Source organism: Trematomus bernacchii, unplaced genomic scaffold (assembly GCF_902827165.1).
Source record: "Trematomus bernacchii unplaced genomic scaffold, fTreBer1.1, whole genome shotgun sequence".
NCBI classification, from domain to species: domain Eukaryota; kingdom Metazoa; phylum Chordata; class Actinopteri; order Perciformes; family Nototheniidae; genus Trematomus; species Trematomus bernacchii.
The window spans coordinates 5851449-5921284 of NW_022987698.1; the positions used below are offsets into that span (position 1 = coordinate 5851449).

At 40.7% G+C, this 69836-nt stretch overlaps 2 protein-coding genes across 2 annotated transcripts; one reads left to right on the top strand and one right to left on the bottom strand.

The window, feature by feature from the left end:
• Positions 1 to 451: 451 nt before the first annotated feature.
• Positions 452 to 50360, top strand: scn8ab (sodium channel, voltage gated, type VIII, alpha subunit b). The gene is made up of 28 exons (XM_034139074.1): positions 452 to 555; positions 4285 to 4628; positions 16128 to 16246; positions 16504 to 16593; positions 16684 to 16812; positions 18215 to 18306; positions 21263 to 21484; positions 21725 to 21788; positions 22535 to 22676; positions 23500 to 23706; positions 23797 to 24078; positions 25928 to 26284; positions 27530 to 27662; positions 28025 to 28263; positions 30337 to 30510; positions 30959 to 31315; positions 31442 to 31615; positions 31770 to 32063; positions 34224 to 34341; positions 34450 to 34604; positions 35791 to 35964; positions 39969 to 40091; positions 41998 to 42282; positions 42379 to 42432; positions 42522 to 42659; positions 43627 to 43731; positions 43840 to 44110; positions 44904 to 50360. Exons 2-28 carry the CDS (start codon positions 4341 to 4343, stop codon positions 46067 to 46069), a joined length of 5952 nt encoding a protein of 1983 aa, XP_033994965.1. The 5' UTR covers positions 452 to 555; positions 4285 to 4340; the 3' UTR covers positions 46070 to 50360.
• Positions 50361 to 59699: 9339 nt separating this feature from the next.
• Positions 59700 to 60855, bottom strand: si:dkey-195m11.8 (putative fidgetin-like protein 2). Its single transcript, XM_034139124.1, is given in 6 exon segments — positions 59700 to 59851; positions 59854 to 59934; positions 59937 to 60078; positions 60080 to 60534; positions 60537 to 60825; positions 60827 to 60855. Coding segments are annotated over 6 exon segments (1137 nt in total). The 5' UTR covers positions 60845 to 60855.
• Positions 60856 to 69836: the final 8981 nt, after the last annotated feature.

The window sequence follows — 69836 nt, forward strand, 5'->3', positions numbered from 1 at the left end:
CTTGGCTACTGCCCCGCTGATAGGCTACGGTATTAAAAAAATGACTTGAGTTATACATTTTAATCATGCACTTAAAACTCTGAAGTATTTTTTAAATTAACTATGACAAATAAAATGTAAACATTTCATATCAAACTTACATTTGTAAACATATTGCAAGATGCCATCACCTTCATTCTCATTTTACTTCCATGTCTGATTAAAAAAAAACATGTAATCATACCCCTAAGTTTTTATCATAGCAGATAAATATAAAAAACATATATGTTGCCTATCGCAATACCCATCCCAACCAGAATATCAATGTCCGTTGTTACATGAACAGTGTTTTTTTTTTTCTGCTTACGATGCTGCGGTCTCTTGTCCGTTATTGAAACTAAAGGCATTTACCGACACTCCCTAACAATTTGCTGAGAGTCATCAATTATGCAGGGTAGCCGCACGCACTGGGAAGGAAGATAGCAGCAACAATATGGCGACAGCCGTTACTCTGGACTCTTTTCTACATCTGCAGTTCATTGACAGCTGTCTGGATTTGTGTTAATGCGGAATAAAGTAAGTAGACTGTCTGATTTCTGCTTTGTCTGGTTTTTCATGTCGTGGGATGGATCGCAGTTCTACTTTGTCGACCGACTGCATCCCAGTGCCGCAGAGCGGTCCCTCTCTCAGCATCTTCTCCTAGCGTCTGTGGAGGGCTCCTTGCCAGTACATGGGAAAAATATGTATTCGAGGTACCAGTTATAAGAAGGGTAAATGTGATTTTCTGAGGGGACACACGGATATGTGAGACGACGCGGTAGAAAACAGGGAGACAGCAGGTTATTTGGGGTGTTGGCCTGCCGCTGGATGGAATGACATTTCCCTGTGTCAGAATGTGAAATATACGCATACGGGATGTTGAAGTGAGATCATGTGAAACTTCTGTGAGTGCAGACAATACCGAGCCTGCATGCTCCGAGTGCATGAATAATGCGTCGCTTGCAAAATCATTTTAGGTAGCAATTTCCTCGTTACCATTATTTTATAACTATGATAGTTTCACTCCCCCCCCCCCCCCCACACCCCCACACTCCACCTCTGCGCCCCCTCCCTCTTGCAATCTCGTAGGAGACTGTATTGCGTGAGGAGGTAGGTGCGTCTTTAGTTTGGCAGTCCTCAAAGGGGCCGCGGCACCCTTTTCTGCTGTTTTCACGCAATCTCAGACATTAAAAACACATTTTCCATTCAGTATTCCTCTAGACCCGCACCATGGATGCTGTAGGACTCGATCGGCTTGTCTATCTATACGGGTGTGGTATAGCCTTAAGACCGTTGTAGTTCTCTCTTTATTTATTTTGCTGTAAATATTTTACCTTTTTAGATGTGAAATTGGGTTGTGCTATGGGCTGCTTTGACTTGAGGCCAGGGATGTGTTGTCAGGACATGGCTTGTGCATTCAACTGACCTAGTATGAGTTTGTTAGTTAGAGCATATAGCAGCAATAAACCACACTGCAGTATTTTAGGCTTTGGCCCTATAGGAAAGCGGCGCGCCTCGCTATTAAACAGTGGACTTTCCCTCTCAGGAAATGAAAGGCACCTGCAGAATGAGACAAACAATGTGATGGGGAGCAGGTGTTTTTTAATTCCACACGGGGAGAAAGTTAACCGAGGTTTTCTTTATCTGTGTTTATTTCTTCAGTGGCCTGATATTCTATGCTTCATCTCCCGCCCCCCCCTCCCCCCTATCCCTCGCCTGTCCTTTGAGGGATAAAAACGTGTTAAACTGAATTATCATAGCTCATCACAATTTCCGGTCAGGACGACTTAACCCTACCTGAAATGGACTCGGCTCAGGAATGAAGTGGCACCCACCCCTATAGGACATTAGGGACCCCTTAGATATTTCTCTGCCAAGTTAATCTACCAGTAATTTTTGACTCGGGCTTGTTGGGATCACCTATTCTTAGGGATGCTGTGTATTTGAATTGAGATGACATCGAGTGACAGGCATTACTTATTAAGACATCGCTGCAGAAAATGAAGGATGTGTACGTTTTTTTTCCACCGGCCCATGTGGCTCCTCCTCACTAGCACCGTGTCGCCGCGATGTCCGGTTCTCTCCATCTGATATCAGGTCATCATCACAGTGCATAAAGCACAATAGGAGTCTTCAGCAGGTGACGGGACGGAGGCCGTGGTGCGTTTGGATGCATTTGCTCCGCACAGAGGACGCAGTAGGCTATACAGGAACATTTTTGCTAAACGCTGCTTATCCGGACGGTGACACGCTTGTCTTTTCCCTGGGAAGCACAGGAGCCTGCTGGAGTTGTTAGTCTTCACTGTCATCCATTAGCTTTATTCACGGAATCCCTTAACTCATAACGGATTTAACAGAATCGGTTATAGGTTATAAGCTGCGAGCATTTGGTATACCAATTACGTGCGGTTATATAATTCACAGTAATTGATTTAAGAGTGTACATAGAAGTGTTTTTTTTACGACATGTGATTGTCAGATTCTTGCGTTTTATGCCGTGTTTCTCGTATGACCTAAGGGAGTTAATGGAAACCGACAGCATTGAGCAACATCTGCAGCATATTTAGACAGATTCCCCTGGTCGCCTTGCCTGTATTATAGGAATGTCCCAGCGTTTTGTGGCAAGTGTAGGCTTTATGCACTGTTGGCCATGCTATTGCATCCTGGTTTGAATCACCTTGACGGTAGATCAATTGATGTAGCGTTGGTAGAAGGAGACTTGGAGGTTGTGCCGAGGTTGGGTTACATGAATCAGACTTCATTCCTCTTCTGGTTGGCTGTGCTTTTTCTCCGAAGATACTGGGCTGTTGGATCTATACCTGCCTTTGGATTTCTTCTCATTTCTTTCTCATTTCTTTCCAGGTCGGTACCCTTGTTATAGTCTTCATTAATGTTGCACACACTGTCTATTTTTTATGGACGGAACTGTGACTTGATTCTCAAATATGTTGTATCAAACACTATGGCCATCAGCCAGCTGGGGAGAGAAATGCATCTGTTTTAGGAGTCTGAAGACATGCAGATGATAATGTTATTACAACCTTACTTTTTATGCAATGAGTCAGAACCCCAGAGGTTATAATATAATTTTCAGTCCGGCATTCAGTGGTTGACTATATCTTTTAACACACTTAACACTTAGCAGTTAACTGTGCTTTCATATTAGTCAGTCGGTATTTAAGGATGTAAGACACCTGAATGCACACAGTAATCTGTGTTGGGTGTGCTGTTGAATGGGATAAACACAGGCCATCTGACAAGTTTAATTTCTCTTAAGCCAAAAAAGAAGCAGCTGGATGGGTTTTTCACAGATAACAATGAATGAATTAGTGTTATGCAATCAACCCCACACATACATTTCTTTACCACCCATCCCAGTTACATCAATTTAAATACTTGTATCTGTATTCTTTGCTTGATTTAGGATTGGTTTGGCTCCTTGTCATTTTGTACAGGACATATGTAATAGCTTGTGTGCTGGAAGCCTACTTTATACTATATATGTTGACAGTGATAGCTGTTTGGGCCCAACCCGAGAGAGATCCACATCTAAAATAATGATCTTAAGTGCATAGAGCTGTAGGCCTGGATGTTTAGTCTCAGTGAGACCGGCAGTCTCATTAACATCACCCGATTCATTGTTAATATCAACAACATGGTAGTTTATGGATATACATAACTCTAAATTCCGTTTTTTGGCATGGTTAGATACGCATAATTCAAGGAAAGAAACTTGGGTAGGAGAGATTGAGACAAGTGAGTTCCTGGTGGGATAAAGAGACCTATTTTCCTCCCTGTTAAGGTCACAAAGATGAGAGCAAAAGGGAATTTGATGCTGTCTACTATGTCGGCTGGGTACCTGGGTTTTGCTTTTGTGGATACAGGATCAGTGCTTTAGTCATTAAGGTTGATGTAGAGAGCAGAAATAATGCCTACTGGCCCATAACGGTTTGCACTTTTTCAGCTTTATTTTGCTTTGTTTGCATTCCTTAGCAGAACTAGAAAATTCCATCTGCAAGGCTTTCAGCAGCATTGAAACGGAAAAGCGATGCCAAGCAACTGGGCTAACATGTGTGTCAACACATTTAATCATAACCATCCGTGTACTGTCCAGTCATATTTATTAATAAATGTAACAAAATGCAAAATGACATTATTTTTATCATTAATTTTTTCATTTTGTGTTCCATAATTTCTTTCAACATCCTCTTTGATCCAGACCTTATGCACACACTTTCTCACTCTGTGTCCCTCTCTTCCTCGCAGAGCTGGATGTCTCTGATGGAAAACAACTAAAGGGGGAATAGCTGCAGGATGAAAACATGGCCGCATACCTTATGTCACCCCCAGGACCTGCCAGCTTCAAGAAATTCACCCCAGAGTCACTCCTTGACATCGAGAAGCGCATCCAAGTGGAAAAGAACAAGAAGCCACCCAAACCCCGATCGGACAGTAGTCACCGTGACACGTCTGAAGAAAATGAAGCCAAGCCCAACAGTGACCTGGAGGCTGGGAAGAGCCTGCCGTTCATCTACGGCGATGTTCCTAAGGGAATGTCGGGCGTACCGCTGGAGGATTTGGATCCATACTATCAGAACCTGAACCTGAAAGTGAGTTCTCACACATGCCACATGCACTACCCAGTTTCACCCAAAACACTTGAATGAAGGAGCATTTGCTTAATGTAGTTAAGAGGTTTATAGATAATGACAGATTTTAGCACATGTTTTATTCAGCTGTTGTGCTGAACCTTCAAGTGGGTTAATGTTTACCCTTTTTTCTTTTGTGAAATTGCTAACATTTTAAACTAACTGCCATACACATAGGTGATAGGAAATTAATTGCAATAACAAATTCAGGTTTCATATGAATTCATTCAAAATTGAAGTTATTGTGTTCAATACAGAGGAAGATAACCTTGAGAAATGTAAGAGCTTTTGATACTTTTAAGTCCATGCTTCAGGGGCTTACCTACAGTCACTGCATTATTAGATCATAGAAGACCTATCAGTGTTTTTAGTACACCTGTACAATTAAGGAAATTCAGTTAATGTAAAAGCAATTCTGTCCTCGGTCAGTGGCTATTCTCATAAATGTTTCTGCAGGGTTCATTTATTATTTGTGTTAGTTCATGGTGAAGATGATGTGACAATTTAATTTAATATCTATGTTTATGTGCAATTAATACTTCAGCTCATTAAATTATGTTATGATAAAACACAAGGAATCACAAGTGCTCTGTCCAAAAGCAGACAGAATGCATACTGGCAGTGGAATAATTATTGTTATCACAATTGTATCGTTTTTTGATGCGCTGTTACTGTGATCAACATTCAATTCTGCAATGTTTCCACTGTTGTTCAAATTAATCAAAACAAGTGGGTTCGCTTAAAGGTGGGGTAGGTAAGTTTGAGAAACCGGCTCGAGATACACTTTTTGTTATATTCCATGGAATGCTCTTAACATCCCGATAGCAATGAATATCTTAAGTGCTTTGACAAAAAATCCATAAAAAAATGTCATCTGTGGAAGCCGTAGTACTGTAAAAAGTACGACCAATCATTTTAGCCGCCCCGGCTAAAATAACTGGATGGCCTACCTGCCTGTCAGCCTTCCATCTGTGCACAAACTTATCTCGTGCCCTCATTGGTCATGTGCACGTTCGTGTGTGTTGGAGAAGGGAAGTAAGAAAGTGTAAGGAAGTGGCAGATTTCTTCCGGTTGTGTATTTTCAAATTCTAGCGCTCTCAAGCTGGTTTCTCCAAAATTACCTACCCCACCTTTAAGTACTGTATGTAGTATGCACAATTATTTGGATTCTCATCCCTAGACAGGTACTGCTTAATAATGTTAACAGATATTTAGTAACTCCGCCTCTTGTATCAACATTTAAATATGGACACGTTTTTTACTTTTTTTGTAATTACACACAGTTTGCTACTCTTACTGTATTCCCTTAAAGGTGGGGTAGGTAAGTTTGAGAAACCGGCTCGAGATCGCTAGAATTTGAAAATACACAACCGGAGAAAATTTGCCACTTCCTTATAGAGCCCCTCCTCCAACACACACGAACGCGCACATGACCAATGAGGGCACGAGATAAGTTTGTGCACAGATGGAAGGCTGAGAGGCAGGTAGGCCATCCAGTTATGTTAGCCGGGCCGGCTAAAATGATTGGTCGTGCTTTTTACAGTATTACGGCTTCCACAGATGACATTTTTTAATGGATTTTTTGTCAAAGCACTTAAGATATTCATTGCTATCGGGATGTTAAGAGCATTCCATGGAATATAACAAAAAGTGTATCTCGAGCCGGTTTCTCAAACTTACCTTTAAGAAAATACATGGTCAAATATACGACATTTTAGAAATGAATAAGATGGTCTGAGCCAGGGGCGGACTGGGACTACGAATCAGCCCGGAACTCTCGACCGGCCCACCTCGGTAAATTATCAACGGGGGGGGGGGGGGGGGGATGGGGGGTGCTAGTGAGTTATCCGAGCGTCCCACCTCGGTGCCGCAAGTACATACCGCGAGGGGGGTGTGCTAGTGACTTATCCGAGCGGCCCACATCGTCCGACCGGCCCACTTCAGTACCGGCCCATCGGGATTCGTCCCGAACGTCCCGATGGCCAGTCCGCCCCTGGTCTGAGCAGTATAAATCTGTCTTTTTCGCTGAACGTCATGACCAGGGGCTTTAGCCCCGAATGTTTTTTCTGTAGCCCCGGACAATTCTCCCTCAATAATATAATACATTAACCGTGCTTTACGTGAACCTCATCATGACACAAGAGAGGACGGCAGCACTGTAATTTCCCGTGTTCAGTGAATGCAACAGAGGCATGACACCAGACCAATCAGAGAGTTGCATGGAAATAAACGTGTGCTTGTGTCATTCAAGCTCGGCTCTGTGTGTGTGTGTGTGTGGCAATAGCGCATTTAGTGTGATAGAGAGAGAGAGAGAGGGGGAGGGAGGGACCGGTGTCAGCATGGACCATGTTGTTAGCATCTGGTTAGCTAGCTGCACTAACGGACATAAGGAGCTGTTTGTTCCACAAGAAGCTGGAGGAGAGTCCTCTCCTCTCAGACTGAGAGACTCAGGTGAGCTAAAGGACTCTCTGAGTGTTTAGATAGTTAACTTTAGTCTAAGTTATCTCAGTGGGTCTCAAACGGTTTGGTCACAAATTATTCAAAAGATTATTTCCGCGGCACACCTTCATATGATCATTATAGTTATTAAAAAAAAGAGAATAAAGGAAAAACAGTTATGAAATACTATATGGCAGTAAAACAAGAATAGAGTTTAAAAGGGGAGTGATTAGTAAAATATCCATAAAGAAAAAGTACATCTGTTTACAGTTCTGCTTCATATGGGTGTTGAGAGAGGTATCCATAGATCTCTTCATTTTGCTCTCAAAGTGCACCAGATTGATGCATTTAACTTCAATATTTAAAAAAAAATCTTCCCGGGGGAGCATCCCCCCGGACCCCCTAGAGAAAGTGAGCCCCCCACTCATAAAAAATACCACTTTACCCCTGCCTATATGCCGTGAGCTGATTATCGAGCCTTCATTGTAACGGTCGTGGGTGTACTGTGTGTGTGCGTGTGGGGAGTGTTGCAGTGAAAAATGCCACTGTAGTGCCGCAGCCACTGTGGGCTAAGCCCCGAATGTTTTCAGGTCCAGGCGACGCCCCTGGTCATGACCTTAAAACTCAAGTAAAAGGCGATTGACAGATGGTATGAGTGAAGGAATCGCAACGATGGAAGCTCTGGTATGGTGACAGAAAGAAGCTTAACTGTATCTTTCCATAACTAGCACAGGTCTGAGTAGTAGAACATTTATCAATGTGATAAAAAACATATTTGTTGAGATATTTTGGTTAGTGGTTGTGTCTTTCTAGCCAAACAGCTGCCGTGGTGCTAATGTAGCAGCCAGTTGGCCATGCTAACACGTTGTGGATGTGCTCAGTACATGATTGGCTTGAGCGGTGGTATCAATGCTACTATCGTTCAAAATCATATTGTGAATTTTCACCTCAGATATGTCACACACTCAAATTGTTTCTAAATAAGCTTTTAAATTGATGCATAATAGGTGTAGATAACACAAACCTGAATCTCCCTATTTTCTCTCCAAATTATGATAACTTTCTATGACGCTCATATCTATGATTCATTATAAACATACTTAATGTTCTAAGATTTCTATAGCTTTTTATAATTATCGTTATAAGCAGTCTTTATAATGCTTTATAATAACAATCCTTTCACATAATAAAGCTTTTTACAATGACATTTATGCATCATAATACTTTTTAGATTTAATGATCTTTTTTTTTACTAAAAGCAAACAAATTATAGCAAACTTTTAACCAGCTTGTAATGTATTTTATCAGTGAATACCTCATAAATCACACAATGACCTATTAGTGTAGAATATAATCCGGGGTAACGCATATGTATGTATGTATGCATAACAATTATGGGTAGTATAATACATTATACTCCTTGCAACATAAAAAAAGCCATGAAAATGATGAATGAATTGTTACACTTTATAAAGCATTTTCAATGTTTATCAGTGCTTAAAACTACAATTTATCTTAACTTATATACAGTGCTATAAGCAGCAATATAAGTATGCTTATAATGCAATATAGACACGGGTGTCACAAAAAGTACAACCATATCATTTTTAGACGAGAACTAGAACAAAACATTTGAGTTTTCTTTCGCACTCTATCTTGTCTGTGCCCTTAATTTAGTGCTGCACTAGCTAAATAGGAATGTGAGGGCAGAAGATGGCAGGAGAGGACAGGAAGTGGAGAGAAAAGGGCAGGAGGGAATGCAGAGCCTTCCACTGTATAGACATTTGGAGTAGCCAGTCTTCTGTGTGGTGATGATGTGTAAGAGAATCTGCGGCCTGTACAGCAGCAAGAAGCCCCGTCAGCAGACCGGCAGTCTCAGCCAGCAGCACTCCCTCATTGGGCGGATGAAACTATCAAGTGGATTTGCCTTTTGTGACCTATTGATTCACGGCATAGTTCAGTGGTGGCCACAGGAAAGGGTTGCATTCTTCTCTTATTATCCTTCCCCACTTATTATTATTGCCAGTTCATTCTTCTTTACCTCCCCTACTTTCCTCTGTGGCATTTCATTTTGGTATTTGGAGGAAAGTTGTTGCGGAGATCTTTGTCATGGCCTCCACTCGTATGCCTCCTGTAGCTCCCATATGTGTGATGGGATTATTTATAACAAAGCATGAATATTTGTGATGTTATGTTTCTGTAAAGAGCATAACAGATATACACAGAACATATTAGGCCCTACAAACACTTGTAGGGCGGAAAACTCCTCCGGAAGAGTAAAGACCTCAACGTTTTTCGACACTCAAGTACAGTATAATACTGTACTGTGCATTTGTTTATTATAGTTTGTGTAAGAAACAATGCAATGAATGCTGTACTGATATGGTCTTTGCTTTAAATATATAATTAGATGCGTCAACAGGAGCGCTGGTATTGTATTCTCCTTGTAAGTATGTGTGTGTCATCATGGCCAAATGTGCTCCTGGAGACACCTTCTGTACTGGGAAGTACCTCAGACGCCATTTTAAATACTTTGCCAGGGGCTTATATTTCTGTTCGTGGACAGATTTAGTTACCATGCTAGGGTCACAACCGTGCAACAAGCAGTTACCTAACTCAGCGGTGTTTGGGATACAAAAATGATGGTCTATTTTGAAGCAAAGTCAAGATGGTCTCTAGTTTCACAGTAAAGTCAGTCAAATAAATACAAATCTTGAAAAATAAACATGGGAAATGAAGTCCTTATTCAGCTTTTTCCCAAGTTGTTATTGGCAACAGATGTGAAATATGATACCACCTACATTATCAGAATGACAGGGTTACTTTTCAAAACAAGAAATGGTTCAACTACAAAATGAATGTTCTTTCCAAAATCTTTTTTAGAACGATGAATGGATACTCAAGGTTGATGTGTAGGATGAGATACATTAGTATATAAGTGTGTTTTATTAGAATGTCTTCAATTCCCCGATAAACACAAACATTTTGTTAATCTTAAATATAAAAAGGAATAATAATATCAACGACCTGAGAAAGTAGTTACCATATAAACACAATCACAGTTACAGCCCTTCATTTTCTGGCTTGTAAACAGCTACACGAGTGCAGTCATTGCAATGGTTCCTTGATAATTTGCTCACTTTAAGGCCATTTCAAAAGAGTAGGATGTGGCAGTAGACTAGAGAGTTAGTTTATCAAACAAGGCTCCCGACATATATGTATTTATTAATAAAGCTTATTTTTAATCTGCTTAGTCAAGATCTGCTAACCTCATCACACCCATCTATGTGTTGTGTCAGCAGGAGTAACAGGTTAAGACCTCTTCTTCCCTCTCCCTCTTACTATTATTCATATCAACCATTTCCTAATCCACTAATGTATTTGTCCTTTATCATACTTGAGGAAATGCCTCTTAAGTATATTCATGGTTAGCGTCCATTCTCCCTCTGCTGTTCCTGTCCTCACCTTTCCGGGCTGCTCGTCTCCTCTACTCGACCGACAGTCATCCTATCGCTCGCCATTGCTCTGTATGTCAATGAGTGTGTCAGCTGCAGGAAACCTGATCACAGCACTCATGCATCAAAGAGAGGAAGAGGGGGCAGTGGTGAGGAGGAGAAATGCAGCGTTGCAGTTCTTGTTTTCCCCTGTGATGGGGAGAGGACTGCCTGGGTTTTTCAAATGTCTGATGTGATTAGGCAATGTTAAAGTTGCTGTGGTCATGCAAGAGGGATGAATGGAGGGCATAGTGTTTTAGCGTGGACTGAAGCACACATATGTGCTTATGTTTAGAGGGGCGGGTTATGATATACATGGAAGTACAGTTAATATCTAGATTCAGCTCGAATTGGCGATGGCATCGTTTGGAGAACAGGTTTTGTTAATGCAGAGGCTTTATTCTCCTCCTTTTGGTGAGCGTTTTATAACAGGAGTGTGCAGCAGACCAGTCATTGCTGTTCAGACTTCTGCAGGGCAGCAGCTACTAGCGAGCGCACAAAGGGAGCTGACGGCTATAGCAGCAGCAGCCTCTGCATCTCAGCATGTAGCACTGTACACACCATTTCATTATGCTGCTGTCCCACCATCTCTGTCTGTGTGTGTGTCTCTGTCCATTACTCTCTCCCATCCGCTGCCTTCTTCTCTGGCGTTTCTTTTTTTCAGGGTGTAGTAAATTAGAAGGAGGGCCAGGCTTTAGTGCTTTGTCTGAGTCCTCAGTCTCTGATGACACAGCATCCTCCTGTACTGAGCTGAGTGAGGAAGGGATGGGGGTTGGGGGTTGGGGCGGGCGTTGGGGCGGGTGGGGGAAATGTGCTTCCACTGCTAGCTAGGTTTCGTATAGAGAAGAAGGGTGGGGTTAGTAGGGGAAACTGGGATTTGCAGCACAGCTTACAGGTAAAGAAGTGGGATGACGCATTTTTTTGATGTGGTATAATATGCAGGGAAATGAGTTTACAGTCACACATTGTTTGGGACATGACTGGCTGAGTCCTCAATGCAGTGAGCTCTATCAGACACATGAATTATGTTCTAGAACGCTAATACATGTCTCTTATGAGATCAGCGTTATTTTGTCGCAAAGCTTCAACGTTTTATGGTGAACAACGTGAAAGCTGACATACTGTTGATATTTGTACTTCTTTGAAAATTGAATCAGAATGCACTTAGTCAATATGAGGTGCTTGATCCAGAATGGGCTTAAATCCAGCTAACAGTGTATGTGTGTCATGTTTTCTCCTTCCAGCCTGCAAAGAGGCTTGTGAATACAGCTATGTTCTTGAAAAGGTCTTATGAGGTCTGATTTACAGTATGTCTTGGTTTATGAAGGTCATTTAGGGCTCCAACTAACCATTTTTCAATTATTTTTGTAAACATAATAAATTGTTTAGTCTATTAAATATCATCATGATGAATACAGTTCCATGAACGATAGATATTATTTGACATTTAAAAAAAACGTAAGCTGCCTGTTTGTATAATGGATTACTATACCCTAACCCTTTTTTTTTTTATCATTTAAGGGCTTAGTTTATTGCCATCTTCTTTAAGGTCTACAATCCAAATCTGCTGTCAGTGTTGTGAAGTAATAGGCCAGTGTGTGTCAGGCTGGGGTCCTGGGATGATTAAGAGAAGTACCCCCCCCCACACACACACACACGTTTAAGGCTCTATTGTTTCCCTGCTTAGATCTCACTCAGCTCCCTCTCTCTCTCTCTGTCCCCTCCTCGTCTCATTCTCAGTTTCTCTCTCTGCTGCATGCCTACCCAGTCCTCCTCCTCCCTCCGTCTACCCATCCATCTCAGGTTTGGCTCTCTCCCCTCTGCAGCTCTCTGGCTTTCTGTTCTGCATCACTCCCCCTCCACCCCCTCATCTCTCTCTCTCTCTCTCTCTAGCTCTCTCTGCTGCTGTCCCATACCCCTGCAAGCCCCTCTTTATATCACTGCTCCACTATTTCTCCTTCTTCTCCCACGCCCGAAACACACACACACACACACACACACACACACACACACACACACACACACACACACACACACACACACACACACACACACACACACACACACACACACACACACACACACACACACACACTGTCCTTGCAGCTGCATTCTGCCTCCCGATTCTTGCACATGTGCCTTTTTCTTTAACGCTCTGTGGAGAATTAGCAACATTTCACCAGCTTTGCAGCAAATAAAGTGAAGCTTGCTCTGCTGAGTTGTGTATTTATATTTTATATTCTACATTCTATGAGTATATCATAACGTAGGCAGTTTGCTTAAGTAGTTATGTGTGTTTCTGTGCGTGTGTATGTGAGACTGTAGAGAGTATTGTGTTACAAAGTGTAATCCATTGTGCCTGTCCTCTTTCATACTTTATTTATCCATGTGCATAGATAGAACCCCTCCTCAGTTTCTTAATATTACCAGTTCACTGCATGGTTGAATGTGTGTCCAAATCTTCTATCCAGTGACAATGAATTCAGTGTCACTAAAACACTCTGTTTACCCACTTTACAGAGTTAATCCAGGACAAACTGAGTGTTTGATTAATCAACGGATCACTGTTAAGAATATAAACGAACAAGAAAATATCTATCATGTGTTCATTGAGTTTATGGTTGTAATAGTGCTTTAAAAATAGCCCATCACAATGCAGCCTTTGTAAAGAAAAATAATAGGTTTAGTATTTGATAACCATCAATGATTGATCAGTTCTTGAATAATGTGGCACAATCAATTAAGGAAATGGCCTTACATTTGCATCCCTTGTTGTAATCGTGCCAGGTTGCCAAGTTTGCGTCAACAGCAGATTTTTCTGTCTGCAAATTGACACACTTCATTGAGTAGCTAAATAAAGCCTTATTATAGTTGAATTCCATATTTTTTATGAAACTGTATTTACCATATAGTGTGTAGAGGATGAATTACGTTGAAGCTTGGACTTTCGAAGGACAAAATATGTGTTTTCTAAAACATCATGTGTAAAAGATGTTTTTGCCTTCGTAACTGAAGTTTTCAATGACGTTTTAAAAATCCATAGGCTTCACATTGATTAACATATTGAACATAGTTATGCATGCGGGGGCATCTGTTAAGTGCTAATGAGATACCGCTCATTTTACAACCTCCCCTTTCCTCCACATACTGTATTTGCTTGTTCAGCAAAACACTTGACCTCTAAAAGAGAAATGTACCCTCTGAACATGACTGTAGGTCTTGTGTGTGTTCCTGTTTGTAATGTGTCGGTTTAGTATACCTCATGTCTCCATGTGACGGGAATACAAGTGAGAGAATATTTGAAGTAGTGCAGATGCTTATTGGCATAAAAGAACAGAAGAGGGGAAGGGAGGGAGAGAGAGAGGAGTCTTCTGATGCAGAGAATACATTTTGTCTTTCCCCAGACTGCAGACGCTATTTTTAATTTAATTAGATTTCAGGACACCACTTCTCTCAGGACACTTCCAGTCGCCTTCCCATTTCTTAAGTGTTTCCCGTGGTGTGAACCATAAACTTGTTGCGGATGTATTTTGATGTATTTTGTTCCTGGTGCCATATGCATATTAAAGACCATTTATCATATGCTGTATGTATGCTCTCCAGCCAGCGGGTTCTCTTCCAACTACCATCATCATATCATTGTGAATGCAGTTGTTATTATTATACCTCAACGTTAAGGGCTAGTACAGTAGAGTTTGCCCTTTATTATTTGCTGAGGCTGCGTGCATGTTATCTGATGGACAACATGTCCGCAACTTGTTTTTCTGTAAATTGAATTGTAGTTTTTAAAATAGGTTAACACAGTTTACAGAGGCTGTTTACTGCATTTACATATATATATATATTTTAAAACAAGGATTGTTTATCACCTAAAGCAACATGATGTAAGAATCTTTGTTTTTCTTATTTAGCCCCCCTAACTGTTTTAGAGTGCAAGTCACATATACACTGCTATTGCTATGATAACATTACTTGCAAAATGATCAGAAGCTAGCGTGTGTTGCTAACACTGTCGAACATTTAGCATGTGCAGTTACATTATGCTGCTTTAATGTTGAAACGGAGGGAGTTAAAATTGAACTAACCTAACCTTATTTCATTTCTTCATCGTTCTACAATACTGGTTACATACAGGACAAGCTTGTCTTTATGTAACCTGTAAATAATGTCAGTGGTTTCATAAATACACATGAGGGGATGTGGTAAAGGAGGAAAAGAAACTCGGACAGTATAGGCATTTATTACTTATCCAAACCACACATTTGTCAAGCATCCCAGTACTGTATTTGTTTGTAAATAATGCTCTTACTTCTCCCTCAGACCCCACATTTTCTTTGTCCAAATATCTGCACAAACAAACAGACAATGCAGCCTCACCCAAGAGCACAGCCCCACTCGGCCCAGTGCTGTTTATGGGTGGGGAGTGGTTGCTGAGAGCCTCGAGTCAGCAGATCTGCTGCTGATCGATGACAGCATTTGCGGTTCTCTTCCAGTAAGAGCTTTAAACTTGGGGCGAAGAGAGCCATTTGGCCACAAAGAGGGGAGAACTTCCCATGCGTCTGTCTGCTGCTTGCAGAGCTAATGTCATGGTGGAAAGATATTCAGGACAGAGACTGATGCCACCTGGACAAAGGTTCTCTTATATACATTTGGAAATTCCCAAAAATTATGAAGTGCTGGAAATTCATACCCAACGTTTTGAAAAAGAGACTTGGATATGATGTGCCTTTGAATTGAAGGGGTCTTTTTTATGGAATAACATTTTAAAATTAGGGATAGATATCATGTCAAAAAATATTGTTAATAGCTGTGGAAAAAGCTATCAATAGAAAATGGTGTAAGATGGAACCTACTACTTAGGAAAAATGGAAAGAGATCGTAGAGGAAATCCATATAAAGAAAAAACTGACACATTGACTGAGACTGCAAGAATCACAGTTTGAAGAAAAATGGGAGGAATTGTCAATATTCAGGAACCAAAGAGGCAACAAGGATTACCGATTACAACTGACTTAGTATGAGGGACTGTTATGAAAGCTATACTGCTGGCTCTCGGGTGACTGGACACAGAAGGAGTGGTGTCAGCAGAGTAAAGCACAGCCCTGTGTCCTTGTCCCACTGACTATGTGCCCTTTTCTATACCTTTTATATGTTTTAACTGTTATTATGATGTGTGTTTTGTACGATAGAAGGCCGTTACAATCTGAAGTACTCTGCTCACTGTTTTCTCAATGTATAGATTCCAAAATGGGTTAAGCGACAACACAGTGAGCACTCTCCTCAAAATGCTATGTTCTGATGATATACAGTATTACCTGCACTGTGAGAATCAGTTAGAGCGCCCCATGACTCAGAGGTGAGCTCAGGACTCACACCAGCTGCTCAGTCAAGCTACATTCATCTCTTCCTAAAATAAGATGCAAAGACTAGCGGATCCTGTGTCCTGAATAGTATGAGCCATATAATCAATGATAGCCTAAATGTACTAACTTTCTTTGTCCTTGTCTTTTTCTCCCTCTCTCCACAGACATTTATAGTCTTCAACAGTGGGAAAACACTCTTCCGCTTCAGTGCCACGTCCTCCATGTACATCCTAACCCCTTTCAATCTACTTAGGCGAATAGCTATTAAGATTTTGATACACTCATATCCTTTCAAGTGATTAATTTCTATGTTTTTCTGTGAATGAAAATAGATGTTTCAGTGTTTTAAACATGTGTCTTGATTATAATTCTGCCACAAGTCTTCGGTAAAGAGTAAGGAAACCTAATGCATCGTAAGATCTAAATCTCTCTTCCCCCTGCTCCTCCCTCTTTCTTAAGATTGTAGTAGGTGGTGTATTAACATGTATGGGGTGTAATGGGTAGCATTGTTCAATGTTTCCTTAACTTCTGTCCTCTCACGTTATTCAGCATGATCATCATGTGTACGATTTTGACCAACTGTATATTCATGACATTTAGTGACCCACCGGAGTGGTCCAAACAAGTAGAGTGAGTACACCTCCATACTTTTCCTCAGCAATCATATCCTCATTTAATGTGTCTGTCGCCATTTTACTCTCTTCTCTCTTTGTTCTCAAGGTATACCTTCACAGGTATTTATACGTTTGAGTCACTCACAAAAATGGTCGCCCGAGGATTCGCTATAGATGGGTTCACCTTTCTCCGAGACCCATGGAACTGGCTGGATTTCATGGTCATCTCAATGGCGTAAGTATTTTTCCTCGTAAATATTAACAATAACGCGTTCAATTATTAAATACATTTGGATTTTCAACATGACTGATGAAATAATAACATTTTTGCATTTTACAGATAGAAGAAAATCGTGAGACAGATTTATTTAGAAGTTTTAGTTACAAGATAACAGCAGCTAAATATCAAAAGCAATAGAACTTTCTATCTAGCTAATCAATCACCAGTTTAACTATGTAACATTGTTTTTGCTGACTCCCTGTTGTGTCGTATAAGACATTGAAACAAGTCAAATGTCTCCATCAGTTTGTGGGTTTCATTATGTATGTCTATCAAACATTTCATCTTTTAACAACAAACTGCAGGTATGGCAGTCTGTTGGAGTGGTTTTCAAAATAATGAAATTGGTAGTTGTTGTTTTATAATTAAACATGGACAAAGACCGTATTCCAAATCAAAAAGCTGCTGTGGGCAACTGTGGAGGAACAAGAAAGAATTGGTGTGAACACATTTTATTCAACACATTTAGCCATTACTGCAAGAAGTCCACAATGTGATGTGTCTAAGCTTTTAACTCAACAGCACAGGGCGAGCACCATTTTGTCAGCTTTAGGAAACCTTTATAAATGTTATATGTGTTACAGTTCGCACAACTCAATTGCTCAATATTGTTATTAATAAAATCATCAGCTCCAAATATTGTAAAGATATAGATTAGCCACGAGTTGCAAAGCTATAGTGACCCAAATTGTACTCTAAATGAGTCTTTGGGTCTTACAAAACGTATCATATTCATTATTTAAAGTGATGTTAGGTTCACTGGACATTGAGTGTTACATCTTTTTTTTCTTCATGATTTCTGCTGGTATATAAGTCGACATCTGCTAAATAATTCAAAACCAATTCTAAAGACAGTCGCCCACAGCACCTCCAGTCCACATCAGTCCGTCACACCACATTGCTATATAACAATATTATGTAACCATATATCATTTCTTTCCTCAGTTTGGGATAGCTGCTGAATAATTGTATCTGATCCACCTTGCAGGTATATAACAGAGTTTGTAAACCTAGGCAATGTGTCAGCTCTGCGTACGTTCAGGGTTCTGAGGGCTTTGAAAACAATTTCAGTTATCCCAGGTAAGACAGTCCAGGTGTTTGTGTTTGCGGGGGGGGCGAGTCACGGGGTTGATGTTAGGTGTGGTTTTGTTCCAGTCCCTCTCCTCTTCCTCCTTCGTTCTCTTCCCTCTGGTCGGACAGGCGTTCTCTCTCTCACCGTGGTGTCCCCTCCTGGTCCTCGATGGTGGTGCTGGTGTCGTGCTCTTGCGCGTACATGCGCGTGTGTGTGTGTGTGTTGTTATCGTGTGTGTTGTGTGTCATGGGGTTCTGTTCTGTGTGTCATCCTACCTTGTTACAGATATATAACAGAGTTTGTGGACCTTGGGAATGTCTCGGCGCTGAGAACGTTCAGGGTTCTCCGAGCATTGAAAACAATTTCTGTCATTCCAGGTGAGACTCCCATTTAAACACTAAGGCTGAGCTTACATATCTCTTACCCGTCTTTATTTATTTTATTTTGATTTTTTTCTTTAAAAAAAGAAGAAGGATGTTTTAGAATTTCTTCATTTCTTTTGTTTTACTTTTTTTTATGAAAATCAAAAATGGTAGCAATACATTTTTGATAGGCTTAGCAGTCTACTGGCAGTCTTCTGGGCTCGCATGTCCCATATGGACAGCTGAGCTAATGTGCAGCACATCATGCTAGCAACAGTTATATATGGGCAATTATACCCCAAGGGAAATAGAAAACATTGTCCAAAACCATGTGATAGTATAGAGTAAGAGGTAAACAAATATTGTTTATAAGCAGTTGACTTTCAAGATGTTATAATGAGGCCTTATATAAACAATATAATACAAATAAATGTTTATTTAAATCTGTTACCTCTTTGCACATCTGGTTTGTGTTCAGTTTTATTTCATACATCGATCCAAATTCCTATAATCTATGACAGTGCCTTTTTGTTCCTAAAGACTATTTGATTCCCTAAGACTGCCAAGCCTAATTTGATAACACATCAACGCTGCATGAAGCTTTGAGACACATGCTTTTACAAGTTTGGCTTTAAGGGGCTTTTCTTTTGGATTTTGTTATCTTTTAGTTGTACGAGTTATTTAATTCAGGTTTTAGATTATTTTTGAAGATCTTTGTCCATCCTGGGAGTGAAACATAAATAATAAATAAAGATCACAAATAAGCAAAAATTCAGTCGGTATCAATACTAGTGTCTTCCCTAGGGAACACACAGTACCTCACATTAATTTGTTTTGTATATGATATCAATTACACTATGGAGTTACTGTACTTTAGCAGATATACACATATGCACATATACTGCACACACACACACACACACACACACACACACACACACACACACACACACACACACACACACACACACACACACACACACACACACACACACACACACACACACACACACACACAGAGTACTGTACAATAAGCTCAGCCTCCAGCATATAGCGCTCAGCTGGCTCTGGGCTAAAGCAGCCTGGGGGCTCGCCCGCGCTGCAGGAGTGGGAGAAAGAGGTTCTTGGGATGGGAACGGTTCTTCAGTTAAGGCAAGGTCACCATCACGGTATACAGACAGGTGATGCTGACACCAATTCCTTCAGCCTTGGCGTTTAAATGACCTGCATGCCACCTCTCATTGCCCCCACCCCCCTGAACACCCAACTCTTCCTCGCCTGTCCTTTCTTTCTCCTCTTCACTTCCTGCTTCCTTGACTTAGCCTGGTTCTGTGGGCTGTTTGCAGTTTGTCGTCCTGCTGCGTTCAGTTGATTTGTTGAATGCAGTATTATACAAAACTGCAGCTTGTCAGGAATGTTTCCATTGACACAAAGAGTGAAGGGAGATAGTCATCCATTGAAACAATTTCTCTTCTCCAGATGGATCCTAAATCAAGTTCTGGTGCTGCCTGTTCTTCCTCAGTGGGAAATCCTTCAGACAGCTTTTCTAAATAATAATTTATTTTCTTACATGGGCTGTTTACTGTAAAAGTGGGAAAAAACATGGTGTCTCTCTGATGGAAACACCCCGGACAGCTGCAGTATTTGTTGTGATGTTATGTGTTTAATGAAAACAACTGAATGTGATCTTTATATCTGTGGTTCAACTTGGATGCTCTATCCTACTCAAATCACTGTGCTGTTATTATATACTAAATAGTCATGTCTTTGATTTTATTGAATGTTTCTAGAAGTATCTAGTTTTGATAGCCATAAAATCTCACAATCCAAAGTTTACATTTGAAAGAGACAGCAGCAGAACTAATATACAGTAATATGCACTACTTCTCAGTGATAAGAGGATACCAGTTAGATTTGGATAACCTTTTGTAGCATTTTTCTAACACAGAATATATGCACAGTATTTTTCCCTCATGCTACTTATTTATGTTACACTTCAGTTATGGTGCGAGCTTCTTTATCGTCCAAATCTATTAGGTCCTAATTCTATATTAGATGATAATCATAGAACGTCAATAGATTGACAGTGGCCTGCCAACAATAGCAAACAAAACCACTGTCAACAGATACAAAATAAAAATAAACCTATAGGCTCAACATACTGCATTCAAACGCACAAATTGTGGTTACTTCAACATTAAAAATGTTATAAAGATATATATTTTCTATTTTGCATAGCAGCAAATTCAACCAGATCTGTTTCATGTAGTTAAAGTCAAAAAGAGCGCATTTTTGCCAATTCTGATGACTTTGACCTACTGTTCATGTGCAGTCTCTGTATGCTTAAAACAAATGTCAAGTAAATAACCACACACCACACAATGGCTAATTAATTAATAAGAAAGAGCAGCCTGAACTTCAGATTATCATATAAACTGAACAAGCATTGTTGTTAAAAACACTTGTTTTATACTCCAATATAAAGAAATGCACATGACACACTGAGTCCATCTCTGTGTTGAGGCTTTACAGTGTGGGTGTAGGTGCTTTCAAAATAATTCCAATGCCTGCCAAGTTTAGATTTATGTAAGAGGCTGCCCAGCACAGGGTTAAATACAGGATTAAATATATACTTTACCTAACTTAACTTTTTTCCGTGTTTGACTCGAGTCAGCTCTGAATTGCAGCTATAAAAACATGCTCAGCTTGTGCACTTGTGCAGAGCCAAATATTGCAATTCTTTTTATATGTGTCTATTTGTGTGTATGTGCGTGTGTTTGCTTATGAATGTGTGTGTGTGTGTGTGCGTGCGTGTGTGTGTGTGTGTGTGTGCGCGTGTGTGTGTGTGTGTGCGTGTGTGTGTGTGTGTGTGTGTGTGTGTGTGTGAGAGTTTGTCTGTTCTCCTGTTTGTGCACTTTGTGTGTGTGTGTGTGTGTGTGCGTTTGTGTGTTTACTGTATATTAATTGACAGGCCTGAAGACCATTGTGGGTGCTCTGATCCAGTCTGTGAAGAAGCTGTCGGATGTGATGATCCTGACCGTCTTCTGTCTCAGCGTCTTTGCTCTGATTGGACTGCAGCTCTTTATGGGGAACCTGCGGCAGAAGTGTGTGATCTGGCCAATCAACATGACTGAGCGCTACCTGGCAAATGGGAGCAGGGGCTTTGACTGGGACGAGTACATCATGAATGACAGTGAGTGATTATCATGATGCTTAATTGGACTAGTTGCACATGATAACATATATCGGACGAAACAGAGGGTGTGTGCGTCCTGGTGATTATTTTCTCATTAAACCCTTTTAAATTTAATTGACAGATGTTTTTTTTGTATCACCAAGTTACAACTTGGTGATACAAAAAACAACAGATGGTGACACTTTATCGGCTTTATCGGCTAATACAAATGACTGTCTTCTTTTTGTTTTCTTACAGGAAATTTCTACTTCCTTCCTAATCAGCTTGATGCTCTATTATGTGGAAATAGTTCTGACTCAGGGTAAGTCAGTGCTTCACTCACTTACATCATACTTTAACTTTTATTTAATGTTTTCAGCAGGTGTGTCCAATCGTTCTGTTGTTGGACAAATCATCAATGATGTAACCCACGGCAACCTCTCAATGCGGCCTGATGGATCCGTAGGCCGCATTGGTCTTTGCAAACTTAGTACATAAGAAAGAATAGCATTTTGTTGATACTGATGCAAAAAAAGCTAGAAACAAAATACTTTCACAGTTCGCAAAAAAGAATATGAGTACAAGCACACTCATACACATACTATTTAGTCTAAGCTGACATTTATCTATGATTCATGACAAAGACTTGCTTGGATCGTGAAATATGAAGGTAAATCATATCACTATCATACTCCTAACAGTGTACATGTAAACATGCATACACAATCAAACAACAACAAAACAATCTTATCCGTAGTATTTTTTAGGCCCATTTTAATTGTCCTGTTCTGTTGTATCTCAGACTGCCAGTGGTGCCTGTATCGGTAATGCCAACTGTGTTGATACTGAAGTGGCCTTTGTTAAAGTGTGGAACTTTTACATATAAATGAACCTCTTTTACATTCAAGCCCTTGCCAAACAAGTTCACCTAATGCTCATTAAGCCTAAAGCAATACAAGTAAGAAAAGCAATCAACAAAGGGTACAAACACCTCAGAGAGTCAGGAAATGCTCAGATTGCACCCCAGCATTTAGATACGTTTGTTTTTGTCGTTCTTTTTCCTTTCAGACGATGTCCAGAAGGCTTTGTCTGTATGAAAGCTGGAAGGAACCCCAACTATGGTTACACCAGCTTTGACAGCTTTGGATGGGCTTTCCTCACCCTCTTTCGCCTCATGACCCAAGACTTCTGGGAAAATCTCTACATGCTGGTAAAGCAACTCTCTTCTTCTTGGCTTCAAATTGACACATATTTGTCTAGACTCTGCAAAAAGCAGGACTTCGGATTTTGTCACAGTGGCCCATGGATGAAGTCTCTGACCGTTCCTGCACCTGTTTTAAAGATCTCTATATATAAGCCTACTCATAGCCAGAGATGTTAAACAACCCCTTAGTAGTACTAATGATTGTGTCCTCATTTTATCATAAAAATACATTTATAAAAATCATTGTTCTAACCACTGAAATAATCAGCCACCGGTGCAGCAGTTCTCCTCCATCAATTCATTTACAACAAAAACTGTTATTTGCATTTTTTAAGAAGCAATGAACTAAAGTGAACTCATTGTTTGTTGAAATGATCTTTAGGAGAGTCATGCTCTCTGCCACCTTGAGTCCACTGAACCAGTATTACAACACGATCATCTCTGCCTTTTGTTAATCTTCTCTCTTCTGTTTGTATGTATGTACAAAATATACAATAGATCTTTCTTTGATGTTAAACTGCACTACCATGACAATGCACTAGCATTTCTTTCCTCCTTCTCCAGATCTGCACCAGCACAGCCGTAACAGATTTGCTTCATTTGGCAAATAGGCCAGTCGATGTGTGTGTGTGTGTGTGTATTTAAAACTGGGAACTCCTGCACTCTAAGGCTTCTTTCTGTCTGGAGATTTTCCTGGAAAAAGTCACGAACCGGATATAGAAGCACCAGCAATGCTGACACAACATTTAGGACAATTTGTAAAGTTTCCTCTATAATCACTCTAAATCTCAGATTTGTTCTTATTGCTTGGTATCTGTGTTTCTGTCAGACTCTGCGAGCTGCAGGAAAGACCTACATGATCTTCTTCGTGCTGGTCATCTTTGTGGGTTCCTTCTATCTGGTGAATCTCATCTTGGCTGTGGTGGCCATGGCTTATGAGGAGCAGAACCAAGCTACTATGGAGGAGGCGGAGCAGAAAGAGGCTGAATTCAAGGCCATGCTGGAACAGCTCAAGAGGCAGCAAGAGGAAACACAGGTTGGTCTGCTTCTCTCTCACACTCACACATACAATTTCTTTCTGGTTTTTATTTGTTCATGGTTATCACATGTCTTTTCTTTTTCTCAGGCCGCTGCCATGGCGACATCTGCAGGAACAGTTTCAGAAGCTGCGTTAGAGGATGAAGGAGGAGGGCACTTGTCCCGCAGCTCCTCTGAGGTTTCCAAGCTCAGCTCCAAGAGTGCAAAAGAACGTCGCAATCGCAAGAAGAAATGGCGTCAGAAAGAGCAGGATAAAGAGAAAGGAGACAGCGAGAAGGTTGTTAAGTCTGAGTCAGACGATGGAAGCAAGAAAAGCACCATTCGTTTCCCTGGAAGCCGGCTCGGGAGGAAGACATCCATTATGAACCAGGTAAAGTTAGTGAGAAGAACTGTATAGTAAATACAGGGTGCTTTTTAACGTAGCTGTTACAGGAATTCATTGGTCTTTCTAGTCTTTCAACCATACCTTCCCCATGTGACACATTTGAGGTAGATCATCCTCAATTTAGGCCCAGAAGGCAAGTCAGCAACATCCTCCCCACAGATCTCCTGTATTGACCCAAGACATCTTGAGGCTCTTTCTGCTGCTCCAGGGTTGAAGCTGATCGCTATTCATTGCCTCCCTCTATTGATGATAAGTGTGTCGTAATCCATCTTCAAAAGGAAGACCTTGCTCTCTGGCCACTTTACATGCAGTTGCTGACCATTTACTCATACTTTACGAGTTCTCTGAGAGGTCCTCTCAAAGGCCTCATGGAATCACTTTGCCCAAGGGATCACCTGCTCAAGCAAGATGATTTTTTTTGATCAATTAGACCAGAGAAAAAATATGGTGTCATAGTGATCACAATGTGCAGGAACATCAGCGGTCTCTCCAGGAGGGTTAGGTATCCTTAAGTTCAATACCCAACTCCAAATCGAGGTCTATAAACAGCTTCCAGTTGAGGAATCCTTCTTGGCAGATGTTGCTGTTTCTCAGCTTTGATGATGGCTTTGGCAATAACCTTAGAACCCATGGTGGTCATGATGCCAGTGGTGTCATCCTTCTGCCAGGGAGCAGCAGCTTTAGATGTGTTCCCGGCTTCACCTTTCTATTCACAGTGGACATACTGGTGACTCTGCTTTGCTCCATGTGTGGATGTTTCATTGATTATACATTTCCTGGACAATTGATCCGTTGGAGGTCAACCTTTCATAGCTCAGACCGGGTCAGCTTTCTATCCAGCATTTTTCCATCTTGACAACACCACATGATGTTTCATTCAAACTGGACTTGGAGAAGCTTCCCTGTTGTTGACGCTGGAGGTCAGGCTCTACTTTGGGTAGCCACTTTTACCAGCCTTTACTCTGCTTGTTGGACCACCTTCTCCCCTAGCCACCGTCTGCCAGTCAATGTACGTTTTTGGCCACCCTTTGGTCTTTGGACTCGCTCTACTCCTGTGGTCCTTGAGATATTTGAGTGGTAACTTCAGTAGTTTGTTTGGATACTCTGACCGTGTGCTCTGCTGGACAACTTATTGAATAAAACCATATTTAACATATTCAAGCAGCGTTTTCTTTATTATCTTGATTGAAAATATGACCTTACGTCATTAGGTGTGTAGATACTTTACGTTTACAATACAAGGATTATTGGAAAGCCTTATAGTAGAGGTGAAATACTGCCCTCTATTTCTTCAGAGCAGATTGCACCTTTTTAATGGAGGAAAAAGCAATCTCAATGTATTGTCTTATAGATAATGTATGTGGTCCGATAATGTATATGGTTATGTTCTAGATATTGTCCCATAACTATAAAATGTCTGGATTCTGTTTTTTTTTTATTCTTCTTTATTTTTAATGTAAAGATGCAGTCTGATTGGACATGATTATGACAGACGTTTTTTATTCTTCTTTATTTTTAATGTAAAGATGCAGTCTGATTGGACATGATTATGACAGACGTTTTTTATTCTTCTTTATCATTGTTTTGTAAAAAATGTATGTTGCGTACAAAAAGCTCCTGTGATACCCTTTTTATTCATATGTAACACTATAGCCAATAATCTGTTTGTGGTGCCTTTATCCTTCATTGTATATATTTTCTCTTTGTTCTATGGTTCATTCTGTGCCCCACTTGCCCTCTTCACCTTGTCTGCCCGTTTTATTCACACATTGACCGACTCCTGCTGTTAACTCTTCCGTTCTCCCCCTCTCTGAATCTGTTTCTCCCTCTTCAGTCACTACTGAGCATCCCGGGCTCTCCCTTCATGTCACGCCACAACAGCCGAAGCAGCATCTTCAGCTTCAAAGGCCGTTCCAAGGACATGGGCTCAGAGAACGAGTTTGCAGACGACGAGCACAGTACGGTAGAGGAGAGCGAAGAACGCCGAGGCTCCCTGTTCATCCCTTACCGCCGCAACAGCTACAGTGGCTACAGCCAAGGCTCCTCCCGCATCCACCCGCTGGCACCCCAATCTGGAGGGAAGAGGAACAGCACAGTGGACTGCAATGGCGTGGTGTCTCTCATCGGCCCTGGGCCCGGCAGACGGCTTCTGCCTGAGGTGAAAATAGATAAGGCAGCCACTGATGACAGTGTAAGGACGTCCATGGGACACCTATACAGTTTAGGCATGATGGTGGTGGCCCCGGTCTCTGCAGCTTCACAACCTCTCCCCCCTTGGCTCTTGATCCTCTTTTTCCTAAATTCAGTACATCCATTTTTTACTCCCTTGAATATTTAAATTCTCTATTATTTCATCTTTAATTCTAATTTCCCTTTTCTACTGCTACTTTATTTAACAGTTCTTAAAGGCACTAACCAACAATATCTACAAACTCCCTGCCTTACCAGCATCATGATGATTGATAAATCTAACAATAATGCACTTTAATATCAGCCCTCTTTAGTTCTCCTAACTGTTCTGTCTGCATCTTATGTATACAGTCATTGTCATTCATAAAAAAAAAAAGATCAAAACATCTTACAAGATAAAAAACACTGCCTGCTTCTACTTTTTTTATTCGATGGGGCTTTACACATCCAGGCCTACACTGTTTTTCCTCGCTGCTTTTATATACCCCTCTATTTCTTTCTGTCTTTTTCTTTCACATTTACCTTCTGCTCCTGAGCCACGATGGTGCAAGAAGAAATCGGAAACGATAACAATATTCTTCCTCATTCTAGCTAGCATGAGAGAACCCTCTTTTAAATTGAACCAATCTACCTGCTTTTACAGTTTTATCTTTCTTAAAATGTAGCATGATGTAGCATCAAATGACATCTTGAATTCCCCTCTGTTCTTGACATGCATGTCATTGCATGCAGTTTAATGTATTTACTTAGGGGTCATAGATATGTTCTGTACAGTAAACAATAAAAGGTTTAGAAACTGTGCCGTAAATTCTCAAATAAAAGCCAGTATTTTTAATATTGATCACTTACTAAACTGCAATAAATAGGAAAACAGGGGAGACAACATATAAAGTCCTATCTTAAATAATGGTATGTAATAGTAAGTCCTAATCCTCTCCTCAGTTGTGGTGAATCAGGGCAGCTATTTGAGAATTGACAGTATGACTTTGAAATGTGTTGTATGATATGTTGCATAAAATGCCTAAATTGAAAGAATCTGTTAATTTTACCGACTCATACAGTACATTGTAAAAAAGATTTATAAATCTGGAATGAAGAGCTGCATTCATCGCATTAGGTTTTTCACATATGGCATCATTCATCGTTTAGATAACTTAAAAGCATGAGTTTTAATATGTGATTTTCTTGGGAATGCATTCATTTGAGTGCTAGCTCTGACTGACATTGTGTCTTTCTCTGAGTACAGACTACTGATGTGGAGATTAAGAAGAAGCACTCTGGCTCTCTCATGGTATCTGTGGATCAGCTCAACTCCTCCTTCAAAGGAAAGGACCGTGCCAACAGTCAGATGAGCGTTGTCACCAACACACTTCTAGAGGGTACAGGCAGCACACTTGTTTCTTCTTTGCCTTTCGGACTTTGAACCACAATACAATCTACAATCAAAAATGTGCAAGCTCTGGGAATTGCCTTTTGATTTTACCTTGACTATATGATCACAATTTGAGCTGTGGATTGAATGTTGCTCGAGACACTGTTTGCAATTACACTTCAAATGGATATTTACCTGATTCAGACAAGACGCATCCAGATACACATGTTTTCTGTCACACACAAGGAGGTTTTTAGTGGACACAATACACATATAATATTTAGCTTGTGTTTCTTCAGGGACTCCCTCCTAACTGTTTTGTTTTTCTCACTCTTTTTGGATATCTTTCTTCTTCCTCTCCTCTTGCAGAGCTGGAGGAGTCTCAGAGGAAATGTCCTCCCTGTTGGTACAAGTTTGCCAACGTCTTTCTGATCTGGGAGTGCTTTCCTATGTGGCTGAAGATCAAACACATAGTCTACTTGATTGTCATGGATCCATTTGTTGACCTGGCCATCACCATCTGTATTGTCCTCAACACCCTTTTCATGGCCATGGAGCACTACCCCATGACCCCCCAGTTTGAGGGTGTCCTGGCTGTTGGTAACCTGGTGAGAAACTTCAGTTCTTTTTCTTTGTCTTTGTAGCTTTTAAGTAGTAGTTGTAGTAAAATAAGTACTAGTTATAGTATTAGTGGTTTATGAATAAGCAGTAAATGTAATTTATTTGGGTGCTTATTGACAGTAGTCCACCCTTTCACTACTAGGTTTACAAAACAAATACAGATTTTATATCCAAATGTTTCACATAAAATAATAATCATCTTTATACGTTTTTGTGAAATGAATACTCTTAATTTATTGTCACATCCTTTCTGCAAGTTAACCCCTTTAAAAGGTGTACATCTACTCTTCATAATAATCCTTACCCTTGTGTTTGTAAACATTTTGATTTCCCTCAATTCAAATGGAATATTCTTTATCGTCTACAACCTCTAAACACATTTAAGAAGCAACTTATTTTATGCTTTGACAATTATCAGCGCAGTTTTGTTTGAAGATCAACCAAATCCTAAACATCTTGTAGCATGAAAAATTGATTTCTTTTTGTAATCCATACATCCACCCATCCTGCAGGCTTCTGATTATCTGTCTCAGGAGCTACAGCAGCACTGCAGGTTTTTCACCTACCTGCCCTAACCTCAAACCGATACATCAGTGCATCATTTTGTATATGTGCACTTAAGAATACACACAAGGATAGTGTATATAGGACCGTGATGGGGTCTCATTAAAGATTTAGTACCTTTTTAATGTAGCCAGCCAGCCTGCTCCCCAAACTCTCCTCACCCCCACTCAGGTCACTCTCCTACTTCCGTTGAATCCTGCTTACTCAACTCTAAGCATCGCTCTCTCTCTCTCGCTCTCTCTCTCTCTCTCTCTCTCTCTCTCGTATCTAGATCTCTCTCTCTCTCTCTCTCTCTCTAGCGCTCCTCTGTCTCTCTCTTCGCTCTCTCTCATCTCTCTCTCGCTCTCCCCTCGCTCGATCTCTCTTCTGCTCTCTCTCTCTCGACGATCTCTCTGTTCTCTCCTCGTGCTATAGCCTCTCTCTCTATCTCTCTCTCTCTCTCTCTCTCTCTCTCTCGCTCTCTCTCTCTCTCTCTCGCTCTCTCTCTCTCGCTCTCTCGCTCTCTCTCTCTTGCTCTCTCTCTCTCTCGCTCTCTCTGTCTCTCTCTCTTGCTCTCTCTCTCTCTCTCTCTCTCTCCCTCCCTCTCTCTCGCACTCTTACACACGTAAACTAGCAGTCATAGTGTGAGGCATAATAACCAAATGTGCAGCAGACATTTTGATTTGTCAGTGCCCTTGATGTCAGGTATCACCCTTGCACAGCTGTCTGAGGGCAACGGTATTGGCACAGTGCCAGTACAAAAGACAGGAAATTAGGTCATAGGGATTGGCATGCTGTCAGGGGTGTAACAGGAACTTAAGTCAGGGGAATCAGCTTGATGCATGGTGCAGTATGAATCATTGGGTGTTTTCTGCAGCACTAATAGGGCACATGATAAACTCTTTGGGGGGAAGATATAGGACAGGCTAAAATACTACAGCTCCATACAGGTTATGCTACAACACGTGCCACTGCTCTATGACCTTGCCGTGTCAGAGAAGTCCTCACTCAAAGATAATCCCAATCAATTTTTAATCAGCACTACATCAAATAAATGCAATGTAAGCAAGTCGGGTTTTTTGCCTCAAGTCCTGTAGAATGAAAAAAATATTTTAAAATGCTGCTGTTTATTTTGTTTTCCATTTGTGATGTAATGGAATTATTATTAAAACGTATTATTTTTCTTTTTATTCCATTTTGTTATTAAAAAAAACTGCAGTTATTTGTATGTGCTACTGCCAATTTCCGGAAAGCAGGGTAGCTTCAATATTAGTTTGATGTAGCACTAGTACAGTAGGGGTAGCAAAACACAACATCAAGCAATCATTATTCCTACTGACATCCCATTGGTTAACACTTGAGATTCACCTCTCACTGTGCTAACCCTTATTATTCTGTTTCACCATGAAATACATTCCATGAAACTCAATCCCAAATGTATCTGTGATGTTCTTTTTTTTTTTTTTTAATAAGAAAAAGATTATAAACCGTATCTAATATCCCGTGTGGGTCCACAGGTTTTCACAGGCATCTTTGCTGGAGAGATGTTTGCCAAGCTGGTTGCCATGGATCCCTATTACTACTTCCAAGGAGGCTGGAACTGCTTTGACGGCTTCATCGTGACTCTGAGTTTAGTTGAGCTGGGACTGGCTGATGTGGAGGGTCTGTCAGTGCTCAGGTCATTCCGATTGGTAAGCGGAAGAGAGGAGGAACGCCATCTGTTTATCTTTTCTGGCCCTCATGGATAGGCCGAAAATGTTTATCATAAAAATAGAAATACTTTTTATACTTTGCATAATGCTGATTTGTCTTATCCTATATATTATTATCAACTTTTGTTCTTTATAGCTTCGAATAAAGGCTGAGGTAAAGCCTTGAAGGAACTTTGATAAGACTTTATATGATTTATATTTCTATAATGTATTATGGCACGTAATTAATATGCGTTATACTCTACTCATAACAATGCATAATTGTAATTATTTCACCTTATTTGCCAATGTGCCAATGCCGATGTATGACTGATGAATCCCTATTTCTAACGCAGTATACTGTAGACACGCCAAATCCAACCTCTTTTCCATCATTGTCATAACATGTATAACTGTTTCATTATCCCGTGTCCTATCTCTTTTGTAGTTGAGAGTATTCAAACTGGCCAAATCGTGGCCCACCCTCAACATGCTGATCAAGATCATTGGCAACTCAGTAGGAGCTCTGGGTAATCTGACCCTGGTGCTGGCCATCATCGTCTTCATCTTTGCCGTGGTGGGCATGCAGCTGTTTGGCAAAAGCTACAAGGACTGTGTGTGTAAGATCAACGTGACCTGTGTGCTGCCTCGCTGGCACATGCACGACTTCTTCCACTCCTTCCTCATTGTGTTCAGAGTGTTGTGTGGGGAGTGGATTGAGACCATGTGGGACTGTATGGAGGTGGCAGGACAGACCATGTGCCTCACCGTCTTCATGATGGTCATGGTCATCGGTAACCTGGTGGTAAGAAAAGACAATAATATCATAGTCTAGATGCTTGTGGTTGATAGTAGCTCGCTGTAGTTTCCCAGTTGTGAACCATTTACTGTGAGTGCATGGGTTCCAGCTTTTGTGGTGTCTGTTTCTGAGGTGCTGAACCTGTTCCTGGCCTTGCTGCTGAGCTCGTTCAGTGCCGACAACCTCGCTGCAACAGATGACGACGGGGAGCCCAACAACCTCCAGCTCGCTATGGCCCGCATTAAGATAGGGATTGCCTGGTTCAAGGTTCACATGGCGATATTGGTAGCATCAGTGCTCAAGAAGGTACCATATGATTAATCATCTAAATGCATGAGCAATTCTTGGTTATTTAATACTCTTGAGTTATATCTGTCTTTATATGAAAGGGTTTTTTAGTTTTAGTTCTATGACGAAATTCATTTTAGTAACCTTTTATATTTGTTCTTCTTTCTTGCAGCCTGAAGAAGATGAACAGAAGCCTCTGGATGAGATGTACGAAAAGAAGCTCAACTGCATTGCAAATCACACTGTGGACATCAACCGTGAACTGGACTATGCTAAAAATGGCAATGGCACCACCAGTGGCATTGGGAGCAGTGTGGGAAAGTATATGATAGACGAAGACTACATGTCCTTCATCCACAATCCCAACCTCACTGTCTGTGTTCCTATTGCTGTTGGCGAGTCGGACTTTGAAAACCTTAACACGGAAGATTTCAGCAGTGAATCTGAGGTGGAGAACAGTAAAGATGTGAGTATGAAGGACTGGTATGAGTGTGAGAATGAAGGAAAGATGTGAGCAGAGATATGGCAGTGTTGATGTCCTTGCTTTAAAGTTTGATGATAGTTTGGTCAGTTAGTTCCTTAAAAGAGGAAAACTATGATTTGTGGCCAATTCCGAGATAAACGATAGCTGTCATAAAATATTCCCAAAGCTTCTACATTCTTTTTTAACAAAAAGGTGACTTCATGTAACCTAACGTGCTGTAATAAGTCACGTGTGCATATGTGTGTGTTTGTTTGGGTTTGTGCCCATGAAGCATCTTTTGATCCATTAAGCAGAGCTGGTCTGAGCTGCCACACTGAAGACATTTAGTTCACTTGACATTTCAGAACATCCATTTAGACATGAGAGCTGTAACACTGAGCCTACATGCTGACCCTGCAGACAGACAGACACAAAGGAAATCCTGACGAGACGACAGTAACGGTACGTCTACACAGCAGCGTTAAAAAAATCTTGGAGGTGGGCGTATCGGATCTTTTGCGAGCAAGGCACGAACAACCAATCACATGAATCTCCCGCCCGCGACATACGAAGCAAAAAAGCCCGAAGTAAACTGGATATAAACTCCCCAAAACAGGCGAAAACCTACCACTGTCTCTGCCACCTCCCTCCATGCCTGGCTCCTCCGGTTTATATCCCGGTAGGTCTGGTCATAAAGCACCGGGTGATTGATTCGCTACCGCTAATCTCTCCTCCATTTTTTGGAATATGAGGAAATGACCTGCGGTCTGGCTCTCCCAGCATACACGCCGTTTGATTGGCTAGAGCTTGAACTGTCAGATTTGCGTACACGGGATTTGATTGGCTGACGCTTCCACCTCAGCCTCAAAAGTTGAACATTGTTCAACTTTGAATCCTGAAAATCCTGAAAATCTCCGCTCGCCTGCCCACAATGCATTTCGGCGAAAAGTAAGGGAAAGTGACGTCACCCCATTCAAAGTGAATGGGCAGAAGCGTTTCAAGATTTTTTTAACGCTGCTGTGTAGACGCACCGTAAGACACTGTCTAGTCTACTATTTAACACGAATGTTTGAGAAGGGAAAACCAGACGTAAAGCTTGTAGAGAAGTCTGATGCCTTGGTCACCTTGACCTGGTTTGTTGTAGGAGGAGAGGAGATAATGCAGCAGCATCACTACCGTACATGCACCAGGTTCATATTCCACTGGGCTCCCTCAACCAACCACACAACAACCTTCGCTGCACCACAGCCAGCCACGAGCTACACAGCAGGGAGTAGACACAGACAGAGCTGCTAACAGCCAATCAGGAGAGCAGGGATACATCTGGCTGTTAGGTAAAAAGGAATACAAAAGAGAGGGAGAAGAAAAGAGTGTGAATGCGGACCTTTGCTGACGATTTAAGATTATAAAGTGCAGTATCATCCTCTTGGGAATTGAGTGTTTGCATGTGTGGGTATTTTTTTTTTAAATAAGGCTGCTGGTATACTGGTGTGTGACTAGTTTGCCCTGACTCACCTTGACCTATTGTTATAGAATGACATGATTTATTGGTTCAGGTGTACTTCATCAAGCTGTGGGTTTAACGGCTTAAAATGAGAATTTTGCATTTCTGTCCTTTTTAACATACAGTACTCTCCCGCTTTCATATTCAGAGCATTTTTTTTCAAGTACATTATTCAAAAAGTAATAGGCCTCCAAAAATACACATGGTATAAATTGTGTATAAAAAATGTACTTTTCATCACAAATATATTTTGTCTTTCAATCGGACTCTTTTGTTTGAAACGCATTTGTTTAATTATTTAATCTCAATTAAATGATTCCTTCATCACTGAAGAATGTCTATTTATGCATGTATTAAAATGACCATCATTACCAGCACAATCAATCACTGGGCAAGTTTAACTGCTTTCCTTTTGAATCTATTAATAACCCTGCAGAATAGGCGTGGCAGAGGGAGAACTAGCTCCACTACATGGCTACAACATGTTTACCTCTAGCAATAAATTATGTCCTGCATATAAACCCAAGGGGCATTAATGTAATGGCTGTCCTGGCACTATGCCGTGTTCACACACTTTCAGCATCTCACTGCTGAGCCTGTAAGCTTCAGAGAGAAAATCAGAGGTTGAACTGATGTCTCTGCTCCTCTGTTTGTCCCAGCTGGATGACACCAGTTCGTCTGAGGGCAGCACAATAGACATCAAGCCTGATGTGGAGGATGTTGCAGTGGTGGAGGTAGTGGAGGAGTATGTTGATCCAGCGGTCTGCTGGACAGAAGGTAGGTGCTGTTTATTATCTGACTCTGTGGTAAATGATCATGTGTTCTTTGTAGTTTTATGCTTCTCTTCTGTGTTTATCAGCAGTTTTGTTTTTGTTTGTATCACAGAGTGTATTGCCAAATACAAGTGCTGTGATGTTCCCATCACTCACGGCTGGGGAAAACCCTGGTGGTGGCTGAGGAAGACCTGCTACCTGATTGTAGAACACAACTGGTTTGAAACCCTCATCATCTTCATGATCCTGCTCAGCAGTGGAGCACTGGTAAGAGCACACATGCACGCGCACACACACACACACACACACACACACACACACACACACACACACACACACACACACACACACACACACACACACACACACACACACACACACACACACACACACACACACACACACACACAGAGGATGTTTTTTGTGGCTCTGTTGAATTTTGGTGCGCTTAACTGACTGGTGTCTCTTTTGTTTTTGGCAGACTATTAACTGCTTTAGTTTAAAGGTCTAGCGTGTAGGATTTAGTGCCATAGTGCAGATTGCAATGAACTGAATAGCCCTCCACTCTCACAAATTTGAGATGTTCAATTAAAAAGCAGTAGAAGCACTGTTAGAATTAGATTTAAACAATATTCGCTGTACTACAGACAAAACATTCCAAAAATAAGTTATTTTACTATCACTATGCAAATATGAATGCAGTTGGGCTACCAGAATGTATGGGTGTCCCCACTTTTGTTTACAAGTTGATAAACATCATTTTACTAATAAGTGACTTGCAATATTATGATTAATGAAGGAGATAACTTCTTAAAAAGAAGAACATTTCAATAAAGCAAGAATGTGGCATTATTTAGCGAAAGTGAATCTCTTAAAGCTTTTCTCTCAAGCACTACCAGCTTTTCGTCTGCAGCTGCCCTTCATATGATTGTTGCTAATGGACAGCAAGAGTGCTGTAATGCACCAACCTTTTAAGACGCAGAATCCCGCTTGGGTTTGCAGCTTTCTGGAGGGGGAAGGCCCGTGGCCAAATCAAAACACTTACGTCTGTGCTAAAGAAAGGAAACAGCCAATGGAGAATGTAAGAGCTGTGGGAACAATAAGTCTAGTTTGACTATGCAAAAAATGTCCTTCGTCAACCAGTTTTCCTTCACTATGTAAACCACTCATTGTCTGAAAAGGTAAACAAAGCATAATAGCTGCTTTTGCAAAATATAACATAAGGTGTTCTAGAATAATAGTAATCTAGGTCTACCATAATACAGTGATAAAAACCCCACCCCAAATGGAAATAGTATTGGTAATTTGTTGAAATCCTTTTTGGAGATATCAAACAATAAGCAAAATACTGTAATGTGTGGCTTATCTCACAGTTGGGGTTGATGTGTTGTTAAACACGATGTAAAATGCTGAAAGTGATAAGTTAGCCATTGACAATGTAATTGCTCTTTAGGCTTTTGAGGACGTGTACATTGAGCAGAGGAAGACAATCAAGATCATTCTGGAGTATGCAGATCGAGTTTTCACCTATATCTTCATCCTGGAGATGTTGCTGAAATGGGTGGCTTACGGCTTCGTCAAGTACTTCACAAATGCCTGGTGTTGGCTTGACTTCTTCATTGTGGATGTAAGTACATTTGACTACCATTTTGTCGCTACTAAACAAATAGTGCAACAATGCAAAATATACAAATAATTTGATTCAACTCCTCATGATTATATTTTTAAGATTGCAACATCAAATAAAGGCCTGACTTTTAGGTTTTGGCTTTTTGGTTAATTTAAACCGTTAAGCTGGACCGTTACCTCAGCCTTTTTTTGAGCCAGAACTAGTGATAGAATGATTAAATTAAAAAATTAAAAAATGATACGACCGTCATTTCAAGATACATTTTTGTTAGTTTCATTGCATTTTGTCAATGCACACACACATTAAGTATTATATATAAGTATTCAATTTATTCTGTGTAAAAAAAAAAAAATCTGCCCACCACTCCATGTAATGTTGCTAAGCCTCTTAAATAAGTCACATACTGACTCCAACAGACCCATTCGTCACTCTGTTTTTAGCTTGTCACACTGAACTGACTGAATTAATGACAGTATTATATTTAAATCTACAGGTTACACAACAGTAATAACAATGATACTAAGATGTTATCACACATTTTGGATGATCCCCACAGTACAAGCCTGACAGAGAATATGATCTATTGGGATCATTGCTTCCTATGTGATCTCCAGGCTTTGCTGCAGAGCTTCGTGGGACACATTTGCGGTTAGCAAAGCTGCAACTTTAAATGTTACTGCTGGACATATTAATCTAGAGTCAGAAGGGGGTCGAAACCCCAGCTCACACAAAAATACAGTTAAAGTGGACATATAATGTGATCTATCTGGTAAATTGATAAGAGATTGATATGTTTTCCTTGCAGTGCTCAATGTCAGTATCATAGTCTGCCAGTACTAGGATGCCACTGGAAGGTTTTTCTATAATCTCTGGATTGCTGAGTCATTCAGTTTTACCCCCACCTGATTGCTATTGAACACATATGGTTTGTTCTCCTTGTCAATTGTGCATGATGAGTTTCTCACTTGATTTTCCTCTTGTGTCTGTATTTGAAAAGGGAACATTATACATTACATGGTATGCTTAAGGGCCAGAAGAAATGGGGACCTTCAAAAAGAGCCAGACCCAACATGCCAAGCTAGGCAGGTTGCAGGAAAATACATTTACATGGATAACATGGAGCAAGAGATAGTCAGTCATTTTGGCAGACTAGGAGCTGCTGACAAAAAATGGACTTTAAACGTAGCTTCGACAGTGCCGTTTAAAAAAAAATTAAACTGTAACAACTATGCAGGCAGTAAACTGCATTTTGATTGACAGCATGATTGATCTTTCCACAAGCAGCTGATTGTGGGAGGTGTTAGTGGCGCCTACCAGCTTAGCCATGTTCTGTCTAATGATGACCTTTTCCTGTTGACGCAGGAAGTAGAGGTGGGACATAAGACAGTGTTAGTTAATTTTTACCGAAATCCAAGGGTATATCATACATTACATAATTACACCGTAGTTGTGTTATGACAATAATACTTTGAATCTTGAATATCAGTTAAGGAGAGAAAGGCAGTTGATGAGCACGGGGCCAACATTGTGCAAAAATGAAGTCACTGGCTCCGTATTTCTTTGGAATTTAAATGCATAATCTTATATATTGTAATATTTCCACAATCTGAAGAAGAATCTTGAAAAAATATTTGTTCAGAAACTTATCTCAGAATACAGAAATAAAGTCTGAATTTGAAGAAAAGTGTTACGCTGTCAGAAATGATCAACTGTAATCAAGCATCCTGCATAGTCCACTGTTTGGTGTATCTGCCATTTTGTAGTGTCTGGATTCCCAAATGACACAAGTAAAACATTTATGGGACTCAAATTATAGCCTACAGTAGGGCATAAGTAATAGTTACTAACAAAGTACTACTTTATCTGCTATTATTCTCGGACATGACAATGTCCAAATCGTTTTTGACTTACTGAACTGAACTATTACAAATACAGCCTCTGACTCTTTTTGTATGATTCAGATTTTTTCTTCAAAAATATTGAATCAAACCGAGACTTCATATTTGTCCTTCTTAATCTTTTTACATGTATTTGATGATGTGTTTAATGTTGTGCTAGGTCATGTGCAGGTTGGTAAGTCATCCATTATCTCTAGACCACCAATTTTCCACCATAATTGACTACGAGGCGCCAATCTGTCTGTGATTTTATATTAACATCCGTTGTCACATGATAAGGATACACTAATGTCTGATGTATTTCCGGTTGGTTTCCTGAACTTGTCTTTGGGTCTGTCCCAATACCTACATTTGTGGTTTTTGGCAGAAGTCAAGTGCTGACTTATGTGATGTGTTTCCAATGACTCCCAGAGCGCAAATGGGCATGTTTACACCATGGCTCAATCATTTATTCCACATGATAATCAGATGACATTGAAATACAGCACAGCTGCTGAGAGGTTTAAACATTATAAAAACAAAAGTCCCCTAGAAACCCCTTAGTAAGACATAACATGATATTATTTTAACTGGTTTGACATTTTTGGGAAATATATTTTGATGAAAGGATATGATAGTGTATTTTTACAATGTCAATTATTCAACAATGCTTTTAACTTCACCGTGATAAGAAGAACTAGGAGCCTTACTTGTGCATTGGCATCTTCAAGATGAGACATAATTGCCAACAATTTGGAGATGATAAAGTTTGTCCCAACTAGGCACTTTTAAAATGATGACATTCAATTCAATTTTGCCCTTTGAGAACCTGAGTGTATTGTATTGAATAAAAACCTACAATTCAGTTTTGAATGGACTGGAGATCAAAAACGGTCCTGGACCTTTTGACCCTGGAAAAACCCACCAAAACTCAGCAATACTCCACCCACTAAACCAACGCCACTTCTTTTGTAAACAATAATTCAAACCAATATTTACAACAATCATTTAATGAACATATATGAAAAATATAACAGGGGGAACCTATTGGTCTTTTGGGGTAAAAAAGTAAAGTATTTTTCTGAAATTGTCACCAAAATAATTGAGAAATCTAACATTAAATAATTCATTAGCTTCACGTTTGTGAAATAAAAAATAATTCAGCATCTTCTTCCTCCCATTCCGTGTTAGAGTCCTAGTTTATGGATGTGATAAAGGAGAGATCAGTCAAGTTTTCCAGGTTATGTTTGGATCCGGTGCCTTTCCAACCCCTTACTCATTCTCCAATAGAAAACCTAAAATATGAAGAAATCTCAATATATTTAAATTGGCCCGTGTGTTGTACAGATAACTAATCCTGACTTTCCATGCAAATCTCTACCCTAATATTGACCTGTCCTCTCTCTCACAGCAGGTGCCTATAACTGTGTCTCTCTTTAAGTTAAGAGAGACATTGTGCAGCTCTCGAGAGGGACTGAGGGGTCGTTGTTTGAGGGTCCAGGGTAAGGTTTATGTGCTGTGTTGGGACTCGTACTTTCACAGGTTATCCTCTCTCTTCTAACCCTGAAAGTTGTCCTCAACCTTCTGCGTTTTCTCTCCCCCTCTTTAAGTAAGATGCTCTCTGGTGTGGAAACTGTACTGTTTTGTACTGTGTACTGTGTGTATATTATTGTGTCACATTGATTTAGTGTTTGTGAATACATCTCTCCTCTAATTTTTTCCCTTTGTTTGACTCTTTATCTTCTCTCCCTCTCACTGTGTCAACCACAAGTTTCTTTCCAGGTGTGCTTACTGTGCTGTTAAGCTGGTTATCACGCTAGACTGGCTTGCCAAACTAAACCAAACATAAGCAAACAAACATGTAAAAAAAGAAGAAAAAAAACTTGGGTCATGTACACTTTATTGACCTTTGTCTATTGTAATAACCCCTGTTTATGTTTTTATGGATACATATACTTACACATTTAGAAACGATGTATGTACTTATATGTACCTGTATATAACCATTCAGCCATCCTTACAGTATATATAGGGCACACCTTCTCTCTATATCCCCTCTAACTATGTGGGTCCTCTCTTCCTTTGCCTCTGTCTTTCCCTCTCCTTCTGTCCCTATCTGTGTAGGTGTCTATAGTCAGCCTTATAGCTAATGCGTTGGGCTACTCCGATCTAGGTCCGATTAAATCACTCAGGACACTGAGGGCCTTGAGACCCCTCAGGGCCCTGTCACGTTTTGAAGGGATGAGGGTAAGACCCAAGATACCAGAAAGCTGGTCCTTTTGCATGCCGATTAAATAATAGCATCAACGCATGCTAGAGATGGCAATATAGATTTCTTTATTTTAAATACCGATAAAGGTAATTCTTTTGGTAAAAGCTTTTATCAAAGAGAAGCTTTTTGCATGGATTCAGATCATTTCAGATGGTCTTGATACATCTGATTTGATTTATCATATTTCATTTCATTTGTTATAAATGTAGTGCTATGTTAAGGCAATTTGCAAAGATTTAATTTTTAAAAGTTTTAACAAAACACCTTAAAAAATCTGTCCCATGCCTTATCCAACAGCAGACAGAAAACCAGGATTTTGACCTGAATGATGAAACATGTTTTAATAATTATTCAGCCCTGAAGTGTTCAGTACCAGCTGAGAGGACAACTAGAGGTTGGTGTGAACCATCACACAAAACCTGTTTCCACTGAGTCACACAACGGAGTTAATGGAGAGTAATGTTATGCAATCTGAACAAGCAAACCCATACATGTTAAAGTGTTCCTGAGATACGGAGCCCCCAATTATCATGGACAAACAAAGTAATAAAGACATGTGTGCAGATGGGCAAACAAACTGTGAGTGCATATTTGATTTATGAGTAACCATGTGTACAGTTTCCAAGTTAAGCATTTTTGATAACATGTGACCCTCAGGGCTCTGTACTGAGCTTTGCCTGAGAAAGACAAAGTGTATTTCTGTAGTTCTTCAGATCATTATTGTAATGTGTGACTGGTTGGACCAGCCTCTGGTTGTTGCTGGGCAGAAGAAAAAAAAAACCTTGTCAGTGTCTAAGTTCAGCATCCCCTGACTGTTGCTCTGCCTCAAGTGTCCCGTTATCTGATCTTATCACAGTTTGGCTTTGGCATTGTCACACTGGAAGATCAACAAACTTCTGGTTGCATACCCCCCCTCCCCCGCCATCCTTGCTCACCACTCCTCAGTGAATGTCATCACCATGATTTTCATGATCCCCATTTTATAGTAGTTATAGGAACTGATCAAATGGATGCTTTGTCTCTATATTATTAGGCAGAACACTAACATGAAAGAAACGTTTTGACAGTTGATGTTTGCCTATATAGTTTTGGTTTATTTGGCTTTCCGTTACCATGGTTCTTCTTTGTTTGGAAATGCACATTCACTTGGTGTCTTCCTTTTAGCTTATAGCTTTATCTACAACAACCCACTGCTTCAGTGCAGATTAATTGAAGTCACACTCAAATGATCAATTGACAATATTTGTAAAAAAAAACAGTTTTTACATTGTTTATATTAATATAAATATATTTTATATAATGTATGTGATTTGTACAATCCCTACAACATTTGGATATGAAAGTAAAAAATAATTGCGTTTATAGAGGTGTAACAATATATATGTGTCATTGCACAATATACTGTATTGTGATGCTATGGATTTGAGAGCTCTTTATCTGCATGAGCAGATGGCCATTTCTATTTTTCTTTCTCTTATGGCAGATAAAGATCTTGTTGTATTCTATTATTCTCAGTTAACCCCAAAACTGACAGGGAAGCAATACTTACAAAATATATATAAATAAATCTGAGTCACAGTTGGACAGTTGATTCTATTTTCAATCCAACTTTGTTAAAAATATCCTCAGTGCATCAAACCATGACTCTGAATTGTGTCTTGCTGAACCATGAATTAACAGTATTGTTACACCTCTTGTTTTTCTTTTTGATTGGCTTCATCAAGTTTCAAGAAACCCTTAACACACCTTTTATCCTCAAGTGGAGTGAGTGAATGTGCCTTTCTATGTATGTGTGTGTTGATGTTCTTAAGTGTGAACATCATGCAGTTGGTGTGTGATTGCTGAGCTACAGCGGCTCTGTTTCCTTGCTGTTCTCTTCAGGTTGTGGTGAACGCCTTGGTGGGTGCTATCCCCTCCATCATGAATGTGTTGCTGGTGTGTCTCATCTTCTGGCTCATCTTCAGCATCATGGGGGTCAATCTGTTTGCTGGAAAGTATTACTACTGTTACAATAACACTGCTGAGGAAAACTTCCTCCCTCACGTCGTCAACAACAAAACAGAGTGTTTTGCACTCATCAATTCAAACTACACTGAAGTCAGATGGAAAAACGTCAAGATCAATTTTGACAATGTGGGGGCAGGATACCTGGCACTTCTGCAAGTGGTGAGACACCTTTGTTGTATGTTTTTTATTTGATTATCTGTTCTGAAATCTAGAATTTAACCGGTTTTCTCCAAAATGTGTCCGCCAACTATACAGGCAACATTCAAAGGCTGGATGGACATTATGTACGCCGCAATAGATTCCAGAAGGGTACGCTTGTTGTCGTTTTTAAAAATAGACTTCCGCATGAACATGCAATCGTGCAGTTTTGTACAAAATGTTACTTTTCCCTCTTACAGGTGGAGGACCAGCCTATCTACGAGGACAACTTGTACATGTACATCTACTTCGTCATCTTCATCATCTTCGGCTCCTTCTTCACCTTGAACCTCTTCATTGGTGTCATCATTGATAACTTCAACCAACAGAAGAAAAAGATAAGATTTATTTTCCCCACTTTCACCTTCAAGCTGCTTTTAGTTAAAGTGGACCTATCATGCTATATTTGAATAATATAGTGTAGGACCATACCTATATAAGGCATATTTATACTTTTTTTTTTTTTCAAAATACCAAACAGATCATGCATTTTAGCCATGCCTCATTTCGCTCAATTTGCACTTTTTTAGCCCTGTTTTTGCAAGGGCTGATTCTGTGAGAACAGCACCACCTACAGGCCTGGCATATGTACTACAGCGTCTCCAGCGCTTTCGGACGGCAATGGCCGTGGCTGTCTCCTCCTGATTGGTGGAGTTGGCCCAATAGCCGTAGCGCCACCGTCCTGACGTCAGGACAGTGTTCAAATCTGGATCAGTTTTGATCAAATCCGTTGCAGCCCCTTTTTTAGAGATTTGGGTATGGAGGAAAATAGAGAGGGTTGTGTTTTCTGACACTTGGTGAGTTCCCTGGAACACCGGGGACACATATTCATGTATAAAAGACGTACAAAAGTGCATTTTGCATGATAGGTCCCCTTTAAGGAAACAGTTTTGGACAAAATGTTCATTTCCTTTTTAGATGTTAGTAAGATGAGAAGATCAATACCACTCTAATTTCTAGGAAGTCACCGCCAGCAGCAGAGTAGCTTAGCTTAGCATAAAGCCTGGAAACAAGGGGAAGTGCAAATTAATGAGTTTTAGAGGAGCTGGTTGGAGGATATTGGACAGCGAGGCTAGCTGTTTCTCTGTTTCCAGTCTTTTTGCTGAGTTGTCTAAATATAAGCAAGAATGCAATTTCAGACAATTGTCAAATAAATAATTTAGGCGAAGATTTCAACATTGTAAACTAATATTATAAGCATTTTTTTACACAGTCAAATACAATGTTAAACAATATTATGTTTAGTTGTGGAATAAGAGGGCTAAATCCTTGCAAATTGTAACCAAATAGTTTTTGTCCCTTTACTTTGGAGGTCAGGATATCTTCATGACGGAAGAGCAAAAGAAATACTACAATGCCATGAAGAAACTAGGTTCAAAGAAACCACAAAAACCAATACCCAGGCCCCAGGTAAAAAAACACATTTCAGTCTTTACTGACAAGCAGGTTTGTTTTTGTAACGTTATGAAGATTATGACTCATAACATCCCCCCTTTTGTTCCCCCCATTTCTCCTCAGAACCCGATCCAGGGCATGGTGTTTGACTTTGTGACGCAGCAGGTGTTCGACATCTCCATCATGATCCTCATCTGCCTCAACATGGTCACCATGATGATAGAGACAGACGACCAGACAAAGGAGACAGAGGAAGTGCTTTACTGGGTCAACTTCATCTTCATTGTGGTCTTCACTTGCGAGTTTGTATTGAAGCTAACTGCGCTACGTCACTACTACTTCACCAACGGCTGGAACATCTTTGATGTGGTTGTGGTCATCCTCTCAATCGTGGGCAAGTATTAAAAAAATAGTTATTTATATACAATGAAAAGTGTGAGCCTTCTTAATAAGAAGCTCAGATATTGCCCTAATGAATGGGTTTTTAAGGCAAGACTCACATATGTTTTAAATGTTCATGTTTCCCAAAGATAAACCATGCAATACATTCAATTTTTTTTAATATCTCAAAAACAGTTTGAAGGCAGTTAAAAGGCGAGAAAATCCTAATGAGTAAAACATCTTGACTGAATATCTCAATAAATTAAAAGATAAATGGACTGTACTTATATAGCGCTTTATCCAGTCTTTACGACCCCTCAAAGCGCTTTACATACTACAAGTCATTCACCCATTCGCACAGAGCAGTGTACCTTGCTCTAGGAACTAACATTCACACACCGTCGGCCATGCCATCAGGAGCAACTCAGGGTTAAGTACCTTGCCCAAGGATAAATTGACATGTTGAATGCAAAGGCTGGGATCGAACCCACAACCTTCTGCTAGAGAGACGACTGCACTCCCTCGCCGCCACAGTGGCGTCACAGATAAATCATCACCACAAAATACATAAACATAAACTTATGGCGGATATCGTTTTTGCACGACTTTCTACCGAGGATGCTATCCCCAATACAAACAATTGATAGTGTGTTCTTTTGGTTCTCCCGATTTCTTCTGCAAACCATGAATGTGCTTGCTCAAGCGTTATGTGTGTTAAGTAAAGAACTCTGTTTCAGTTTTTTTTTAATCCCATATATTTTAACCAAATGTCTGCTATGTCTCTCTTTGCCTCCTCTCCACTTCAGGAATGTTTCTGGCCGACATAATCGAGAAGTACTTTGTGTCACCAACACTCTTCAGGGTGATTCGTCTGGCTCGTATCGGCAGAATCCTGCGTCTCATCAAAGGGGCCAAAGGAATCAGAACTCTACTGTTTGCCCTCATGATGTCACTTCCTGCCTTGTTCAACATTGGTCTACTACTTTTCCTGGTTATGTTCATTTTCTCCATCTTTGGCATGTCCAACTTTGGCTATGTGAGACACATGTCTGGAATCGATGACATGTACAACTTCGAGACCTTCGGCAACAGCATGATCATCCTCTTCATGATCACCACGTCAGCTGGCTGGGACGGCCTGCTGCTGCCCATACTCAACTACGCTCCAGACTGCGAGCCCAAGCTGGAGAATGCCGGGACCCCCGCCACCGGAGACTGTGGCAACCCTTCCGTGGGCATCTTCTTCTTTGTTATGTACATCATCATCTCTTTCCTCATTGTGGTCAACATGTACATCGCCATCATTCTGGAGAACTTCAGCGTGGCCACAGAGGAGAGTGCCGACCCGCTCAGTGAGGATGACTTTGAGACGTTTTATGAGATTTGGGAGAAGTTTGACCCTGATGCGTCTCAGTTCATCAACTATGCCAAGCTTTCTGACTTTGCTGATGCACTTGAACACCCGTTCCGAGTTCCTAAGCCCAACACCATTGAACTGATCGCCATGGACATGCCCATGGTGAGCGGCGATCGCATCCACTGCCTGGACATCCTGTTTGCCTTCACCAAGCGTGTGCTGGGTGACAGTGGCGAGTTGGACATGCTGAGGCAACAAATGGAGGAGCGCTTTGTGGCAGCCAACCCCTCCAAGGTCTCTTACGAGCCAATCACCACCACTCTGAGGCGCAAGCAGGAGGAGGTGTCTGCCAGAATCATTCAGCGGTCTTACCGTGCCTACCTGGGGAGGCGGGGTTTTGTCTGTAAGCGCAAACGAGTCAATAACAAGGTGGAGAATGGCGGGAACAATCCGGAACAAGAAAAGAAGGAGGGCACTCCCTCAACTGCCTCCCTGCCCTCTTATGACAGTGTAACCAAACCTGACAAGGAAAAAGAGGACGGCAACAATGAGGACAAGGGAGGAAGGAAAGAGAAGGGAAGAAACCAAAAAGACATCAGGGAATCTAAATGTTAGAGCGTTGGAATAATAATCACAGTAATAACAATAACAATTATAATAATGTAACTTCAAGCAAAGCAAGAGGAAACTCACCCACACAGATGTACAGATTATTTCATTTGCAAGTCAGAAAAAAAATAATACTCAATAATTTTGTTTACAGACTTCATTCTTATATTGATGCAGAGGGAAGCAACTTGGTCTGTTACAGCTTGAAGACTCTTGAACTTCAGTCAAACCAAACATAATCAGCATACTGTGTGACATTGTTGTATCTAGACTACTGATCTTAACAAAAGGGAATGAAAAACAGACAAGGGAATGTCTGTGTCTGCTGAAAGGCAGATTGCTCACTTTAACACTGCTCTACAGATAAGACAAGTAACTCTACACCAAGAGGTAGAATGAAAAAACACTAAAGGAATTCAACGCCTGGACACAGTAATGGATTCCATATGGAAGACAGTGTTGTGAAGGAAAAACAAGGATGCTGCTGCTTGATGCTGAAGGATTGTCTTCTTAAAGCAGCCAGTGAGTGCTTGTGTGTCATCTGGTACTGAAATGTGTAGAGGAGCAAAATGACACACTCACTCTATAAGATCAAACAGAAGGATGACTGATGAGTGAAAGACACAAAAATGACAGAGCGTTGGAAGTACTTTTCCGTTTTATTAAAGCTAGAAATTGTTCATTTGAGCAGCAAAAATGCAAACAGACAAAAAAAGAACAATATTCAACATTTTGCCCATGTCACGTAACTCTTCTACTCATTTTATCTTTGTTATACCCACATCAAAATGTTTTTTTTACATGGGCTTTCACACCAATTGGTTAAGGATCTGTTTATTATGGGGTCAACTCGGGCCAAGGGCTTATATTTACTCAGAAAGATTTCCAAACAAATACATAAATAATTGTGCTTGTTCAATGCATAGAAATGACTTGCATGATGGCATGTTTTGATCAGAAATCTTGCATGAATTATCATAGTCCACAAGACACTAATACTCAGACCACAACAGTGGCTCGACTGTAAGATTGAGGCATTGTCACAATTTGAAAGCTCAGAGTTCAGAGTCAATTGTTTAACAAAGATAAGTGATATTGGGGTTGATAATCTAAAATGGATCTGAATTTTTATCTCATTACTCAACTTATTTCAAATGTTTAAATTGTTGCCTCTATAGACAGAAGAATGGAATATGTTGGTGAATAATACCGCCACAGTGGATCAGTGGGTGAAATCCAAACATTTTATTTGCTGCTCTGGAGATTTTGAGTGTGTAAGATGTGGAAAAACGGATGTCTGTGTGTTTCATGGGACTGAAGTGTTTGTTAATTTGGACTTAATATTTTCAAGGGCGCAACACTTTGAATCTAAAATGCTTATATTTATAATTTGTATGCACCTATGTAATGTTCCATACCATCTGCCTTTAGTTTTGTGTGAACGGGCATTTTGGGAGTCCTATTGTCGGTTATAAGTGGTTTGTGGGGATTTCACAGGTATGGCAAACTCCTTTCTGATGTTTCTCTTTGGGTGGTGAGACCTTTCTGGAAGAGCTGAGAATGGTTTAAATTATGAATTGGCTATTGTAGCTTATTTCAATGTTTGTTTATTTATTTTAATTTTATTCCCTGACGTAATTTTCATGTTTGGTGGGTAATAAGTCTTATTTTACACACTTTATAAGCCACATCTATGATGACGATGAGGGAAACGGTCTTGTGTCGGAACATATTTGATGGTTGTTAGTCGAAGGCTATTTTGATGAGGAACAGAACATGATAGATGGGTGATGAGAACATTGTGTGTGGAGAAGCCAAAGAGATCTGCCTTGTTATCCCTTGTTGCCCTTTGTCCATGGCGTGGGATTGGGTGAAGTATGCCCTGCCCATTCAGTTTTTTGCTGTCATTATTAGACAGAGAGACCCTAGAAATGTATGCAATGCTTGAAAAATTCATCCCTTTTTCTCAGGAGATATTATAGATGTACTATTATGAGCTCTGCAACAAAATGCAAGTGAATGTGATGGGAGTATTTATGAAATCACGTTTTACTCTTTTGTGTTTAATGCCATGTCGATGGACAATGATCTCGACAGCCGCCCAGTCAGGGGCCAGTTTGGCGCTTCCTGCTTATGACGCTTTGAATTATAGGGCTAGAAGCATCTCAGTGAAACAGCAACATTTCGCTCGCTTGTATTGGCCGCGTTTATATTGATAGCAGATTACATTTGTGGTTAAGTCATTATGGACTGTAGTCTGGTCTCAATTGATTTCGATAAACAAAATATTATTGTTCACCCCTGATAGGAATCACAGAGGAGATGTCATGAGAGTGAATTGGGATATGTTGGTTTAAGAAGCACTCTTAATTCTGTGCTCAGAGGATAGGCCCCAGATTTCAGTAGTTAACAAGTGCTCTGAGCCTCTTATTTGCTATTTTTCCCGTCATATCGCTCTATTGCATAACAAATACAAAATAAACTACAGAGCACTGGATGCATTCGAATGGTACTGTGAGCCTAAGCACCACACCACAGCTTTTGCACTTCCTGTTGTGCAGTGATGTCACTTCCTGTTGATGATTAACTCCCTCATCCGTTCTCAAGTTTTATGGTCCAGTTGCTGCATGAGATCTCCAAAATCAGTGTGGGTGTTACCTTGAACCAAATAAAACTCTGAATGATAAGCATAAAAGCAACCGCCGTCCATTTTCTCCCAGATCACCATGGATACAGAACGAAACCTAAAAAAAATAGACACACATACATCCATTCGGGAAAAAAAATGTTTAAAAAAAATACAGTTCAGGCTATGTTCTATGCGACACAAACTGCGAAGAATGGACTTTTTAAAGAAACTATAAATAATGTAATATATTTTATTTTAACGGCATGTGTAGTTTTTTGTAAATACAGGATTACTTAAAAAACTACAGCTATTAATCTAACACTAAATATTAATAACCGTAAATAGAATGGCTTCCAGCTGACACCCCTTGTCACACTTGTTAGGCTGTGACACATTTGTTAGATGGAGTAGATTTTCTTGAGTCACTTTTCACAAAAAAGAAGGGAGTAAGCTAAAAGAATCTATATTAAAAAGCAGAAATTGTATTTAAAAGTGTATAAATCAATACAAATATATACAGAGCTATATTACATATATATTATATATATATTCTACCGTATATATATATAGTATATATACTCTCCTGTCCACTCCTTGCATTGAGGTGATACCAGAACCACAGAGTGTAACTGATCATGCTTCTTTCTTTGTGTGGTATGTTCAGAGAATAACCAAAACTCTGGCCTGCCCAGGACTTCTGCATACTGGGTACCAGCGTACAATGCATGGTGTTGTACTGGCTGCTTGCTGAGAATTGTGGAGCCTGCCTTGGTGAGAGGATTGCACTACCAGCATACCCTTTTGTACATGTGTGAAGATGTCTTGCCCCTAGTTTCCTATATTGTACACACAGAGATAATACAAACACAGACAGACACACACACTTACGTGCACACACTCACAGCCTTTTACAGGCAACGGCTGGTTAACCAGTGCGCCCCAGTGGGAGGTCACTTTGTGTGACAGACTTTTGCTCGTTTCAGCTCTAACCCTCCTCCATGTTTCCCCCTAACACTGCTGCAGTTTGGAGTTGATCTTTAATTTTGCTGTCACTTTCAATATGATATATCTAATGATTTAAGGGTTAGTTGTCTTAACTGTCTGTGTGTTTGTTTATGGTGCAATATCTCTTAACGGCACGTGCCTTTTTAGCTTCCTATTTAGTCTGTCGATAAAATCAGCAATGAGGATCTTAAAAACCCATGGGAGTGAATCAAAACGGAGCACGATAGAAATGATGTATTGAGATCAAAATTAACTTGTAAACTGAAAACTCACCACCTAGAATAGACTGTCTGGACTAACATCTTGTAGAGTCATGTAGTACAAGTGCTCTCTCTGTGTGTTCTGTTTACCGGCTCTCGGGCTAGTAAAGGGAACAGCTTGCCTTCTGTTTTACACTTCTGTTCATTTCCAAATGTTGGGTTACCAATCGGTATATGAGGCCATTCTTTTGTAGCATGACTGAGATACATTTCTTTTCTTTCCTGAAAATAGGCTAACTGAAAAAAAAATCTTTTGACTGTCATTATCTCTTGCCACTAATACAGTCAGAGAGAGGACGTGTGTTGCACAACCACATGGGACGATTAAATGAGAATCAGTGAAAGAATATCTTCATTTGAGCACGAATCTATTTCCAAACAATAAAGCAGCCTTCCAGTTACACCTCTGGCTGGTGTCGTTCTTGGATACAACATTATTGACTGTCACTTTATCCTGCAGCATATGTTCCACCATGTCTGATAATGGATGTTTTTTTCTGCTGTTTAACCACCTCATTTACTTAACTGTGAGAATTTAAACGTTTAAGGTATTCAAGTGAAATGGTACATGTTCCTGCTCAAGGTGATTTTGTTTGTGTTTTTAACTGTTGCTAATATTCCCTTTATTTGCTTTAACACGTTGCAAACATGGCAGAGAACATGTTTGCAAGCTTCACAGGACAGGGAGGACAGAAAGCAGCAACAAAAAGACAGCGTGTTAAGGTTTGAACACAACAACACAATATACATCAAAAATGCTTTAATCACATTGTCTTTGTCATGTTTTGAATACGATCATTGATTGAGTTGATGGGGTTGGGTGTGTCATGGTGCAACAGCACTGAAATGACTCTAAAAGCAGGTGCATGTGTGTTTCCATCCGTCCTTCCCCCTCCTGTGTCTGTGTGTGTGTGTGTGTGTGTGTGTGTGTGTGTGTGTGTGTGTGTGTGTGTGTGTGTGTGTGTGTGTGTGTGTGTGTGTGTGTGTGTGTGTGTGTGTGTGTGTGTGTGTGTGTGTGTGTGTGTGTGTGTGTGTGTGTGTGTGTGTGTGTGTGTGTGTGTGTGTGTGTGTGTGTGTGTGTGTGTGTGTGTGTGTGTGTGTGTGTGTGTGTGTGTGTGTGTGTGTGTGTGTGTGTGTGTGTGTGTGTGTGTGTGTGCGCGCGCGCAAGGTGGCGCACTGACTGAGAAAAAGGAGCAGGGAGGGGAGGGGGGAGTAAGCAGAGACAGCACTGCAGTGCAGATATATGAATGCAGTGGCCTGGGCTGAGTCAGCAGCATGTTCCCAATAGGCTCAGACTGTACAGTGCACTGTAAAGCACCTCCTTTCCCACAGCATGCAAGCAGAGGGAGAGCGAGCTAAAGCAGGAAGATGAAAAGTAAATTAGAACAATGGGCAGAAACACTCATAGTGAAAAGCTAATTTGTTGCTAAATGTTTATCCTTCATCTCCTACCTGCAGTACTGCATGCATTTTCAGTGCAATACATTATGTTTAGTTCAATGCTGTATCTTACTCTGTTGTTAGAAAACATTATAGTCTAACATTCTGATAAATCTACTTGGCCATGTTTAAAAAAAAAACATTTTAGGTGATTATGAAATGATTAACTGATGATCTGTAGGAATTGTTGCTTTTCTAACTGTGTAACTCTCCTCTGCCATCAAAATGTTACATGTTGTGCTAAACACATGCTTTGTCTTTCTTTAAACCTTTTATGTGTATTTCCTACTTGCATTCATCTGAACAGCAGGGCTTGGTTGCAGAGGTGGTACGTGGATTAAGTAGGACATTGGTGTGATCCGTCGGGCTGTCTGAGCAAGTTTGTGTGAGAGGTAGAGAGGTAGGGAGGTAGGGAGAGAGGAGGAAGGAATTGTGTGTAAGGGATGGAGACAGAGGGATATTGTATGTCTTTTAGGAATCAATAGCATGTAATCGGTAGTATTGCCATGATCAAGTATCTTGATGAGGTAATGGTTGTTGCTCACCACTTGTATTTGTCCTATTTCTGTGTCAGAAGATGAGAGGAGAGGCAGAGGGTGCATAGATCAAATACAGTACATGTATATTGACCCAGTTTCACTGAGTGCAATCAATCTGCAATGAGGAGGTGCATGAGGACTGGGCATTATTATCTTGAGTAAAGTCTTCACATACTTCATATAATCTAGCTGAGAAATGTATTTAAGTTAATTCAATTTAGCCATAATTAATTAAAAGATGTGATAGATGTTTGCAGATTTATCCCTGTTTTACCAATCCATCATAGAGCATAGCCCTCTCTGCCCTTGCTGGGTTGGGATCTCTGTTATTCATCTCTTCCCCTGAAAGTGTCTGCAGAGATCACAGCTTTTATCTGCTGTGTTTATGGCTGAAGCCCCTCCAGCAGGCATCAGTGAAGTGCCTCAGATATAGGCTACAGCAGCACAGCGACAAACACACACGGAGCAGTCTGCTTTTCTCCACCCGCACGAGGTCCAGGAACTACACAGCAGAATGACCCGCTCTGAATCAGGCCCTGTCGCTGCGCCTCAGAGACACACAGGGAGGTGGATTTGTGTTTTTGAAAAACACTCGTTATCGTCATGTCAGGTTTTTGGTGGATTTAATCAAGTCTTGGATTGCAGAGTATGAATGTCCTCTTGCTATTTTCAGTTGATAAATACTTGTGTAAAGTTTTGTGAAGGCAGAGAAAGCTTAGCGATCACCGTCTCCCTCTCCGTTCCTCCAAACCCCGCCCCCCTCCCTGAAAAATAATGAGTGAACAGGCTGATAGTGACCCGATGATAGAAACTTTATTATTCACTTAATCACTGATTGAGATCTGATGAAGCTAACTTAATCTCATACATTCAGGGATTTATGTAACAGTAAGACAGAGATGTAAGTGTGCACCCACATGCACTATTTTTGTTTTTATAATGCTATTGTAAATACTCCTGCTGTTTTCAGACTCAAGTCATGTGTGTCTTTTTTTTAACAGAAGACCGTAGCTAGAAGCTGCAGCTAGACTGCAGAAGTATTAGTTTTTTGTTTTTGAGGATGGAACCATTTTCACACACAGATATAGGGAGGCTAGACCTATACAATTGATTTATTATGGTTTATACTTTAATGTCAAGACGAAGAAGAAGAAAGAAAAGATGGCTGAACAACTGTTTCAGTGTCAATCCTGTGGAGATCTCCAAAATAATGTTCAGCTTTAAGTCTCAGCAAAACCTCACAACATTTCTGGAGCCTTGTAGACCCAGAAAACTATAAGAACATTCACAAGCAGCACTGAAAATTGTATGCTTTATTTTGGTTCTGTTCTACATACCTTTGTGAAGCAGCTTTTTCTGAATGAATGACAATCTAAATTACAGACAATGATCGACTGATGAAATTTAAATGACTCTATTAAGTGAACCTAAGTGGGGTCCAGATACAGCTATCTAACGCCATCTAGGGGCATGAAAGAAATAACTTCAAAAAACCTTATAGCCTAAAGGTTAAAGAGATATTTTATTTTGGTAGACATGAGAGGTAGTATGAGTTCCTCAATGGTGTTGTATACAAATATTAAATGGCTGATAATCCTGTGTTCGGAGATAACAGCAAGACAGACGATTGTTGGGTAAGGAAGACTTACCCTTAAACATTGAAAAAGTACAACGACAGAGGTTTTGTAGCCTAGCCTTCCAGATATAATCAATTATAACTCATAACAAATATTAATTACAAAATAATGTTATATAAGTCCAATACATAACAAAAATAAATACTCTAACTAAGATTTAAAAATACTGACTAAGGTTCATTTCTGGCTTAGCCTGTAAGACAAGTATGAGGACTCAAAAACGTTTAGGCTACTTCCAAACCAAGTGTTTTCAAAAGTCCGCTTTAACTGGTAACAACTTCAGGTAGTGACATTTTACTACAAAATGTACAAAGATAATTATTCACCAACATTTGTTTTTTTTTAGACCACAGGATCCTCCAGTTTAGTTCCCTGGTCGGCCCTGGTGTTAGCCGCAGCTAGCATCCAGAGCTCCCCCTCCACAGTGAGTCCAACAACCCATCAACTTTAGCCTAGCTGGCTGATAAACTGTAGGCTATGTTATTATTATTATTACTGAGAATAATGAGTATTGGTCAAATGTATGGAGAAATTGCTTAAATGTAAATATACTGCATTTATATTGCGATTCTCCAGTCTTTACGACCCCTAAAACCGACAGTCAGGCTAGCAAACAAGGTGAATGTGAAAACAAATATTTAAGGAAAGAATATGAATGTTTTTTATTTAATATCTATATTATGTGCTGCTATTAATGTGCTTTATTGCTTCTACTTAACTTGCAGATTAACTTTGTTTGACAAAACTAGAACAGTTCTTGATGGAAACGTTTTATTGGTAAAAGGAGGGTTATTTTATCAATATTATACTTAATGATCTGAATGCTTCTTTCACCATTACCTCTTTCCATACAGTGTAAACCTTAAAGTGTCTACATTGTTGAGTTAAGAACACATCGAAACAACTACTACTACGTTTTACAGACTTTGCAGTCCGGTACCTCAGTGCTGGACAAACTGAAGATTCCCCTCAGACTGAAGATCTGCAGAGCAACCAGAAACTGTACAGTATCACCTCTGGGTAAGAGGATAATGTTCATTTTCAGGTTCATATTTGTATTTAGTGCCTCTACTGTGACATGTTTACATGCTTACATTTTCAAAAAGTACTTTATCTTTCTCATACTGCTGCAGCACCTCTGTTCACCCTCTGTCTGAAACCAGAGCCCAGTCTGCTCTGATTGGTTAGCTGTCCAGCTCTGTTGTGATTGGTCAACCGCTTAGAGATGTCCCGCCCCAGCCCATCTTACAATGTGTTGGAGCGGAAGCATGAGTGTGACATAGTGATGTCACACAAAGGATTCCTATCGAGGCCTTTCAGGCAGGGGGAACATGACATGGAGAACAAAAAAAAAGCCTAATAGGGCCTCCCTAATGTGTATTAACTTATGATTTAAAATGTGTTTACATTTTCTCTAAATGTTGTGAATGACTTTGCAACAGTTTCTGGTAGTTGTCTATCAATTATCACTATTGCTTTGACAATGTTTCAATACAATGAGGTACTTCTAATAAGAGCCTATAGATGTCACTGTTATACTTTTAAACTGCCACTAGTGCAGAAGCTGCAGCAGCCATTGTCTGTGTGAGTTGGAGAAGAAATTGATATGATTGTTAGGGCTGACAGAGGCATTGAATTTAGGAAAGGGGCCCAGTTTGCATATTATCGGTTGAATTGATGGTATGAACTAAATCTAAACTTTATGTACTTATTAATGGTTTGCTGAGCTGATTGCTAAGTGAGAAGTGAGTCGGGCAGTGAGAGGTTGAGCTGGGATTAATAAATGAGATCAGACACTAAGCGAAAGGTTTTAATGAGCATAGCTGGTTTAATTCCTGCAGCCAGTCACAGGAATGTGGTTTGAGGTTTCTTTATGATGCAGGGGCTTTAGGCGGTTGGTCACTATAGTTGAAGATACATTTTATGTAAAACAGTTTGGGACAAAGAGGTTTTGCTGTGAGATACTTTGGTGTTGCAAGCAGCAGGGTTATTTCACTGTGGATGGAAAGGACAAAAGTTTGGACATCTGTCACACGCCAGCGCATGCCCCCCGCCCTCCAGACAATGAAGCTGTGGACAGGGGGGTGGTGTCAAGGGGAAGAGGGTCAGGGTCTTCTCCACTCTTCCTGTCCTTTTATTCTACGCTCTCTTGAGCTTATTATGGGCTCTGTACATAACACAAATGGCCCAACAACTTACAACTTGGACTCAAAATATTGTTTTAACAAAATGACTCACAAGAGAAAAAAGATATTGGTAACTTTTGATTTCACTGGTCTATTTTAGTTTTAAGAATTACTAGAAAGTATTCGGGTAAGTAATAATACAGATTATAGGGAAACAGTGACAATACTCAGAGACACTTTTAAATCACAGAGGAATTTCCTTGAAAGAAATTCCAAGTAAATATTATAATTCTTTATTTATCATATGAAACCTTACTCCTTTTATACGGTGAGTGGCCTGTACACAAATTGCACACGTTTGCCTGTTTGACTGATTTCCTATTTAGTGACTCACAGGCCTAAGGTTAATTATTGGAATTTGTTGTACCATTTGAACACAATGTAGTGTATTACTATTAATACATGTTTCTTTTTGAGAAAAGGTCCTAGGAAATAAAAATATGGGCCAATAAAGTAAAGCATTTTGAATGAACAATCAATTATCATATCTTAGGCTTGTACCTGGTTTAAAAGAGCAAATGTATATGTATAAGGACAAGATATAAGAACATTTTAGGTAAAATTAAAGCATACCCATTTCAAACACTTTTGGAATTACACAGACAAAAAGACAAAGTCAGGTTTTTTTTGGTGTGATATCTTCATTTCCATGACACAACAGTCTTTAGTGAGGTAGACTTTTTACAGGTCAAAACAATTGGAAACATTGCTCTTAAACTGGCATGTGAAATGACATGAAATAAATACTTCCATGTACAATGTCTTCAAAATGAGGTAGAAATGGTTACAGAGAATGTACAAGATACAACAAGATAACTGAACTGATATATAACACTGAAACGCCTTTTTCTGTCAGTTGGACACATTCAACTTATAACTTCAATGAATCAGAGTAACACCAAAAGAAAAACGCATATACTGTCGTTTGTTGCAGTGTGTAGGTTCATGTAGAGCACATTCTTTGTGAGGCGTTGAAGAGCATTCACTTGTTTTAGCTAAGCGCTTAAATACTTTTAAAATCTGGGGGTAAGAATACATGATGTTTTGTGTAACACCTTTTTGTTAATTAGCTTTTTCTAAATCATATTTTTAAACGTAATATTTGTGTGCTGCAGGTATTTTTTCAGCCAGTTAAATTTCATGAATATATTTCCAAATAAAATACCTTTTCAACACTTAAAATGTAAGACTAAATCTGAATCTGCATTTCAGCCTAAATCTTTCTATTTAAAAGGGGATTCGCTCTCTGCACATGCTTTTTCACAAAAAAGATTGGTATGGCACAAGGTATGAAGGGATTGTGGAGTTACAAAGCTACAACTCGGTGGAAATAAAGATTTACAGTTGTAACTGTACATATTTTCTGACAGTGCACATACTTTGTAAATATCTAACTTCTCCCTTCTTCATGATGTCAATTAATGTTAGAGCTCAAATCAAGCTGGTGAAAGTGTGCCAAGCGGTTTTAAAATACTAATTTAAGAAACTGGAGATTGGACACTATTAAGAATTTGATAAACATACCTATTATAGAGCATATACTGTAATATTTGTACGTCTTGATATGTCAAAGTTGTTTTTTTAGGAGTGCTCAATTTTGAATTTGTCCACAGAAAAACTATTCCCTACAGCTAACTACACTAACACTTTACATGTCATTCATTTCTCCACCAAAACCTATAAGAGAATTACATCTATACATGAAGAAAATATGTTTCATATATCTAAAAACATCATTGATGTACATTATGGCGAATATTGTCCTTTTAAAAAAAATATCTGAATTACATTCAACATTTCAGGCCTTGGTACAAAAACCTCAAGTTTAATTTTCCCAGAGCTAAGAAGCTGTGTGTGTGTGTGTGTGTGTGTGGTGGTGTGTGTGTGTGTGTGTGTGTGTGTGTGTGTGTGTGTGTGTGTGTGTGTGTGTGTGTGTGTGTGTGTGTGTGTGTGTGTGGTGTGTGTGTGTGTGTGTGTGTGTGTGTGTGTGTGTGTGTGTGTGTGTGTGTGTGTGTGTGTGTGTGTGTGTGTGTGTGTGTGTGTGTGTGTGTGTGTGTGTGTGTGTGTGTGTGTGTGTGTGTGTGTGTGTGTGTGTGTGTGTGTGTGTGTGTGTGTGTGTGTGTTCTACTGTTAGTATCAAAGGCCTTGTAAGTGTGTTGTTTCCCTGAAGTGTTCAGAGTTTGTTTTGCTCTTAATAAAAGCCATGGCTCCGTTTTCATCTTGCTCCATAAAGCTCCCTACAAACACCCTAAGGTAATAACATACAATCTTATTTTATCATTCTGAGGTAACAATATTCTTCCTGAGTATTCAATAACACAACTATAATCATCCTTTTGAGAGGCAAAAGTAAAGAGAATGCATATTTAAAAAAAAGAAAAGAAAAGTAATCGTATAGCAACCAAGCAGGTGGATCTTCATTAAGAATGTAATACTGAGCAAAAAAAGTCGAGGGCACTCAAAAGCACTTATCCTCCGCTGAGACTCTCAGTCCGGGCTGTGCATCCAAACAGAAGTAACAAACAGGCCGTTAAACTGTTTTCTCTGAGTGAAGTTTTATAGTATGCAGACTTAAGCATTGTTGTTGGTGTTTTGTAGATTTGTACAATCGCTATTGCTTGCAATCATTTTAATAGTAAATGTGTAAGCTGCATTTTTATCTGCAGATTCCTTAGAAATAAAGCTGTTCGTTCCAAGATGAGGAGAAATCTGCATCTACAGGTTTGCTGTTATTTTGTGAAAGCTAAATACATTTTTAAATGAACATTACATTTTAGATTATTTCCCCACTTTTTACATCATAACAATTTTAAAGGTCGGTTTCATGTACTCTATATGTAATCATTTGATAAGCAGCTTGTTAAGTATTAAAGGTGGGGTAGGTCAGTTTGAGAAACCGGCTCGAGATACACTTTTTGTTATATTCCATGGAATGCTCTTAACATCCCGATAGCAATGAATATCTTAAGTGCTTTGACAAAAAATCCATAAAGAAATGTCATCTGTGGAAGCCGTAGTACTGTAAAAAGCACGACCAATCATTTTAGCCGGCCCGGCTAAAATAACTGGATGGCCTACCTGCCTGTCAGCCTTCCATCTGTGCACAAACTTATCTCGTGCCCTCATTGGTCACGTGCGCGCTCGTGTGTGTTGGAGGAGGGGCTCTATAAGGAAGTGGCAGATTTTTTCCGGTTGTGTATTTTCAAATTCCAGCGCACTCGAGCCGGTTTCTCCAAAATCACCTACCCCACCTTTAACTGGACAGTCAAGAAAAAAAAAAGAGTTTTTGCCAAAAAAGAAGCAGGACACCTGGATAGAATAAGATAAAGAACGAGAAAAGAAAACTGAAAGAAAGTTTAGAGTGGGTAAAGGTGGAGAGAAAGCGAGGGATGAGCGGGGAAACATTCATTTTTCGAGGCAGGGCGACACACCGAGCCTCAGGGTCAGCTGTGTAAAGTAGCAGTGATTGTGCTGAAGTAGTATGCAATCTCACCATCTCAGTTATTGCTCTCCTTACTTTTTGGTCAGTAATGATTTTTTGTGGTGTGGTTAAAAGTATTGCAGTCAAAGGCCTTTTACATACATAATGGCCACACATAATTACAACAACTTCTAAAACAGCAACGTTTCAGTGAAGCTGCAGCAGTAGCAGAAAAGGAAATAAATAGGATCCTGAGAGAAACAGACACTCACACCTTTAGACTGTCTTAAAGCTATCTATGTAGAGAATGCCTTAACCTCACCCCTAAGACTTACCTCAACCTTACAGGGCAAAATGCCTCTGCGAATCTTTGGAAAAAACAGGAATAATGAAAATATTAAAGATGCACAAATAGCAGTCTTGTGTACACTAGTGAAATTAAACCTTTCATTGACAGATCCAATGTTGATCCTTAGATTAAGAAGCCTGGTTGGTTTCAAACAGAGATCCTCTCTGTTGTCAGCGCCCTGCAGCGGGGTCCTCAGATCGTGTGTGCGATGCGGGGATCTTCATAGACATTCTCTGTTGCTGAGGAAAGCTGTGCTCCGCTGAAGCACTCTCTCCTGCCAGGCCTGACGGGGGGCTGTAGTCCCCTGCCCCCGCCATAGGGAGGGGGACATCATGGGCTTTCCTGGTTTGTAGGCCTGTGGGTCTGAGGCAGAGACGCTCAAATCGTAGCCGTTTGCCGTGCCCGTTGCCATGCCCATTTGCCGTGACTTTTGCTATGACCGTTTCCATACTTTCTGTAGCGGGATCCCTCCTCTTCCGCTCCCTCCTGTCTTTCCTCTGCCATCTCGAAGGCCTTGCGTTTCAGCGGCACCCCTCCCTCGGAGAGCTCCCTCCAAGGCTGTGTGAGTTTGGTAGCTGTAACCGCCCCCAACCATGGTTGGCCTCGGGGCCAGAGGAGTAGGGGCACTGATTCCAGGGGGCAGGTAGGAGGCACTGGGGTGGCTGTATCCAGAGGACAGGCCGGGCTGGGGGTAGCACCCTGGGGGGTAGTTGTAGACAGGAGTGCTGGCACTGTAGCTGGGCACTAGAGTGGGTGTGGCCTGCAGAGAGTGTAGAGGGGCAGGGGGAAGTGCTGCGCCGGGCTGAGGGCAGTAACCTGAGGACAGGTAGGTGCTGTTGTAGGCAGGAGGGTAATCCTGAGAGGACGGGGCCCCGCAGGAGCCAGCACCACCGAAGCCTGGCTCAGAGGCCAAGTTACTGCTCACTACTGTCACACTTCCTGTGGTGGGATGCCCACCTTGCCAGTTAATGCCTCCAGTCCAGGGTAACACTCCATGCCCTGACCTAGACCCCATGGCTCAGATTCAGTTTTCAGGAAAGTCCCAGGCTCAGGGTAGGCCCCTGAAGGAGGGCGATCGTAGGCCAGCTCCAAGCCTGAGTACTTCTCAGCGTAGCGTTTGAGCAGAGAAGAAGCAGTAAGGGCCGATATGTCATCACTGGCCCAGGGGTAACCTCCAGGGCCGTAGCCACGGCGACCAGCCGCGCCGTAGGGGTCATGTTTGTGGGCAGACGGCGGTGAGGTGGTAGAGGTGACATCTAGGTGCTGCTCAGGCCACTGAGATAAGGGGGCGGCGTGGCTCCGGGGACCAGTGCATCTTCAACAGACCTGACAAAACGAGACCAGAGCTGAATTAGTCCACACAAGTGAAAAATGTAAATGGGTCTTCGAATATAAAAAATACATACAAAGCCCAACCCATCCCCAAATCACACAACCAAACAAAAAAGTAGAAACGTTTATAAAGTAAAAAAACTTTTGTTTTACAACACCACACATGTTTTGGTTTAAATTCAAGTTAATACTACTCTTTAAACTGATTATTCATGATGTGATTAATCCTAGATAATTATTGTGATTAGCAGTATTACATTTTTGTATCGATTGACACCACTATACAAAACAAGTACTGGTTTTTGTTTATGCATCAACTAAGACTCTTAACCCATGCAATTCGCCACCGATTTTGGCCGACATCAGCAGCCCTCAAAAAACATAATGTATCAGAGTTAATGAAGAGAACTGTTTTTGCAGCATTTTGTCCAACCCAGATGTTTGAGATGTTTTGCCTCACCCTGAGTCCGGCTTCATGATATCTGCCCTCATAATCACATCGGATGGCTGACCCCTTTTTTCTAGAAACATGTCAATGCTTAGCCTGTGCTCTTCTACACAGCCTCGTCCAGGCAGGGGACAACTGCTCTAATCTTTATGTGAAGCCGGCAACATAGCCCCCAGCCCGGTCTCCACGGCGATAAGCCTCTATCAGCCCGCGAGCTGCCCTCTGCCTTTGCCTCTCTCACATTAGGGCCATTGTTGTCTCTCTGTGACTCTCTTAGTCCACAAAGCCGCCCCCACCGAGCGTGTGATCTAATTCGGCCCCCAAACCTCAGGGGTCTGCTGGACGGGGGGATAGGAGGCGGGCGGTCAGTGTGCGGAGGGGGTATCGGAGTAGGTTTTCATCATACTGCCCTGCAAGACTGGACCAGTTTATCTAAGACCACTATTAACCGATCGATTTGATCAGAATTTGACGTGCAATTTGTTGATAATACATGCACATTCACACAAACAAGCAATCCACTGGTTTATTGGTTGTGGGCTTTGATTAGGCCTTGTCTTTTTGAACTGGCTTTAGTCTGACATTCCAGGCATTGCAGAGTATTATTAAACTGTCCTGACCCCCAGGCCTGAGCCAGAGGGGCTTCCCTACAACAGCACTGGACATGGAAGAAGTTACCGCCTCAGTTTCACCAACAGCGGTGGACCAAGTACATGTTTTTTTTTTAATATCAATACATTGCACCAATATCTCTTGCAATATTTTGGCATAAAATGTATCTTTTTCTTTGTAACTGTTCTGAGTTTTGGCCTTTTGCCTTCTATGGATGACTCACATGCCTGCTCTTAACAGCCGTACATGTGGTGAATGGCAGGTGTGTGTCACATGTCCACCAGGACCACCAGATGGGTCTCAAACAGTCCACATGTTGATCCCTAAATTAAATGATCCTTCAGCCCAATAATCCCACTCATCCAATCCAGGGATCGCAGTGCTCTCGGACCAGCAAAGCTCCACCCTGTGCTCCTGGGAATTCTGACTGGCCATGGTGCTCATCCTGGGCATTAAAACAGTATTTGCACAAGGCTTATGTTCACGCACACACATTTCTTTCTAGGTAAACAGATTCACAAAAACTGCTCAAAATGAAGGAATACAAGAGATGTTTCTGTACACTAGATTTAGAATAAAAAATAACCAACCAGTAAAATGTTTAACCCCGACCAGAGGGAGTTGATTCTTTGTATTACTTAGTATCTACAGATCATGAATAGATCTAATGGGCACAAGGTTAGGGAGCCCCTAAACCCTTTAACTCATAACTACAGTGTCTACTGTGTACGCTTAGTATCAATATCAGAGCCATAAAAAAGGTCCTCCCAAAAAACCTGAAGGAATAAACTCAGTGTGTATCAGTAGGAAGCATCACAGCGTTCTTCAGAGGGGGAGAGTTGGAAGGTTGTTACTCATTTGACAACAAAATCACTTTCTGAGACTGGAGTTTATTTTGTTCTTAGTTTTTTCTCTTTTCTTTAATCGAGGGTACAGCGTACAGTATAGATGGTGTTGTTGATTTAACAGATTGTAAAGCTCTTGTGGCAAAATTGTGATTTTGGTCTATATTGTTATACCCAATATCAGACTTTACAGCTGTAAAAATTGTTTCTACAATAGTATGTTTACCTCTCCAGTTTTAGGCCTGAAGAAGGGGGTTATAACATGAGAGAATTACAAACTTTGTTGAGAAAGAGACTGATGCCTTGTGTTGCAGTGTTTGCACTCATCCAGTCCCAGCAGAAACACACACTCTTCAGACTGATACTCACTGTTCATGCTGATTGCAGGCACGAGCCGCCCGATAGCCGCTTCACCCTTCAATCTACTCCTCTCACCCCGTCTTCACCCGATGCTTTATAATTTATCCGAGACATATTAAACCAAGTAATCTAATGTGTCTGGGATCCTTCTCAAAATGCAGCGGAGAGGAATGTTAAAACTGAGGATCACTGTGATCAGGAGATGCAAGAATAAACTGGAGGGTCTGCCTGGGTTAAGGACCAGACTGAAACCAGACTAATGACGGATTAGATGCACTCGAGGCTTATTGCAGGTGTCAGCGCTCTCTGACAAGGAGCTGGCTGTAAACCAAAAAACTCAGAAGAAGGTTTTATTCCAAGGCTGAGCAACACAACAAATGTTGATCATTATTGTGTGCAATAGCACAACATTATAATAGCATATATAATAATAGTTACATACATGGTTACAAATAAGAATGTTTAAAGGCAGAAAAGGTCTGAGCAATATGAAAATATATATCCTAAAAAACTGTCTAAACAAAGAAATTGTATATGCTTTCTATATCATTTCAGATCTACAAATAGAAATACACTAGGCCTGTAATTACACTGTTTATCATTTTATCTTTACCTAGTGTTATTTTATGTAGACTTTTTTAATTAATTGAATGACTAGAAGACATATTTTATCGCAATATACAACGTTATAGAGATATAAAATGACCTCTATGTGTTAGAAGATTTTCACCATAGCCCTAGTTAGGTGACTGGTGCTGTTAATCATTTTAGTGTCACATTTATACCTATTCTTTTCTTTTTGAAAGTGAACATTTTTGTATTTGTTTCATAATGTATATACTATAAACAAGTACATGCAGAATGTTACCTATAGAGGGTATACCTATTATAATAAAGCACTAATTACTAAAATGACAATAACTAGCAAACTACAGTTTGTTATGTAACGCTTAATAAACCATTGTTATTCTTTGTCAGGTGACAAATAATATACTATTTTTCATGATCACATATTCCCAATAGATACTAAGTAGTTTAGAGAATGCAACGCCTGTTTGCCTATTTTCCATTAAGCTTTTGGGCCAGATTAAACCTCTTACTGTTCCCAAGTGCTCTAGCATCAGACATCTGTGTTAAAGTGAGGATTTTAGGGAGCAGGGTTGGGGTATTAGGAAGGATGAGTGAGGGGAGCCCCCTTACTCTAATCTCGCACCTCATGTTGGCTCAGGGCTTGGAAACACCCCTCCATTCTTGGCCATGCTTGGCTTACCAGAGACAAAGATGAGTACTAAGCCGGCTTGGTGCTATGACAGCTTTCCTTAATCATTGTGATTATCATACTGTCCACCAGTGCTTCCTCTTTGTCCTGCAGCAGTGCGGCTACTGGACACATCAGATGAAGGGGCAGCGCACAGCGAGAGGAGAAGACATAGAAACAGCACCATGAAAGAGCAGTCGGTGTTATGCTATGTGTGCTGTCACTACGCGTTTTCCTACGTCACTTCCTTGTAGGCTGTAACTGTCATCACGGCTAGGAAGGTTACTTAAGAAATGTTATACGTTAAAGATTAATAGTTACCCCCGTTTTTTTTTTTGACGTATAGAAACATTTGTGTCACAATATGTGTTGCTCAGTGCACTGTACTTTCCTGCCACTCAGTGAAGTCAGTGTATTTTCAGCACATTGTACCTCGAATTTTCCCTTTGCTCTCGGATCTTTCTCACATTGAAATGAATGAGAATGCTGATAATTTTGACTTTATTTGAAAACATGAACGCCTAACCTCAAGCTACGGTGAAGTGACACGTGGACCAGTCTTAGGTCTCAGTTCAATACCAAAATCTTTACTCCAGACATAGTTATGTTAATATACTCACAGATTCATTTCTTCACATAAAACAGTAACAGTAAATGTGCACGTTTCAAAATGGCTTTGCCTAATTAAATAATAACAAATGTTTGCATTATATATTGAGAAGAGTGAGATGACATCAGGAAAGTGCCTCCACTAAATGTGTTGTGGCAAGAGGGGATCAAGCATAACGAGGTTAGAGGGAAATACTAACATCCCACGCAGACCAGTCCTGCAGACACTAGAGTTATATACATGTGGTGAGAGGCGTATGTAAGCTGCCGCAAAATCCTCTGGGAACTTAAAGAAACCACAGAGTGACCTTGACACTTACGGCCCGTCCACACGGCGGCGTGCGTTGAAGCTTCAACGCTTCTGCCCATTCACTTTGAATGGGGTGACGTCACGCTTTGCCGAACTGCATTGTGGGAGCGTCGCTTCGCTTTGCTCGCATTGCTCGCTTCGCTTTGCTCACGTTGCTCGCTTTGCTCACGTTGCTCGCTTCAAAAGTTGAGCAATGTTCAACTTTTGAAGCTTCGACGGAAGCGTCAGCCAATCAAATCATATGCCAGTACAAGCTCTAGCCAATCAAACCGCATGCTTTGTGTGCGGGGCGGGAGATTCATGTGATTGGTTGTTGGTCGAGCTTCAGACACGCCCGCCGGCACGCTTCAACACACGCCGCCGTGTGGACGCTGCGTTACGGCCCCTACACACGGCGGCGTGCGTTGAGGCTTCAACGCTTCTGCCCATTCACTTTGAATGGGGTGACGTCACGCTTCGCCGAACTGCATTGTGGGAGCGTCGCTTCGCTTTGCTCGCGTTGCTCGCTTCAAAAGTTGAGCAATGTTCAACTTTTGAAGCTTCGACGGAAGCGTCAGCCAATCGAATCATATGCCAGTACAAGCTCTAGCCAATCAAACCGCTGCTTGTGTGTCCGGGGCGGGAGATTCATGTGATTGGTTGTTGGTCGAGCGTCAGACATGCCCGCCGGCTAGCTTCAACGCACGCCGCCGTGTGTAGGGGCCATTACACTCACAATTATAAATCTGACTTGAGATTTTTTAATTATCACAACACAAACAAGTAATTCTCCTTTAATCTACCCAGAGCCGGAAGTGATGTATAATTACAGTGCCGATGTAAATTCTTCCACTTCTCTCGTCATCGTGACCTAAACATATGCTACATGGCCTCAAGGTCCACCAAAACACGTCTCGTCAATGTGGAATGCAGGATTTCTGCAGGTCCTTAAAAATCTTAAATTTAGACCTAAAATGTTCTTAATTACAATTCCATAGATCTCAAAGTTAATAGATCGGAAGGTTATGCTGCATTGTTTTGTTAATTTGCAAATAAACAATAGGGTGTTAGGAATTTGGTATTTTTCTTAGCTCCATGTTTTAATTCTTAGCTTTTTGTAAATAAGATTACATTTTTGTTAAAAATGAAGTTCCTCCCTGACAATAAAGTTAAAAGTATTGAGTTGAGTTATTTAACCCTGATCAGAATTGCCATGATATATATGAGCCAACTTACCCTGTTATATTCATTGATGTATATTACTACTTTATTGTTTAATCATGTGAATAGATTATAAGTAATTCTAGCACTTATTGTATTTCATACTAATCTTCCTATGCCCGCAAAAGAGTCTTAATTTTAAGAACCTGCAGAAACCCTGAAAACAAGAGCTTGATCCATTTGTGAAACGTGAACTGGACTGAGTGTAACTCTCTCATCTCTCTATCGAGCTGTCAACAACCTCCACTAAAACCTCCCTGCTCTAACCGTCACATGTTGTCATCGATAGGATATGCAGCAATTAAACCAAATGATTTTCTCTTTCAAGTAAACACAATTAAGAAAGTCACAAAGGTTTTCTGTGCATCAGTGGAGGATAGCCTGACTTGTCGTCCACTGCATGGTCAGTATGAGTAATTAGGGGTTAATTAGATTAGAAAGTACGTGTGGGGGAAGGGGTTGACTGGGTTGGGGATTTGGGGGGTTGTGAAGCATCACAGGCTGGTTGGCTAGATGGGGAGTGGAAACCAAAATCTGGAGCTGAAAGGTCCTCTGTTAGTGCTTTTTACTCCACTCACAATAAACAAAGACTTACATTTCCTGAGGATGGACAGACACTCAGAAACACACACGCCCAGATGCACTCACAGGCTCAAGCTAGCTTCTATATTGTGCTTCAGGCGCTGTGTTTAGCTTCAGCTGGCCAACAGGCAGAGGAGCTCATGGTCATCTATGGGATGAGTCAGGCTGCAGGAATGCCAGGAATCTAACCTGAGATCTATTTACAAAGCACATATCCTCTCCATACGCTCGCCACACACTGTCCACTCTGTGGCTGGAGGAAGGGAGCGAGAGAACACGCTCACTTACAGTGCTGATGAATGACCCTATCAGCTGTTTGCGCATTATTGGCCGATTTGTATTAGTTAGAGTTAATTCACACCACTGCTTGTAAAATCAATACATCAGAGGAGAAATGGGATATGAATACACATGGAGCCTGTCAGGGTTCTCATTGGTCCACACTCATCACACAGCTATCTCTGTCTTCTTTGCTTACCGAGTAAATGAGGGTTAGATTGTTATGTAAGCAGTGACCATAGTCTAAAACGCTGCGGCCAGTGTGAAGGAGGATCTGCTGAGGAGAAAAAAAAACCTCCCTCTTTCCCCTTCCCCCTTTTCTCCAGGCCTGCACAGTCCACCAGGCCACAATGCTGTCAGTCAATCTACTACTGTCCCTTATCTGAGTCAACTTTTACACACCTCTCACCTACAAGTCATTTCTTAGCACAAGCCACAGTGCAGTTAAAGTGAGAATGTGGCTTTTCCTGCTTTAACAGACAATTTTAACACAAAGCTCTACTGATGAACTACTTTACCTTAAATTAATTTAGTCCACCTTTCCCTCTCATTGTATTTGACTTTATTTTACCATTTTTCACTCTTGTTTTGCCCTGAAGTCTCCATTTCATGACCTAGCCTCCTTCTTGCTGTGCTGTAGTAAAGACAGGGCCGTGTGTCCGAGCCTGTGTGGTCAGTTTCCCCACCCCCACTCCTTTAGCTCTCTCACACACACACACACACACACACACACACACACACACCACACGCACACGCACACGCACACAGCACACACACACAAACACACATGTGGCCCCTCTCTGCTTATTGTGTCCACTCATATATCAGGCTGCAGCTGACCAGTCCCTCCTTGCGTCCCCTCCATCTGCCCTTCACTTTTCTCTTTCTCTGTCCTTTTACCAGCAGCAGCACGGGTCTTAACTATAACACCTAATGAGGATCTAAGGTGTGCTACAAGTTGCTTTACGAGCTTTCGTGATTGCTATGGAGGACTAATGTGTGTGTGTGAATGGAGGCGGAGGGTAAATGTTTATTTGTCCCTTTATGCAGGACTAATGAGAAGCTGGTGACACCAGGTTACTAACGATCTGGCTTTCATTCACAGAATCACTTCACCCTGGTAACTAGTGGCTAAAAGGGGCTAAAACTGCTAATCATCATTATGGCCATAGCTCACTCTGAGGTGTGGTTGATTGTGATTGCATGTTTACTTGTGTGAGGGTGTGTGTAAAATGGACAAGAGATGTGAGAATCTGCTATCAGAATAGTGTTGTTTTTTAAAGATAAATACTATTATAGGATTGCGTGTAGTCGAGATTTTTGTGGGAAGTTATCTAACGTGACGCTGTGAGTCTTTTTGAGGGAGGAATGTTACAGACGTATGTTACTAAAACTTCTCTCCGCTCACAAAACTCTCTCTTTCTTACAGACGTCTTCTGTGGTTTGTCTCTGTGCATCTGTGTAGCTCTTTAGAATATTGAAACCTATAAATAAATCCCTGTTGCATTATTCCAATCAGGTTAGCGTTGTAATCCTGTTAAAGCTTGGCCTAATCAATAGCCCAGTCAATCAATATAAGCATATTCATCAGGCTGGATAGCAACCTCTCATGATTAGCACATATACAAGCACGGCCTGAACTGTGATGTGTCGAGGAGATTTATCTGATTTTATCTGCATTTACATATTAATGTTGCAAACACAGAACATCTGTCCACTCTGATAAGGTTGCATTTTTCATGAATGTTTTCGACACAACACACCATTATCATAGTTTGATAGACAAGCTTTTAGATTGCAGTTCATTCATAAAGGAAATGGGTGTGATAGTGCTATCATTGTTTATAAATACGTACAACATTTTATGTATCTAGTATTCTTAAAGAAAAGTCAGCTGGTCTCTGCACTGCTTCACAAGTACATGCTGCTCCTGAGAAAGACAGTGGGGCTTTAGCTTCTGTCTGTTTCAACAAATTGTTACTATATTCACATGGAGGGGCTGAAAAAACAGAAAATGAACACTTTCTGTGAAATTCCTCAAAGCAGAGTCTGGAGACTCAGCTGTTAAAGCCATTAGTATATCTGTCTTCTCAAAATGACTTCTCTGAGACCCCCCCCAGCCCCTCGCTTCCCTCTACTGAACCACAGGAGATGAGTCCTGGACAAAAGATGAAGTTGTGCAGAAAAACAGACTCAAATCAACCTAGTTTGCATTGTTCACGAATCACGAACATGCAAAACAGATACGTCATTGGACAGGATGATCCACACATGTAAAGTAAAGTAAACATAATCAGTGCAGACTTACTGTATGGGGTGACAGGACTGAGCATTCTGCTGCCCTGGCCCCAGGTGAAGAGGAGGGTCCACTTGGTGCTAGTGAGGGCCCAGCTGCATGCTGCGGGGCCTCCTGCTTCTCCTGGTGGTGGTGGTGTTGGCTCGGCTAGTGACTGCCCTCTTGGACCCCTCCAT

Bases quoted from the DNA above. Each gene is read 5' to 3' on its own strand.
- scn8ab (XM_034139074.1), top strand. From the start codon at position 4,341: ATGGCCGCATACCTTATGTCACCCCCAGGACCTGCCAGCTTCAAGAAA. The intron at 24,079-25,927 runs GTAAAGTTAGTG...CTCCCTCTTCAG, and splicing joins AGACATCCATTATGAACCAG to TCACTACTGAGCATCCCGGG. The intron at 31,316-31,441 runs GTAAGAAAAGAC...TCTGTTTCTGAG, and splicing joins TGGTCATCGGTAACCTGGTG to GTGCTGAACCTGTTCCTGGC.